At 34.7% G+C, this 63,709-nt stretch overlaps 5 protein-coding genes across 6 annotated transcripts in view; 1 reads left to right on the plus strand and 4 right to left on the minus strand.

Annotated features, from left to right (window-relative positions):
• The first annotated feature begins 2,292 nt into the window (after positions 1–2,292).
• Positions 2,293–3,643, plus strand: LOC110113638 (FCS-Like Zinc finger 13-like). The gene is made up of 3 exons (XM_028696827.1): positions 2,293–2,723; positions 3,250–3,437; positions 3,500–3,643. Exons 1-2 carry the CDS (start codon positions 2,374–2,376, stop codon positions 3,416–3,418), a joined length of 519 nt encoding a protein of 172 aa, XP_028552660.1. The 5' UTR covers positions 2,293–2,373; the 3' UTR covers positions 3,419–3,437; positions 3,500–3,643.
• A 3,727-nt stretch (positions 3,644–7,370) lies between these two features.
• LOC110113620 lies at positions 7,371–8,072 on the minus strand. Its single transcript, XM_020846270.1, has one exon. It carries the CDS (start codon positions 8,070–8,072, stop codon positions 7,371–7,373), a length of 702 nt encoding a protein of 233 aa, XP_020701929.1.
• Positions 8,073–13,341: 5,269 nt separating this feature from the next.
• On the minus strand, positions 13,342–33,403 carry LOC110113618 (oligouridylate-binding protein 1). Of its 2 annotated transcripts, none has more exons than XM_020846265.2 (12): positions 32,995–33,403; positions 31,803–31,864; positions 31,375–31,477; positions 29,391–29,467; positions 29,242–29,303; positions 29,055–29,142; positions 28,770–28,845; positions 28,658–28,688; positions 28,323–28,442; positions 14,393–14,478; positions 14,081–14,254; positions 13,342–13,923 (listed from the first exon to the last, which is right to left on the minus strand). In XM_020846265.2, the coding sequence occupies exons 1-12, from the start codon at positions 33,094–33,096 to the stop codon at positions 13,645–13,647; spliced, it is 1,260 nt and encodes a 419-aa protein (XP_020701924.1). In that variant the 5' UTR covers positions 33,097–33,403; the 3' UTR covers positions 13,342–13,644. The 2 variants fall into 2 exon arrangements, with proteins under 2 accessions (XP_020701924.1, XP_020701923.1); XM_020846264.2 differs by having other exon boundaries at positions 14,393–14,481; positions 32,995–33,402.
• Positions 33,404–40,924: 7,521 nt separating this feature from the next.
• On the minus strand, positions 40,925–42,495 carry LOC110113635 (protein TIFY 10a-like). Its single transcript, XM_020846291.2, has 5 exons — positions 42,268–42,495; positions 41,866–42,040; positions 41,501–41,736; positions 41,336–41,393; positions 40,925–41,222 (listed from the first exon to the last, which is right to left on the minus strand). Exons 1-5 carry the CDS (start codon positions 42,404–42,406, stop codon positions 41,078–41,080), a joined length of 753 nt encoding a protein of 250 aa, XP_020701950.1. The 5' UTR covers positions 42,407–42,495; the 3' UTR covers positions 40,925–41,077.
• A 15,005-nt stretch (positions 42,496–57,500) lies between these two features.
• Positions 57,501–63,709, minus strand: part of LOC110113624 (probable polygalacturonase) — a 31,511-nt gene continuing 25,302 nt past the window's right edge. The window contains exon 5 of the mRNA XM_020846274.2: positions 57,501–58,208. Within this exon, the coding sequence (XP_020701933.1) occupies positions 57,683–58,208 (526 nt within the window). The 3' untranslated portion in view covers positions 57,501–57,682. The remainder of the gene's footprint in view (positions 58,209–63,709) is intronic.

Below are 63,709 nucleotides of genomic sequence, written 5' to 3' on the forward strand. Positions count from 1 at the left end.
GTGCCGGACGCACAAAGGAAGCGCAGACGCCCACCATTTCGGCAAATTATTGGGTCAGGTGACCGAACGCAGAGATAGGTTCGGATAATAATAAAATATTATTTTAAAAGCCCACCATTTCAGCCCACGGTTTCCGCAACCAATCATAAGTCATAACCAAATTATAAAATAGGTGGCGTCCCCGTAGAAGAATAATCTCAATTATTAATATTACAAAATATTAAATACATATTAATTTATTAAGTAATGCTGCTCTCCATTTTTTTTTTAAAGAAAATTAAATAAAAAATTAATCGAGGTGACAGATCGCCTAGTATAAGGTAGATAGATATAGAACTAAATAAATTTGCCTCGAAATAATATAAATAATATTTTTTATTAAATCTGAATGAAATTATGATTCTTAATATCCATGTTGCCGACCTCATATATATAATGGGATACAAAATTGTTATTATTATTGTTATATTAAAAAATAAGATGGTGTTACAGTATTTTTCTTCAAAAATCTATAATATTTTAAATGGTAATTTATAAAAAAATTTAAGAGTAATGGTACACTTTTTAAAAGAAGAAAAATTAAGGTGGAAATCTCAAAAATTAAATCTGATACCATATGAACTTCGATTTCAGCAAATTTACACTCGAACTGAACGATTCGAAAATACCAACCCAACGACACCAAACTTGACCCAATTCGAGCTCAAATGGGTCCAAATCGAAGACCTGAAGTAGGGGTGTCAATATTTGACACGACCCGAAAACCCGACCCGAAAATTTCGGGTTAGGGTCAACCCGAACCCGAATCGGGTCGGGTTCGGGTTAACCCGTTGACCCGAAATTGACCCGAAAGTGACCCGATTTTGACCCGAAAACCCGATTTTTACCCGACAACCCGATTTTGACCCGTTTTTTACCCGAAAAGAGGGGATTGACCTGTTTTTGACCTGAAAATTAGACATTTTTTTGTTGGAAACGGGTCATTCGGGACTAGTCGGGTTGACCCGGTCCCGAAGCGGGTCGGGTTAGGGTCAGGAAAACTGACCCGTTTTTAAAAACGGGTCGGGTTCGGGTTGACCCGAATGGTGCCGGGTCAGTTTCGTGTTCGACCCGAACCCGACCCGTGACCCGAAATTTACACCCCTAACCTGAAGTGCATTAGGAAGGTTCAAACAATAATTTGGATTACCGAATAGTTTCTAAACATGTCATGCTTTTGTCGAATCGAGCGACTCAATGAGACAAATCAAACGAGCCCAAGATCACCAAAATTTAATATCATAAAAACATTCAAATGCTCAATAAATGATCCATGATCAACAGATTCAATATTGGTCATTCATTCAAACACTCCCAATTTATTCATAATCTTTCTCCTATTAACTGGTTATGTAATTATCATAAAACTATAAATAGACCCTCATTTTTTTTATAAAAGGGTCCCGAAGCAAAGAGGGAAAGAAGAGAGTAGAGAAAGAGAAATCAAGTGCCACCAAGCTCCTCCTCACTCCTGATTTCTATTTGATGTCACACTTATGCTCTTCGTCGAACTTCCCCCTGCCGACGGACTTCTGATTGTCGCTAAACTTTCGTAGGACTTCTACCGGACGCCGGACTTTCGGCCGTCGCCGGACTTTTGCCCGTTGTCAGACTTCTGCAAGTCGTCGGAATTTTGTTGGACTTCTACCGGAAGCCAGACTTTTGCTTATCACCAGATTTCTACCCGACGGAGGACTTCCGCTCGTTGTCAGCCTTTTGTCCGTCACAGGACTTTCGTCGGACTTCTACCCGATGCCAAATTTTTTCCCATTGTCGGACTTCTATCCATCACCAGACTTCTACCCGACGTTGGACTTTCACCCGTCGCCGAACTTCTTCCAGTCATCAGACTTTTGTCGAACTTTTACCCGACATCAAACTTTCGTCCGTCGCTAGATTTCTACCCGCCGCAGAATTTCCAGTCGTCGTCGAACTTCTTCCCGTCGCTGGACTTTCGTCGTACTTCTACCCGACACCAAACTTTCATCTGTCGCCGGACTTCTGTCCATCATCAGACCTCTACCAGACGTCGGACTTCTGTCCATCGCCTAACTTCTACCCGTCTTCGGACTTTCGTTAGACTTCTATCCGACGTACTAATATTACATAATTTATATTACTAAAATATAAAAATGAAATATATTAATTTTTAAAACTCGACATAATTAAAGTTTTCTCTGATATCCAATTTTTTTTTTTTTGGGAAATAGATATCCCAATTATTGTTTGAGAGGCTTTAAAAGCGTCGTGGAGGAGCCAATAATTCTCACCTTTTCTCTCCCACAATCGCCAAAACCACCTCACTCAATCTTCTCCGATTAGGCAACTCCGGCGATGTTGGCCCATCGGCCCGCGCGGATCGTTCCGGCCCCGATCCCAAAATCCGGTAAGCAGTTACTGGACCGCGACGCCATGTTTAGCCCACTAGAACGCAACCCTCAGTCGCCGAAGGGCTGGAAGAAGAGAGAGGCCGAAGGCGTTGGGCTCGGCATCGTGGCTGCGCTGGAGAAGGCCCGACCGTCGAAGATCGTCGCCACTTCTCAGAAGTCAGCTCCGATTGACGTCACGCCGCCGAGGAACGAGGAGGCTTCGGCCGCTGTCGGAGAATTTCCGGTGACGGAGTTCCTCAGCTGCTGCAATTTATGCAGGAAGAGATTGGACGGGAAAGATATTTACATATATAGGTAATTAAGCCCTTCCTTTTTTAACCTTTTTCTTCTCTTTTTTAACCTTTTTCTTCTCTGTGAAAGATTTTCTGGTGGTGAGGATATAGTGTCTTTGCTCTGATTTTTTTTTTCCTTTTTGAGTTGATAAAATTTGTAAAATTAATCAGATCTTCTTTGGTTAAAGAGTCCGCGGTGGTTCAGGTTTTGATCATCATTAATCTTGTCCTAATTATTTTAGATTTTTGTTATTATTATTTTTAAATTTATTTTTAATTTTTTTATTATATATAGTGATGCGACTTTCATTCTTTTCTTTCAGTATAGATTATTCTATTTTAAAAAAAAATATATCATGATATTCTCCTATGATTTCTATTCAGACGAGAATAAAAATTGTCAGATTTACTTTGAAATTATTGCAGCACATTTTTTTCATATATAATATTAATCAAGAAAATTCAATGATTTTGAATCTCATTGTAAGATAAATTATTGATATCCCGAAATAATTATTTCTCTAATATATAAATTTTGATATTTGCAGAGGGGAGATGGCATTTTGCAGTGTTGAGTGCAGGCATCAGCAAATTATGAGCGATGAGTGCACGGAGAAATGTGTCTCCGGAGTTCTTAGACCGTCGGAAATCTCTACCTCACCGTGTTCCGGCGGCCGCCGCCGCCGGATTTTCTTCACCGGAATCATGGCGGCATAATCATGTATCTAAATGGAGAAAGGGAGAGAGAGAGAGAGAGAGAGAGAGAGAGATCTATATGGAGAGAGAGAGAGAGAGAGAGAGAGAGAGAGAGAGAGAGAGAGAGAGGAAGGTTTCTTCGGCAAAAGCAGAGCAATGGCAAGAGGCCGCATAGCTGTATAATTGCAAGATGAGATCGGTGTAGCCAAATTTTTGTCAATATAATTTTTTTTTTTTTAAAGCTTACTCTTTACGATGATGGATTTAAAGATTTATAAATTCTACTTATAATTATGGCTCCTTTTGCGGCGGCTTTCTTAATGTTTTTTAAAATAATTTTTTAGTATAAATATTTTATTTTAAAAAATTTTATTTAGAAAACATTAAAAAAATCATCCCAAATGAAGCCTATATCGTCGACGAATCATAAGACGGCAGATCTGAAGTAGATGGGATTGAAAGAAGAAACAGAAAGATAATTAGGATATTTAATAAGCAGAAAATTTTGAGATATATACCAAATAGGGAGAAATGAATCATTTGGAACTGTAAACAATATGATATAAACACTAGAACAGCTTATCTGGATTGACACAACCAGGATACAACTGATTTGCAATAACACTAACAATTGTAAAATTGATTGCAAATACTTATTTGAGGCCGCCGAGCATCACTGAGATGATCGCTAATTTGCTCGTCGCAAATATTTATCGACAAGATCTGCGATGATTAATTGTTGCAAATAGTTGTTGGAAGCTTAAGCTCGACGCGATCTTTTGCGACCGATGTAGGCGAAATGTTTTTTTGACATACATGAATTATGGGCTTCTTTATTCTCTACACCCTTGCAAGATACATAAACCAAACTACATCATATCATAATATATAGAAATTAAGGATAATTTCATAGAAATAGAACATTTATAACATAATTAGGTCAAAATGAATAAACTGATACAGCAGTTTTGAAAATAGTTATATAGTTATGCCTATACCACCTTGTTGCTAAAATTACTTTGAGATTTTTTTAATAAAAATTTATTTACATGGCTGAGCGAAAGAGATATATGATGGTGGTTGGCAGCACCTGAAGGAGCTAGATATTGGATATAGGTCAATTGTGAAGGTAAGAAGGCGATAAGGCGAGGTAGGAGTGAAGATTTAAGCTTCGGTTGGGACGGCTTTCTCATTTCTTCTTAAAGCAGCTTTTCAGTTCAAAATTTTTTATTTTTGAAGTAGAGTAGAAAAAGTTGGTTTAAGAAGCAATAAGAAAGTTGCCCCAAACGAAGCCTTAGTTCACTATAGGAAAAATATGAATTTCCACCAATTTGTTCATTAGAATATTCCTCGTCGGAAATAGCGACGGAGTTACCAACATATTTTGAAGTTTTTCCGATGGATTTGAACACCGGAAATGACTACGTGTCCCGTAGTGTTTATAAATTCGTCTAAGTGGATGAGATTGTGAAACATCCCAACGATATTCCGAAAGAGAAAAACAACAAAATGAGAAACTAGGGCATGAGCTTTTGCAACCATTCACAACAATCGGTCGCAATGAAACAGTATTAAGGCAGTGTGAGAATTTGACCAACTATGCTGACTTATATGCATGCAGTGATATATGAATCTCTATTTCTATTAATATTTGAGTGCTTCAAATTCTGTTTATTTATAAGCACAAAATTTTAGTGTAATATAAAGAACATGATGAATTTTGCATTTTAAAAATTGAATTTGAAAGCAAACAAATTTTGCTGGAAAAATCGATCCCTCCTTGATAAACTGGTGCTCCAAATAAACTTGTCATCAAACTTCTTAAAAATATCTTTTTAAATTGTGATAAAATTGTAATAAATGATTCACAAAATCCTTCATTAAAAAAGGGAATTTAACAACAATAAGTCATTCACAATTCGATGAAAATTTGAGTTTGTATGTCTCATAATGTCTGAAATTGAAGAAATATTTTGTTGTTTTGCCTCTTGGGGAAATATGATTGAAAGTTTCATTCGAAGCAAATTTATATAAGCTAGTGACCTTTCATGATTCTAGTTTGCGGATACTGATTCTGAGGTAAAATTCCAATATTAGATTTTCATCTCCATTTTCGTCTCTTCTTGTCCTCCGATGGTCATTAAAAGTTTATGATGTTATATATTTGGCAAACTATTTATCTTTTAAACCTAAAAGGATATATATTAGATTTTAGATTATCAACTTTGAAGATTGTTCAAATTTTGTTCTAACATTGATCGGAAAAATGATTGGCACTTGATCAAATATTCCTTGAAGCTTATTTAAAACTTGTTTGCTTTACGAAATCAAGATCAAACAATAGCCAAAGAAACTTCAATTATGTGTTGAAGATGGTTTGATCATGGTATAAATCAATGATGGAAACAATATTCAAATGACTTCTAGAGCAAGGTTAGTCAAAATTCAAGCAAGTGTTTAATGAAACTTCGAGCAAAGTTCAAATTTAATATTTTTATATTGTCCCTTTTTTTGTGATTGACTCATTTAACTTCTCTTGCTTTATATGAAAATATATGGTTGGGTAACACATAATTATGAGAGTGCGATGAAGAAAATTCTTACTTGTTGATTCATTTGAAGCTAATAACACTATTGTGTTGAATATGGGAGGTGACACACCATCATGCATATAGAGAGGTATTACATTACTTTTATGTGATTTTATGTAGATGTTATGTTGCTTTTAGTTGTTGTTGTGTATTATTTTATTAAAATCTGATAGTGTGGATCAATCGGTTGTGTTGTTGATCACTTAGACCTCAATTATGTTGATTGAGCTCGATATTGATGAGTTCTTTGGGGTTTGCAAGGGGACAACGTGCCCCTTGCTTGGGGGTGCATCACCGTGATGTTGTAAATCTTGTGCCAAAGCATTCTAGACCATCTTTGAAATAGATAACACAACGCCCCAGTGTTATAGTTTCAACACCACAGTGTTGTGAGCTTGACGCCACTGCATTGTAAGTTCAACACCACAACACTATAGAGGCATTTTGAGACAAATAAGCTAACATTGCGAGTCAGTTGAGTCAATTTTATCTTCATTTTCAAGAGTTGCATCCAATTGAAGATTATGTAACTCGTCAGAAACTTTTATGTTCCTATTTGAAGACGGTGGGCATTAGTGTGAAGTGAGGAAGAAAGTTTGAGTGTGAAGATATGCACCATTATATTTCTCTTATTTTTCATTGTGGATTTCTTTGACGCAACACAAATCCAAATTTTTTTCTCATTTTAGGTTTTCTTCACTTTAAATCTTGATATTCTTTCTTTCCGCTTTTTTGTTTCGTTCTCGATATACTTCTTAGATCCATGCAATGCTTGACGGCTTAAACTCACAATTACAAATAAAAAAAATGCATCGATGATCTTAAAAAATAGATGATACGTAGTTGCTTTCAGCTGATGTGTAGTTGATATGGTTTTTTTGTCTTCTAATGCTGGAGTAATTCTGTGCAACTTAAAGAATAATAATCTGCGAAATGTTTCAACAGAAAAAATTAAGCTTTTTCGTGAATATAAAATTTCTAAACATTTTATATTATTGATATGACCCTTCTGAAAAGAATAGGATTATTTTATTATTGTTTATTTTGTTTTACTAAATTTTTTAAATTTGACAATAATGGCATCTTTCATGGCCACTTATTTTTGGAAGATGGATCTATATAAATATTTTGATATTGTTTAGTGTTGAGAAAAACAAAATAATAAAGATTAGAATTTAATGTCTTTAACTTTACATCAATAGTATGCACACATTTAAAAAAATATATATATTTACATGAGAGGCATAGAATTTTAATGTTAAAAGTAGAGATATAGAGAGAGAAACTATGGGTGTAATTCAATACAAAATAGTTATAATGACCCAACTTAGCAATTGAAATGATTTGCCCCTTTGTGTAAATGCGGGCAATGAAGATTAGTGTCAGTAAATAATGAATTTTAGGCAATGGACGACAATAAACATCGGTGCTTGCGTTTGATGGGTTTTAGGCGATCGAGCTAGAGCATCGAACGTAAGTGAGACAGACAGTAAGTTGTATGAGGACGGTAGTCCATTGAGTATATAAAGTATGATGTCCTCTCGATCCACATTGGAGCCGGAGGCAGCGATTGTGTCCACAATGGTTTTGATTTTTGCTAGATATTGCTGCATAGAGCAATCTTTCTTTTGAACATGGTGAAGCTCGTTCTTGAGTTGAATGACTCTTGAATGGCTTGCCGATTGGAGGCGTTTTTCCAGAGTGGTCCATGCCTCATGGGCGGTGGAGAAGGAGATCACATAGGGTAAAATCGAGGGAGAAATTGTAGAAAGAAGGGCTGAGATTAGGTTCTTGTCTATGAGATTCCAACCTGTGAAGCTGAGATCGATCGGATTAGAGGGACAAACAGATGATCCGGTGAGGTGTCCGGAGAATCCGTTTGCGGTGATATGCTGAAGCAGTTGGAGCCGCCAAATAGTGTAGTTGTCGGCAGTGAGTTGAGTCAGTACAAGGTTCTTGAGGTTTGATATCAAGAACTTTAGAGGTGCCGGCACGGTGAAGTCCGTGAGGGAGGAAGAAGAAACGAGGTTGGGAGTCTGACGAGCCGTCGAGCTTTGATCCATCATAGCTGGCTCTGATACCATGTCAAGAACCCAGTTGGCGGAGAAGACAGCAAGAACGAAGAAGAGAGAATGAAGATGGAAAGAATTATCTTATTATTAAAGTGAACAGTACAAGGACTATAAGTAGAAAAGCTGAGGAATAAGCTGTTACAGAGGTACAAATTAACTAAACAGAGTTGCACATATGTGTTGGCTTATAAGTGTCAGCCTATTATATTAGACGTTATGATTGGGAGATGAGGAGTTACAACATATATCGAGTGTTAGGATAGGTTCCGATTATCAAATAATGGGTAATGATAGATATTACTGTTAGCTTCAATCAATAATCAATACCAAATAAAATTCTATCATTTTAATGGCAAAATGTTATCTTACATAGTGACCAAACTCCACAAGTTGTCCAAGATTTTGTAGCCTACGAAGATCCAAATGCGCTCAAATCACACAATTTTGCTCTCATTAGATTTATCTCGCCGAAACACACTATCTTAATAGTAAATTTTATAATTATAGTATTGATGGCTTCTAAAATATTTTTAAAATATTTCGAGTTTGATTATGAGTGCTTTTAAGTCCAAATATTTTTAGAGTCCTTGAAAATTTGTGACCCAAAAATTATAATTAGGAGGGACTTGGACTTCTAAGTCTTCATCATTACTTGAGAAATCAACATGGATGTTCCTGTGGGGTTGTTGAACCCAATATTTCTTAGTCTTATCCTGGTCTACAACTTGTAGAATCTCTAAGCACCGACGACTTGATTTTCGATGTATTTTGTTCTTCAAAATTATAACAAGCCAAGCTTTAACCAACTTCAACTCGATTGATTTGCTTGTGAGTCAGCTCATTTAAAAAATATTAATATAAAATATACTTAAAAATATATTAGAATTAAGGAGTACAAATATAAAGTTATTATAAATAAGAAAAAACTATATCTCACTTTTTTGTAACAAATGATTATTTATTATTTGTCTTCTAATTTCTAATTATTTTTATAATTTTATAAGATTATTTATTTTTTACGTTGAAATTAATTAATTTTTATATGATAATTGATTAGGTCACAAAATAGCCTGTCACAGTTTCAGATTTAGCAAATATAAATAAAGAAAATGCTTAATTTTTTAAATATTGACCAGTTGATTAAATCTTACGGCATCGAGTTTTATTCAGTAAATGATAAATAATAAGACAAATTAAAAAAAAATTGTTCTTTTTTAATTATTATTATAATTAATGAATTTATCTTATACTGCCCATAATATATAATAACTAATTGTGATATGCATTGCACTAATCTCAAAATAAAATTAATGACTTTGAAATAAATTTTAATTAAAGTTTGATCAAAGTATCATGACTATTTTTTTTTTAATAAATTAAGATATCTAGATTAAATTTAATTAGCATGAATCGTCGAGTCATTAAATTTATATTACAATGAGTATAATATATAAATAGTTAATCAAGATTACACTCATCTTGAAATAAAATTAATGATTAAGACAACATTATTATTCTGACTCAATTTTCTTTTTAAATTAAGGTTTAATTTGGGACTTTTTTTACTATTTTTAAAACAATTATTTAATACCAAAATTTTTTGAAAGAAAAATTTCTAACAAAAAAACTGTTTAAATTGTAGTAAGAAAAGTGTCCTAAATGAAGTCTAAGGGTTTGTTTGGGACGGTCTTTTTACTGCTTCTTAAATTAGCTTTTCTAGTATAAAAATTAAATTATTTTACTAAAAATCTGTTTTAAGAAACAGTAAGAAGACTGACCCAATTGAAGCCTAAGAGCATATCCAATCGAAAATCTCATTTTTCACTCCAAAATACCGTGATTCATCTCCAATCGAACTCTATTTTTCACCCTTTTGCAGGTAACGGTCGCCTCTTCTTTCCCGCCGCAAGTTTGGTAGATAGGTAAAAATAGTGGAGATGAACAATGCTATGCCAATATTAGCGTCCCACTGTTCACCCGCAGCCAAATAGTGGAAATTTTGCGGTTCGGCTGGAGCTGACCAGGGACGCCATTCAAGCGTTTGAAGTTCTGACTCCCTCGACCATCCAGCATTGACAAGTTTAATCATTTGATATCATTTGTGCCTAAGGCTTCATATTTATTGTTTTTTCAAATAATTTTTTAATAAAAAAGTTCTTGTTAAAAAATTAATGTACAAAAAAAAACTGTTTAACATCAACCAACAGCTACCTCTTAAGGTTGGGATTGAGAAACGATAACATAAAAAATAAAAATCAATAGAAACAGCAGCCATCCATTAAGGCTTCCTTTGTGTTGACTTTCTTAATGCTTTAAAGCCGCTCTTTAGTACAAAAATTTTTAGTTCAAAAATTTTTTTTGCAAAAAATCTAATTTAGAAAAAAGTAAAAAAATAGTACAAATAAAACCTAAGTCAAATTCTTAAGTGAGTTGCTACATCAACAAAAAAAAAATTACATGACAATCTTTATTGATATGAACCATATATAAAGGCTTCTTTTGGAGAGAAATTATTATGTGAGGAGGCCAGACTCAGAGCACCATCTAGAGACCAACCAGAATACGCCACATCACCGTTACTGAGCCTTGATACTGAACGGTACCGAGCAGCTCGATAGCGAGTGAAGGGGTAACGTGATGCATTCTGTTTGGTCTCCGAATGATGTTCGGCATCCGCACAAAATGATTAATTATCTTTTGGGTTTAGCGCCTGCTGCTTCAATTATCGGCACATTTAGCATCTGCTTCAAATATTTCAGATTTTTCAATGTAATCAATATACTAGATTATCGGATTTCATAAATAATCTTGATTGGGGACTTACCTCAAAACCTTCATGCCTCTATTTGGGATCAGATTATTAAGTTTACTATGTATGATTCTTCCATTTCTTGCTATTGGCTTGGAAGAGAATCCTTTGCTGAAAGGCATTACATTCTCTCATGTTTCATAAGGTTCCCAAAATTGCTTGGCTTAAACACATTTTGTTTAAAAATTAAACTATTAACTATTCTTTTCTTGCCTGAAAATTATTAAAGGTGGACTTAAAACTACTGATTGTCTTTTAATGAGAGGTTTTGATGAATCCTATTTGTGTGATATGCAAAAATCACCATGAAGGTCACATTTATTTTTTGATTGTGGTGAATCTTTCAAGCTACTTAAAAGATGTATTCCAAATAATGAGTTTTTTTTTCACTTGGGTGGATCTTTGAACCAAGTTTTGAATTAATCTCATTCTATAAATTGTAAAATTACTAAAATATTTTTCCTTCTTGTTGTTCACATTTCTAACACTGTCGTACGAATAGAGACTACGAAGAGTGAGATCTAGATCGGCGGAGCGAGATGCTGTATTTTTCTTCGTATAAACGGACAAAAGTAAAAAAGACGTCGAGATGGGTGGCTTCGGCATCAGGGCTGCTGGCTGATTCAGCGTGGAGAGATCTACAAAGATCGGCTAGGGCATCAAACAATGAGATAAGCTGCCGTGTTTAACCAGTGGTCTGTAAATGCTACTACAAAGATTATGAAAACTTTAATATTTTGAAGGTGAATTTAGCCGCGGTTAAAACTAATGTTTATACCTATCTATAGTGACGGTGCGAAATCATTAACTTTTTAGCAACGCATTGCCAAGTCCCAATTAAGTCCTAGATGAGAAAAGTGGAGGGTTGCATAAGGTAGTCGATAGCCAGCATAAAACTTATCGAATAATCATGACATGAATACTTTAAAAAATAGCAGCCCCACATAGTAGGACAAAGGCTTGATGTTGTTGTTCCTGCCTGTTATTGTTCACATTTCTGCTTATTTTATCTGACAAGAAAGAAATAATTAGATATTTAGGAATAAGATGTCGAATGATCACTCCTTGAGTGAAAATATTCTGCTTTCCATTTGACATAAAAGTTAAAAAAAAAAAAAAGAAATTGTAGGCTACTCTGCCTTTTTATTAATTTTATTTTACAATATTTGCTGATTAATTTCTATCATTCTCTATTGTTATACAGAGGCTCATGATTGACTGATATTTTTAGGAGCTTTTTTTTTTATCGAAAATCACAAGAAATTTGCTTGCGAATGAACCAGAGATGATCTCTTTATGAAATTCTTTCTATTATATGAATTATTCTGCTAATCTCGCCATGAAGGCCTGCCTTTTTTATTGCTTCTTTTAAGATCTAATGGCAACTCTCACTGCACAGATTTATATAAGATATTAATCCTTTTGGCCACCAAACGATGACATCGATGAGATCATTGATGACTTATCAGACTTGGTATTACGCTTTCAGTTATGAATTACTGATTCTAATCTTAAATTTTGTAAAACTTGATAGATATTTGGATTGATCTTTTCACTATTTTAAGTATTATAGGACGTGTTAGTAAGAAAAATATCTCCAAATTTTCCTTCACTGATATACTCTAAGTTAGAAGAAATTATTGTGTGCGGAATCCGAATGCAATCAGATTTCAATCACCAAGCGCCACATCACTGGATGCTCTGGCCCCAGAGTGCATCTGCTGATGGGCAAGCGGTGATTGAAATCCGAATGCATAATTTCATGCGACAGAAATTAGTAATTATTGATAATTTATCAGACATTGCAAATGAAGATGTCGAAGATATGATAAACGATGGATCAAAAAATATATTTAGAACAGGGCAGACGGCATGAGTAATCATGATGAATATCTAAATAACCACCATTCATATGATCCTAATAATAATTTGAACATTATGAGTTGCTAAAACTAGATTTTCAAGGGAGAAAAAATAACTAATACAAAGAGGAAACCACGATTTATTTTCATAAACCCACCATTCCAGCTGAAAAAACATCTACATTAACATCAATTACAAGAATAATTCAGACGCTAATTAGCTTTCTAATGATCTAAATATCCTCTCACTAATAAAAAATAATTCCTCTTTATTGTCCCCCAATCAAACTCACACGAAACTATCACTAAGAATTACTTAACCCAAATAATTTTGTAAACACACACACATGTGCAAACACAGCTGCCATAATCCTTACAGTTCAAGCAGAAAGAATCGTTCAAAAACATCAGAAAACTATTATTTCGCTAAAACAGTGAACCTCTAATCTGAAGGCATGAGTTTGAACATTGAAAGAATTTTAAAAAAGAATGATCAATTTAATGGAAATTTGCAAAGATTTTCAGACGTTAAAAAAAAAATCCAATTAGGTTCTGCAAATCAAGTCATTAAACTAAAGAAACATCTGGTAAAGCACATCTAAGCCTGCTGTAATGTTAAAAATAGTAATAATAATGCATATATCATCTTCATGGCATAAGCATTACACAAAACAAGAAACTCCCCTTGATAGCATTGGGCTTCCCATAAATTTATAACAAGCTAAAATCACCAAATACATATCACATATATAAAAATCAATCCATAAAACCATAAAAAACAGAGGTGATGCAACTGAGAACTACAATATTAAGGTATGGAAAAAAAAAAAAGGCAAAAAACAGGCTACCAATACAGGAGCTGCAAAGGAACTGTAGCACAGGCAACAGAACGATGTTAATTCAAATGGTTTTATCAGTAGAAATGCTGACCCTGAGCAGGACCCATATTCTGAAACCCAGCATCATAAATAGCCTGGCTAGCTCCAGCACCTAATGGAAGACCTGCCTGCTTCAGGACCGGGTTTCCTTGGCCGGGCAATAGCGCCTGGCCAACTCCCATCTTACTAAGTGCCAATGCCCGCTCGTATGACAGAAAGTCCGCAGCCGAAAGTGTCGGAAAGGAGACAGCAGCAGGAGGTGGCAAAGGTTTGGAGGCTATTCCAGGTGGCGTGGGCTTACTTCCCCACGAACACTACAACAACAACAACAACATCATCATCAAGCCTTTGTCCCACTACGTGGGGTCGAATACATGAATCATTTTTCCCCATGAACACTACGGAGAATCAAAAAAATACAATTTGAATCCGCCAAATATTGAATACTGGCTACTGGAACAAAAAACATACCTTTATTGGCTTTCCACCAAGAATCCGACCATTAGACACTTGGATAGCAAGAGCAGCTTCAGAGTGACTACTGTACCTAACGAAACCAAAGCCCTTCTCACGTTGAATGCGAACTTCCTCAATCTGCCCAGCACCAAGGGCATGAAAGAGCCTATGGAGATCAACTTGGGTAACCTGAAATTTTGTATTTTTGTTTTCAAGTTTAGAGATGTGAAAACAGACAATCAATAAATGTGATGGATCTGCAGCATGCGCGGAAGAAAAAGGAAAGCAATATATGAGTAATCGTTACAAGTGGGGCAAGCAAATTACCTCTGGAGCAAGGTTTCCAACATAAACTGTTGTGTACTGTGGATTGTTCTCTGGAGCATCATCTTTTGCGCTATCAATACCATCGTCTACTGAAGCGCATTGTTATCAAAATCAATTTTATGAGTGGAATAAACTAAATGTTCGTGGCTAAAAACCAAGAAACACAAACAACAGATCGTTTTAGTTAAATGAAATCCAATATTTAAAAAAAAAAAACATTTACAAAACAAAATGAAAATATGCAGATCTCAGGTTCTACTGAGCACTAGCCAAATAATTGTAAGACAGTCAAATCCACTGAACTATGTTGAATTGAGGTGGAGAGAGCAGGGGAGGGACGAGGTTGATGCAGCCAAGATTTCCTGCTTTATATTTTCTTGTGTTTCTAGCTATCTTTCTCCTGCGACTTCTCAATTATCCATGTTGTTTGCTGAATTTCCCTTCTGTCTTCTCGTATTCCTGCTGTTGTTTGGTCTTCCCTAAGGGGTTGTTTGGTCTTCCCCATGCCGGGCATTGATTTTCCCTCCTGGCTCTTCATTTCCCCAGCTACCCCTTCGGTTTCCTTGCTGTCTTTGCTGTTGGCTACTCGTTTTTCCTCCTGTGCCTGCTCGGTTTCCCCATTTGCAAAAACCTATGCTAAATACTTTATTTCCTAATTAATTGAGCTAATTTGGAAGAACTTTGTCGTTGTTTTGGAATGCTTCTATTGGCTGTTTGGATGACAAATTTAAGTGAGCATTTAATATATTTACCCCCTTCTTTTTCTATATAAGGTGTTTGATTTCTTTGTGGAAAAAGAGAGAGACATGATGAATATTTGGAACGTGAAACATGCAAATTTGTCATAACTTGTGAGTTATCCTCAGCTACCTTCATTCTTATATTTCGTTTTGAACTACTACCTAGTCTTCTCTCCATGGTTCTCATTCCACATGTATCTTTCTTCTTAAAACTTTGATTAGTTGTAAGTTGCATTGTGTCCAGGTTTTTATTACAAGTTGTAAGTTGTGTTGATCTTTACAAGTTGAAAGTGGTGTTGTGTCTTGAAAGTTGTAAGGTGTTTTTTTATTCTAAGGTTGTGCTTGTTTAGTGAGTTGTATGTGTGTTGTCCATTCTATTATAAGTGGTGTTTTATCTTGTTTTATTGTTGTGTTTGTTTAAGTTATTTTGAAAGGAAGCATTTATTTGCATTCCAAGAGAAAGGAAGTGATTATTTGCATACTGAGTGTTCTCCTAAATTGATGCAGTCAAGGCCAGCTAGGGGTGTCAATTTTGGGTCACGGGTCGGGTTCAGGTTGAATCTGGAATTGACCCGGTACTATTGGGGTTCGAATCAAACCCGTTTTTGCAACGGGTCGAATTTCCGGACCCGAACCTGACCCGCTTCGGGTCTGGGTCAACCCGACCTGACCCTCTTTCCTACATGCGACAGACAGCGTGAGCCGCGCGGCAGCCGTTGCAACGGCAGTCCGGAAGCATGCAGCGGCAGCGGTGCCTGCGAGGCAATGACTGAGCGAACCGAGCGACGCGACGCGAGCAACGGCGACGCAAGGGCAGGCGGGGTCGCGGGGCAGCCGGGCAGCATGGCTAGGCAGGGCCACTGGGCAGGCGGGCAGCTTTAGGCAAGACCGGTCAGAGCAGGCATGGCCGTTTTCCAGGTCATTCCTAAGTTATTCCCGAATTTCCGGGTCAACCCGAACCCGACCCGGTTTTGCAAATGGGTTGATTTTCCGGACCCGAACCCGACCCATTTCGGGTTCGGGACAACCCAAACCCGAAATTTTTGGGTCGGGTTTGAGTCGGGATTTCGGGTCAGGTCCAATATTGACAGGTCTAAGGCCAACTATTTTATTTAAATTTTTTTTCGCTTATGCTTCTAGCTCTCTTTCTCCTGTGGTTTTTTGTTTTAACTACTATTCGCTCGGTTTTACTATTGTCTTTTCATTTTACCTACTGTCCACTTAGTTTTTCTATTGTCTACTCATTTTCCCTACTGTTGTTTGGTTTCCCCATGTGGCTTTTTGGTCTTCCCATGTGACTATTTTGTCTTCCCATGGTGACTGTTTAGTTTCCCCATGTGGTTGCTCGATTTCCTTGTTGTTTTATTGATTTCCCTGTTGCTGGATACTCGTTTTCCCTGTTGTTTTCATGGTTTCTCTGTTGTTGGTTGCTCGGTTTCTTCCCTTTGTTGATCCTCGTGCTGTTTACTTTGACTTGTCCATATATGGGCTGATTTGGAGGGATTTAGTGGTTGTTTTGGTGGCACATTTATGTGGGAAAATAAATGTCTTTCCTCCTTTTTCTCCTATAAATTGGGGCTGAATTTCTTTGTGAAAGAAAGAGAGATGTGAATGAATATTTGGAACGTGAAACCTACGGGTTTGTCATAACTTGCGAGTTGTCCTCTTCTACCTTCTTATATTTTGTCTCGAACTTCTATCTATTCTTCTCTCCAAAGTTCTCATTCCACTTGTATCTTTCTTCTTGAAATTTCGATTAGACATAAGTTGTGTTGTTTTTTTTTACAAGTTGAAAGTGGTGTCATGTCTTGTATGTTGTTTAACAAAAAAAAAGTCTTTTATGTTGTAATGAGTTGTTGTGTTCTAAGATTATATTTGTTGTATGAGTTGTATGTGTTGTCCGCTCTATTATAAGTGGTGTTTTGTACTAGTTTATTGTTGTGTTTGCTTAATTATTTTAAAAGGAAGTGATTATTTGCATACTTAATGTTCTCCAAAAAGGTTTAGGAACTTTAGGTTGCATTAGAAGCCAACAACGCAACGTCGTATCAAATGAAGAGGAGAACCGACCAGCTCTTTATAATAAGGACCGGTTTGACGGTTACCCTGTCGAACCGATGAATTGAGCTAATTCTATCCAATGCAATGTGAAACTGATTATTGAGGTATCCTGGACCATTTGTGCTACTGGTTCATAGTTGAACTGGTCAAATTGCATGCTCTAGTCCAATTTTTAAAACATTAGGTAGAAGTTTACAATTAAGGCGTTTCAACACTCCACACTCATGCGAATGAATGGGTGTTATCCATTACAAACCTTTCCGACAACTTCTGAAACACTACCCATAATAGTACTTTGGTGACAATATCCGCAAATTATTTTCTTGTGGCAGCTATCAAAGTGCAAATTAAATCATTGTTCAACTTTTCTTCAATATAAAGTATCAATTAATTTCAATATGCATAGTACAATCTTGTTCCACAACATTAAATGAAATATTGATAGCATACTTAGTATTGCAATAGAGTCTCACCGTACATTTCATTTAAGGGTATTGGTAGGTATTTATAACAAAATCTCTCTAGAGCAAAAAATTACTCATAAATATAATAGTTACTAATCATATATATATATATATCACCAGAATTTTTTGTGGATCATACAATCTACTAGGGATAATATAATAAGATTAAAAAAAAAAATCAAAGATTAGAATGAGCAAAAGCCATTTTAATATTTTCATAATCTCAACATAAAAATGTCATTTAAATAATTTTTCTAATCATTTACATAAAATATAATTTTAAATAGCTTATAAATATTTATTTAAGAGATTCAATTTAAGAATTTAAGCCAATCACTCCTAATTAGGTTCTTAACGTGAAAATCTATCATATCCAAATGGTTTTACAATTATATCCACAAGTTTATTTAAAGTGTTAATAAATTTAATAATTTTCTCTCTATTTTAGACCTGATCTCTAATAAAACGATGGTAAAATCTAAATGTTTAATCCTTGAGTTCTTAATAGGCTTTTTCAATCTAAATGTTTAATCCTTGAGTTCTTAAAGGCTTTTTCAATCTAAATGTTTAATCCTTGAGTTCTTAATAGGTTTTACAATTATATCCACTAGTTTTATCACACATTACTGGTGTATTAATTAATAAGATTCCAAATCAAACAACTACTTAAGCCAAATAAATTAAGCAAACTCCGATTTGCAATGTATTATGTCCCAGCAATAGATAGTGCAATTTGAGTTATGTTTCATACCTCACTAAGATACAACTAAGTAACCTATAAGTTGGCATGCCCTTGATGTACATTATTTATCTATTTTACATCAAAAAATTTTTGAATCGAAGTAATAAATCTCATGTATTATGTCCCAACAATAGATAGTGCAATTTGAGTTATGTTTCCTACCTCACTAAAGATACAAGTGAGTAACCTATAAGTTGGCATGCCCTTGATGTACATTTTTTACCTATTTTACATCAAACAAAATTTAAATCAAAGTAATTAATAAGATTTAATGTGATGTTATTCCTGAAATGTCAAATGCTTAGGATCATACAAACACACTGAATATAATATTAGAATGACTAACAATATGGTATAATACTGAACCTATCATACCTTTATTAAATTTTACATCGATTGGTTTTTCATTTAAGTCTTTGTCAACTTGAGTGTTTTGGCTCATAAAGGTACCTTCCCTCTTGAAGCATTCTATGTCAAATTTCTAAATGAATACTCTAGTGTATTTTATTTTACACAAAAAAAGTATTATTCTATTTTTGTTTACTCGGAAGCCTATGTAGTTGTTTTATTCTCCCGTCATAATCATTTCAAAATTTTAATTTATAATTTGAGAGAACTCTTAACACAAAATCATGTATAGTAGCAAACAAAATATCAACATAGATTAAGAGTTCTTTTTCTCCATTGTTTCCTATTAAAAGTCAAATTCTCATTTAAATCTAATAAGGAAATATCATTTCTAATATTTTCTAACCAAGTCTTTTTAGGCCTATCTCTACCTTTCTTAACACAAGTCAAATCTAATACATCTACTTTTCTAACCGGGTCATCATAAGGCTATCATTTTATGTGACCATCTAAGACGACTCTCTCTAATCTTATCTTCCACTAGAGCTACTTCGACCTTTTCACATATATGCTCATTTCGTATCTATCTCTAAGAGTAAATCCACTCATCCACCGGAGCATCCCAATCTTTGCAACACTTAACTTAATATTATGCTTCTCTTTTAATGGCCAACATTCTACCCCATAAAGCATTGCAGGTCTCACCACAATCTTATAGAATTTTTCCTTAAGTTTGAGGGGAACTTTCTATCACACAACAAACCCTATGCATTCCTCCACTTCAACCATCCAACTTAAATTCGGCTAATAATATCCACATCTATTTCACCATCACTATGAACAATAAACCCGAGATATCTAAAACACGTACTCTTATTAATGACTTGATCGCCCAAAGTCACAATCCCCCCACCCCACTAGATCTATTATTACTAAAATTACACTCCATATATTAAGTTTTAAATCCTCTCAAATGAAAGCTTGTAGACTCTAAGGTTAACCTCCATAATACAAGTTTACCTTCAACTCCCTCTATAGTCTTATCAACAAAAAGCATACACCAGGGTACAACCTCTTGCAACTTAAGGCTGATGCTTAATGTAATCCAACTTAAATAGGAAAATATTGTTGTTGCCAGGTCCCAAGTCCTGAATGAGAAAATGAAGGTTTGTGTTAGGTAGTCTAACAACCAGCGTAAATCTTGTCGAATAATCATAATATAAAACCTTTAATACATAGATTTGTATAATTGATAAATCAAAATCTAATTTCTTAAGCAATGATATTAGATGAAATTTATTTTATAAATTTTTCTTTTCTGAAAGAGAGATGCTTAACCTATCATATTGAGTTCATTGTGCTTGTTTGAGTCCACATAGTGCCTTCTTGAGCTTGAATATTTGGATAAATTTGAGTTTTTTTTTTATTATCTTGATGGTTGCTTAACAAATACTTCCTCTAGGTTGCTTAACAAATACTTCCTCTAGAAAAAACACTTTTAATATCCATTAAATATAACTTGAAGCCCTTAAAATATCCAAATGACAAAAATAATTTAATAGCTTCAAGAAGAAAAAGTACAAAGGTCTCCCAATAATCTATCCCTTCTATTTGACAAACAAGGAAACAATAAATGCTAATTTTCTTCTATCATACTAAAGAGTTTTCTCTAGCATGAAATAGCGCCTATAAAAGGCAGTTTTTTGCTGCAATGAAGATAGTTGGTGGATCTTTCTGCCATAGAAAAACCAGCTGGTAATGCTTCATTGGATGGCAATTCCAGCTATTTTCTCCACATGACAAGCTATAGTTTGGGCTGGAATGGAACGCAGGAGTGGGGATGGTTGGGGACTAAGGATTCTCCAACTGTATTTATAAGTTTTTTAGTAAAATATAATGTAATATTTCATATTTTCTTTCTTGTTATAATGTATTAATTTATTCCCAATTTTGATCTTCATAACCCTCCACTTATAGGGTCCAGTTCGAAAAATTAATGCAAGTATTCCACCCTTTTTTTCTCTTATTTTCTTCCACGTCTCTTTTCTAACATGATATCAAAGCTGGTTTCTGGCTGATGGCAATAGGAAAGCCATAACAGGCTTAAGTTAAGATGGAGAGATGGCTTCTTTCTTTTACCGACCATATAAATCAATTCAGGAATCCTCATATAGTACTTACCACTTAAAATCAAATCATATAAACTCAATGGGAAAAACTTTCAATGATCTTGCTCGGTTCAAATTTTGACTCAATGAACAGAAACAATTGGGCACCTGAATAGTATCATTCGTCAACCACATTGTCTATGGCTTATCAATTCTATGAAAGAACATATCAATCCTTGTACATAGTCTACAACACCACTCAAGCAATTTGAGAGAAAGTCAACATGGCGTATTCAGCTCTTGAAAATTCCATTCAAATCATCATGCTTGTAATCCAAAACAAGGATGCATATCATTGAATACTTCACCACACTCACAAAATATCTAGCAAAAATTGGACATGTTTGAGCAAAAGGATAATGCTTGAGGTATCAAAAACTGTTTTCAAACTGAAGGATCCACTCCTGTTATCATCAGATGTCGACAAGAGAAAAAAAAAAACCTAACAAATAACTCGAAATAGGAAAGAGAGATAATTTTAATGCAATGTCTGTAAAAAGCCCAACACACAAGAAAATTGTTGGAAACTAAATGACAAGTCAGTAAATCAAATAAATCTCTCTTACCCTGGAAATCAACACAACCACACTAAAGTTTAATATTCAAACTGTGAGGGAAAGATAAAAACTATGAACAACCTTGGCTGCATTTCCGTGAACAAATATCAATTAGATCTTCTCTATAAGTTACTCTTAAAAAAGCCTCCAGATCCTCTTTTTTTAGCTCGACAACATTCTTCTAGCTTTTACTTGTACTAAAGGAGGATAAGAATTCTGGATCATTGATCTTAGAGCTTCAAATAAGATAATAGATTGTGTTCATCTATTCTCATCTTATACCCCTAACCTCTAAATACATCAAAAACAATTTTTTTTTATAGATCCCTATCTCGCATTGTTGGACCAAAACATTTAGAATGTACACTGACTCAGTCAAAATTATACTGAACATGTTCCAAAGCACTCTTGAACCTTATTATCAGTAAGCAAACCATTAAAAGAGTGCAACTGCAAAGATGTTTTCTCATCTAAGTCTTGAGAATTTCAAGTCTAAAGATTGGGGAAGACGATTGGTACTGGTAGTGAGTTTGGCAGATTGATTAGAAATCCAAAGAGAGTAAACATGCCTTTGTTATCAACAACAAATCTTCTCTTACCCAGAAAGACAGTTATGTTATGGCATTAAAAGTTAGGTCATCCTAGCTTTTCGTACCTTAAAAAATAATTTCCTTGTTTATAGGAAAATAAAGATGCTTTTCAAACATGAAATCTATCGACTTGCCACACCAAAGAGCTACACACATAAACCAAAGCCATAGAAAGCTACAAATCATTTTGGTCCATTCGAATCTTCAAACATTTCCTCCAATTGTTGGTGTATTACTTTTAATAATAAGCATATTCATGTGTGTTGTTTATAGTTATTGAAAGATACATTAGATGTGAAACATGCATTAAAAAACTTTTTTAATCCGATTAAAACTCAATACTCCAATGATATCCAAATCCTACATTATAATAAAGGCTGCAAGTATAACAATCATGTTCTAGGAAGTTACCTAAATTAGAATGGGACTATACATCAAAGTTCTTGCCCCAACAAACCTGTATAACTAAAAAAAAAAAAATAAACTATTAGAGATAGCAAGATCTATTATGTTCACTATTAACACAACTAAACTTTATGAAGGTGAAGCCATCTTCATGGCCTGATAACTTATAAAAACTCTACCCACTAATGTGATTCAATTAATCGGAGTGTTTTTCAAATGGTTCCCAAGTACTCGTAATATTTCAAATCAGCCATTGAGTATTTGGGTGCATAGATTTTGTCTACAATTATGAACCCCATGGAAATAAATTTGATCCCAAAGCCTTCAAATTTATCTCTCGAATATGGTTTAAAAAAAGGCATATATATTATTTCCCTGAAAAAACGACTCAATTAAACTGAGTGCCTTAATCTTCCCAGACTAAAGAGTGTTGAAATTAACAAAACTCCGATTCTCTAAATCCATCCGACCAACAAGCCCAACACTCGACCGCACAACATTTCACCAAAATTCATGTTTACTCTAGAAGGAAGAATTTACAAAAAAATTGAACATCCACCTATCAAAAGCTTTGACAGGAATCTTATTTAGGTTCACAAACCCTTCTTCCATGTGATATTATTGAAGAATTATATATTGCTATTAAAAAGATGCATGTGTCCATACTCAGCACCCTATAACCAATAATATGAGATATGACCGGATGTACTAGATAAAACTCCAGCTTTCAATTTAGCAAAACGAGAAATCCACACTAAGAAGACGCTCTTAATAAACCAAAATGGCATGAGACTATAGAAGATGGAAAGAAAGCTTGAATTCTTATGTGGGATTTCTATAGAAATCCAGTTTACCTTCAACAAGATTAGAGAGAGTTGTCTTAGATAGTTTGGTTACATAAAGCGTCCGACTTTCGATGACCCGGTTATTACAGTAAATATATTAGATCCAGCCTATGTTAAGAAAGTTAGAGGTAGACCTAAAAAGATTTAGTTAAAAAGTATCAGAAATGACTTTTGTTTATTAGATTTAAATGAGAATTTGACTCTTCATAGGATAAAACCTTTTATTTGAGTGTGATATTAATAAAGCTCTAGGAAAGAAAGGAAGGTTTTCATTTGAGTGTGATATTAATAAAGTTCCAAGAGAAGAGCTCTGGATAGTTCTAGGAAAGAAAGGAGTTAATAATACTTATATTCAAGTCATTAAGGATATATATGAACGAACTATTGCTTGTGTTCAAATACAAGGTGGTTTGAACAAGTATGATCCTATTTCAATTTGACTAAATCAAGGATCAGCATTAAGCCCATATCTCTTTGCTTTTATTATGGATGTTCTTAATAGACATGTGCAAGAGGTTGTGGCCTGATTTATGCTTTTTGTTGATGATATTTTTCTTGTTGATAAAACTAGAGAGCGCGTAGAAGGAAAACATGAATTATGGAGGTCAACCTTAGAGTCAAAAGGTTTTCATTTGAGTAGATCTAAAATTGAATACATGGAATATAATTTTAGTAGTAATAAATCTAATGGTGGTATTGTGACATTGGATGATCAAGTCGTTAAAAAGAGTGCACGTTTTAGATATCTTGGATCTATTGTTCAAAGCAATGGTGAAATAGATTAAGATATTATTGGTAGAATTTAAGTTGGATAGTTGAAGTGGAGGAATGCATAGAGCTTGTTGTGGGATAGAAAAGTGCTCCTCAAACTTAAGGGAAAAATTTTTAAGATGATGGTAAGACCTACAATGCTTTATGGTGCTGAATGTTGGCCAATAAAAATAAGTTAAGAGTTGCAAAGATGAGGATGCTAAGGTGGATGAGTGGTTTCACACTTAGAGACAATGCGAAATAGGTAAAAGATGAGAGTAGCTCCAGTGGCAGATAAGATTAGAGAGAGTTGCCTTAGATAGTTTGGTTACATAAAGCGTCTGACTTTCGATGACCCGGTTATGACAGTAAATATATTAGATCCAGCCTATGTTAAGAAAGTTAGAGGTAGACCTAAAAATATTTAGTTAAAAAGTATCAGAAATGACTTTTCTTTATTAGATTTAAATGAGAATTTGACTCTTCATAGGACAAAATGAAAAAAATAGATTCATGCAGCCGACCCCACAACGGGATAAAAACTTGATGTTGTGTTGTTCTACAAACCCACGATTAAAAAAGCGGACGAGGCGTCCGAACAGAGGCACGATTCAGTTCGAGGCGCTAACCCGGCGCCTTGAGGCTTAAGCCTCAATGTATTTGACTATGTTGCACCGATACACCTATTTATGAAGGCGTGTTGTATCCGATACACCGATACGCCTCCAATATTCCACTGATACGTGTTGGATACGCCAAAAACGTATCCAATTAAAATACTATTTAATTTCAAAGGGACACGCTTGTCCGATACACGTGTCCGAAAAGCAAAAAAGAAATCCGAAAAAAAAAAAGATGCATCGTATTTACTTCCACGGCTGCGAGCAAAGTTCTCTCATTTCCGAGATGGATTTGAGTCTCTTGATGATATGAGAATATTAGAAATTACTAATCTTTCACTTGATTAGCCTGATTTAAAAGCAATGATATTTATTGAAGATGATATAGAAGTTCAAAGACAAACCACTGAAGAAGCTAATCATATCATTCCTTCTATTGAATAGTTGAAACTTTATGTGCTAGACAATTTATGTTTATGCTTTTGTTGTTGTACTAGACATTTAATGCTTACTTATATTTTGATATTATAAGCTACAAGGCTGCAAATGATGTTGTTGTCATTTTTTTGTAATTTCAAATATTATGTTTTGATTGCTTTCTTAATTTTTATATATGATTTATAAATTATGATGTCGTGTCCACGTCGTACATGTATCCTATATTTTTAAGAATTGACGTGTCCCGTATCCGTGTCGTGTCGTATCCGTGTCTTCGTATCCGTATCGGTGCAACATAGGTATTTGATGAGGCGTGTGATTTTTTTCAGCGAGGCATACGCGTCGAGGCGTAACGCCTCGAGGCAGCGTGAGGCGACGCCTCATTAGGATTCGACAGAGCTCACAGCGAAGAACAAATTCCTTATCTTTCGAGCGCGCTGCTTCCGCTTCGTCCCTTTTGAGAGCTGCTTCGTGTTCGACTTCGACCACAAGTGAGTTCTTCGATCCGGCAGGAGTGCTCGGGAACGACCTTTCTTCTTGTTTGATCGCTGGTTTGAGTTCGTCACGCTTCAGTACCGAGCATGTACCGCTCGGTACCGAGCATGTATACCGAGCAGTACATGCTCGGTACCGCTCGGTATCTTTTCATACAAACAACTTACAAACTTAAAAACCAAGCATAATTTCAAAATTACTCTTATAATAAAATTTTGTTCCGGGGGCGCTGCCCCCTTGGACCCCCGACAGATCGGTATTATATTGAAACAAATCTTCAAATTTATAGTTGACGTAATATTTTGTTATTTTTTGTCATTATTTATAATTTTAAATTAATTTATTTTAATCGTTTTGTATTTTAATCGTTTTGAGGCTTACGCCTCGATCCGCCTCGAGGCTTACGCCTCGCCTCGCTTAGAAAAAAAACCTCGATTCTCGATAATCTTCAAATTTATAGTTGACGTAATATTTTGTTATTTTTTGTCATTATTTATAATTTTAAATTAATTTATTTTAATCGTTTTGAGGCTTACGCCTCGATCCGCCTCGAGGCTTACGCCTCGCCTCGCTTAGAAAAAAAGCTTCGATTCCCGATTTCGCCTTTTAAAACCTTGCTACAAACACAAGGATGGTAAGTATACTATAATAATTGTGTATGTTGCTGAAATCATTGTAAGAAGATATCATGATGTAAAAATAAATATCTTGAAGAAAAGGCTAGTAGGAGAGTTTGAAATTAAAGACCTAATCTCCCTTAGTTACTTTCTTGGAATGAAAATATCTAATATTACCATTTCTCAAAGAAAATATGTTCTAGGTTGCTTAAAGGAAATTGACTTAATTGAAAGAAACTTATTGACACTCCAACAAATTCTAAAACAGAATTAAGCGACCGCATCATTACTAGTCTACTAAATAAAGGAACATATCTAAAATTGGTTGAGAAACACATATGTTTATCTAATACCTGAGCTTACAACTCCTTTGTTGCTGGCACAAAAAGTTCATCCATGTGTCATATGAAGCACACATGAGTGTTGTCACAAGGATCTCAAGTACTTAAAAGGTAACCTAGGATGGGACTATTCTATAAAAGCGGGAATATCAAATAATAGAAGCCTATATCAGTTTGATTGGGCAAGCATTATAATTGATAGGAGATCTACATCAGGGTATTGTACTTATGAGAAGGGGTAGCCTTATAACCTAGAGAAATTAAAAACAAAATATCTTTGCAAGGAGCACTGCAATAGCTAAACTCAGATAATTGGATATAGGAATTAGTGAATTAATCTAGCTTAAGTTACTTCTAGAAGAACTTCAACTGACTGTTAAGCTCCTATGATATTCTTATATTGTGGAAATAAAATTGCTATCAATATAACACACAACATTATCCATCATGATCAAACTAAATATGTGAAGGTAAATCAGTACCTCACTAAAGAAAAAAGTTCAAAATGGAGATCCATGTTTTATATATTCCATCGTCTAATCAAGCTCCTAACATTCTAACCAGAGGATTAAAAAGACCCCTATTTAAAAAGATCATTGGCAAGCTTAGATTACAAAACAGCTCAAGGGAGAGTGTTGATCGCCAATTTCCACCAAATGTTAAAAAACTAAAAAGAAAGAATAAATGATAACCTTCTACCATATTTGAAGTTTTCTCTGGAAAGAAGCTTCCCTGGATGGAAATACCAGCTATTTTCTCCACACGGAAAGTTGTGGTTTGGGATGCAATGGAAAGCAGCAGGCGTAGGCTGTTTGGAGGCTAATTACTAGAGATTATATTAATTGTATTTAGTAATTTTAAATTAACTAGCTGTAAATCATTAAATTTGCTTTCTTTCTAGAATGTGTTAAACTCTCCTCTATTTTTCAGCTTTATAACCCTCTATTTACAGGGCCAAGTTTCGGCCAATTGGAGCAAGTAAGCATTCCACCACTTTCTCTCTCTTCTTTCCTTCTACATCTCTTTTAGAAAATATAGCAATTCAAATTCATATAAAGTACTGCTATAAATGAATAAGGCCTGAGAGCAGATAAGAACATTGCAATTTAAAATTCATACCCAAAACTCGACTTGTATTTACAAGAGAAATAGCTTATGGAAGACTAAAAGGCTACACGTTTGGATTCGCTTATAAATCTGCTTTTATTTTCATCTTTCCAGAAAGCAACATCAAAAACAGGAAACATATTTAGGGTCTTGTTTCTAGGGGCAGTCCTATTTCTTAAAATTGTGTAAACATCTTAAAAGGCTATTCAATTGTTTTGTAAGCATGTCCCGTAAAAAAAAAATTATAGAAGACAACGTCAATCTAGAAGGCAAAACAAAACACTTTATATTTGATATGCCAAGGCAACAGAATAATATGTTAAGTAGTGCATTGATGTTCAGATGATAAATGAAATCGTGCATTATTTAGTTAGAACAACTGCTCATCCCTCAGTTAGAACTTAGAAAAGCAGAAAAATATTGTCAAAACATAATAAAAATAACAAATGAAGTACATTAACTCCTAGCAATATGAACAGAAAGGGAGAATTTGCTTTGGTATGCTATGAAAATAATATTTTGAAAACATACTTAAGTTTGAACTAGTTAGAAGATTCAGAACGTACATGGTTATGACTCAATTATCAAATTAAAAAAACTAAACTTCTTAAAACTGAAATACAGCATCAAAATGGTACCCACCAGTTGAACCATTTGTTAACTCCACTCCACTCTTGGAATCCGAGAATTGTTTGTCTTCACTAGTACCAGCACCCTTTGTAGCCCAATTGCATCGAATTTGCCTGTTGCTCAACCATTTACCTGCAAAGTGATAAAAGAGAATGAAATCAAAAAAAATGGAATCAACTAGTTACAAATAATGTTATAGCAATGCTAGCTAATCTGTGGGATAAAGCAAACAGTATAAACAACATGCTCATTGGTTGTGACATAAAACAAGAAAAAAATGAGTATTCAATTGACATTGATTTATCTCACAGAAAAAGAATATAAATTAAACTGAAGATGGAATTTACCAGTTAAATCATTGATCGCGCTTTGTGCATCCTGCCCAGAAACAATCAAAACATACTGGATCAACATAAACATATTTAATATAACAGATCAAATGAATAGCAATAACTTCACCTGTTGATTCCTAAAAGAAACAAAGCCAAATCCCCTTGAACGACCAGTTTTTTGATCCCACATAACCCTTGCATCACTGAAACATATTTGGACATTAATACCACACTTCATTTAGAATAGTTAAAAAAAAACACAGCTAAGAGCACTATAAAAAAAATAATCTTACTCTTAGCCACAATGTGCATATTAAGATACAACACCTAATAACCCCTAGCCACAGAGTGCATATAAAGATACAACACCTAATAACCCCTAGCCACAAAGTGAATGACAACCGAAACTCACGAGATGCTGGGATACACAGAAAAGCAGGCAAACAATGCAGCATCAGTAACCTCAGGACTAAGATCACCAACAAAAATATTGAAATGACCTATGAAGAAACAAACAAACAGAAGTCTTACTAAGAAGTATAATCAAATAGTTTTAACCAAGTTAAAAAAAAAAAATAACATCTGCATGAATATATAACCTGAAGTGTCTTCTCTCTGAGTACTGGCATATGCCCAATTAACTTTTATTGGTTGACTGAATCTGCAATTTAACGATTAGAAGTTTAAGGAAGCTGTGGAAGACCAATAAAGAGAAAACTAAAACAGATATGGATAGTGTTTTACTTACAAATGCCTTCCATTTAGGGTAAGTATAGCAAGCGCAGCTGAGCGACGATCAAAGTAATCAACAAACCCATAAGAGGACTAAAAGGCATTAAAAAATACATGTCAAAAATAATGGCTGATGAGCAGCATGTTGGATAACAAAAGTGAAACATTGATATATGTCAATCACACAATAGGGAAATAATTTATTTCAGCGGATTTAATATATACACTGTTTCAAATTTCAAAATTGTTATACTCTCCAATATTTAAATTGGTGCCACGTCAAATGCAACATGGCAACCAATGTGGCACAGTTTTAAATCAGCAATTAACCTTGATTCTTTGCAGTTCATGACTGCCTCCTCGTCTTCTGTATATCCAAAAATGTGATATTTCATACAATAGTAAGGTATTTCAACAAAACATAAAATACTTCACCCAATTACCTTATTATAAGTGAACTAAATTATTTATAGTAAACTACCTTGTATCTCAATAAAATAGCTTATATTAGGATGAAATGTCTTAAATCGATAGGTGCCAAATCAGCTGCCACATAAGAAGTTGATGGCGCACTAATTTAAATGTGAATTTATTTGGCGTGGTATTACATTTCAAAATCTTCCCAAAATTAGGTCCAACACCCCTTTAGTAGTAATATAGCTTCTTTTGTAAATTTCTATTCCTTTGGGATATGAGAATGAGCCAATTTTGATAAGCCATTATTATATTTCTTTCCTCATTGAATGTGAAGATGGGATCTCATGTATCCTTTAGATATGGAGGAGTCAACTTCCTTAAAGTGTTTAAAACTTTGAGAGTATTCTGGATACCAATCAGATTGATACATATTAAAGTAAATATAGAGTTCTATCAAAAACCTTATATGTGGTTATCAAGAATATAGCCATTAAAAAAAAATTGTATAGATAACACAGGAGCATAAAAAGGTTTAATAAGTTATCAAATGAATGATAAAAATGTTAATTGATAGTACAATCAGCTATAAAGGCATTAAATTAAAAATAAATTGATCAAGAAAGATTTTGAAAGACTGTCAACAACGTAAAGTAACAATATGCTGTAATCCTCAAATGCATACCAACAAAATATGGCAAATATAGCTGAGACAATTGCTACCTTTAAAAGAGGTGATATAATCTTAATTGATCAATATAAAAACCAGTGCCGAGAACATATTTCCATGGAGAAGAATGAGATATTGAATACGTCTCAATATGCATCTTGCCCGACTTACCCAAAGAAAACACACATACACGCACAAATGATTAAAGTAATTAACGGCATGCCCTGATATGTGTTATCTAGGATAAGTTGGGGCCACCCAGGGGTGGGAAATTCCGTAGGTTGGAGCAGATACATTAGTATCTAATTGTATCCCTTGGTCCGTACTGGCTTCAGGAAATGCTTGTACATAAGCCTTGGGTATTCCAAGGACCAAATGTCTTAGACAGGAAGCTGTGTGGCCATCAAGGCGTATAAAGGTACAATGATATTAGCTGTCAGGGATAATAGTACTTTCATTATCTTTTAGGCCGGAAGCTTCTCAAGCTCAAGCATTTACTTTTCTAGTGAGAGACCAACGTCTTTTAAAAGAGGTGATATAATCTTAATTGATCAATATAAAAACCAGTGCCGAGAACATATTTCCATAGAGAAGAATGAGATATTGAATACGTCTCAATATGCATCTTGCCCGACTTACCCAAAGAAAACACACATATGCGCACAACCTAAAGAGTCTCCTATCTAGCAATCTCAAACACATTGGACTTTCTCGCATGAAAATAAACATGTTATAAGTAGGATCAAGCAAAGATCAATCCTGCAAACACTTTATTATTTGTCATTGAAGCCACTGATGTGGAGAGAAAGAATGCATGCAAAATGGCACAAGCAAAAGTATGAGAATCAGAATATTTGGTTTATATGTGTGTGCATTGTGGGGTTGTTAAAATTAAATCTAAGATGAGCTGTTAAACCTTTTCCTTCCTGATAAGCTTGCATCCCTCAACAGGACCAGTACTTTGGAAAACCTCTTGAAGAAGTGCTTCGGTAACTTGACTATGAATATTTCCAACATAGCTGCAAAATCTCACAAGCATAATGCAGTACAAATGTAAGTGACAATAGAACTATGTTTAGCAAAAAAAATGAACTAATATTAGAAACCTTAAAATCATATAAAAGCATGAAAAAAAAGGATTTTCTGAATTTTTGCATCAAGACAGCAAAGTCAATAAATCATAGAAAAGCTAAAGCTTAGGATGCAAGAAGAATCTAAAGATGTTTCTAAATTCACAATAAAATAAAATAAAATGAACATCATAATCCCCAGGAGACAAAAAGCATGCAAGCATAACTTAGGAATGGAAAAAAAAATATACTAAAAAGTTCCTATAACACTCACACACTGCGGCATGTACTTGAATCAAATCCAGGAGGAAGATTTCCACTTGGAATCGGCTCTATCTGCAAAATAAAAGTGTAAAAGAACAAGAAAAAGGTAAAAAAAAAATCCCTACTTTAAAGGCTATCCTCCTAAAAAAAGAAAACACTCAAAACCTAGGGTAAGAAACAACTGCACTGAAAAAAAAAAGGAAGGCTTAGGAAAGGTCTAGCATTGTCAACGTAAGTTTCTACAAAAAATATATTTGCACCTAGAAAATTTCATTTCCTCATGAAATAAAGTCAATGAGGTCAAGCACCTGTACTAACCAAACTACCTATGGCATGCATGCCCAATAGCACGAGCAAGAATAATTCAAAAAATAACCTATAAGATAGGCATAAGAGTTCAGAAGAACTTGTCGAAACCTATAATTCTAACTGTTAGGAAAAAAAAATAGGTTGAAAATAATCAACTCCAACATAGCTTAATCAATGTGCACCATCTTTACACACAGTTTAGGAATATCAAACTACCCTCAAATCAATCTTTACTTCTGAACTTTAGACCAGCGATTGAAACTGCAAAGTTCTATGTGACTCCATAATATAATTTGTTGAGATGAGAAGGAAATTTCTATCTTTAAGAAAATACATGAGCCTTTCAAAAAAGGATGCAAATTTAATAGAAGATGGAAGGGAAGCAAAATTCTAGCAGCAGCGTTCTTAAGAAACTAAAGCAACAAACTAACGAAAATTTATCCTCAGCTGCAAGAGTAGTCAAATGAAAGCAGCAAAGTACCCACTTTCCAAAAAAGATAACATGGATCCCAAAATCCTTACCTACCACAAATAAACTTCTATGACTCGGCATAAAATAAGACAGATCAAAGAAACATTATTTATTACGTACTGCCAAAGCACTCCTAAAACCTTAAAATGCCTGAAAATCCTTTTATAAAGACAAAAAGAAGCCTAACATGACGAGAAACCCAACAAACACAACCAAATGGAAACAGAAAAATCCACAATTCCACCAAAAAAGTGACACTCACCATAAACCCTAATCATTCAGGAAAATCAACCATCCACAAGAAGCAACCAAAGAATTGAGGAAACCAAAAATCGCAGCGAAATGAGCGAGAAAAATCGCAGACAGTACACTCATAAGACGAAGAGATAAAATAACGATGTCAGTAGAATAAAAGCGATACCTGGGGATGAGCTAACAGTCCCGGATGAGGGTAGAGGGACTGCTGCTGCTGTAGGAGGGCCTGCTGCATCAAAGCCTGCTGCTTAAGCCGCTGCTGCTGCATTCTTTCCGGCCTAGAACTCCTCAAGTAGAGTCGACACAAGCTACTCCGATCGGAACTGACCAACTAAGGGTTAGGGTTTATGGCGCAGTGAAGATGGAAAGATTCGGAAGGGAATAGAAAAAAAAGAAAGGAGACGAAACTTGTACAACAGAAATTAATCAAGAAAGAAAAAATCCCTCGAAATCGAGGGAGGAAAATGGAAAGACCAGAGCAGAGAGCGAGGAAGGGCAAAGCAGCCACTGAAGCTCGGAGGTAAAAGAGACGGAAAACTCTCGAAGTCGTCTATTTGTACTGTGACACTATAAGCTTTAACTCTATAAGGTGCCGTAATGTAGTGCTCGAAAATGAATGCGTAAATGCTGGGCTTATCTGCCCATTGTCCATTGAGTCACCGTCAACCTAAACGTCTAATTTGATGGAACTTTTATTTGGTCCGGTCATAGGACGTAGTTATACGTTCGGCCGTCAATAGAATCGTGTCATGCGTTCTCATTATTTACCGCGCGCCCCGACAACCCGACCCGGAACGGACCCAGGATGGCTCGGTATTTCTCGATTTTGCTAGGTATTGCTAGGTATCTATCGATTTTGCTCGGCAATAACCAATACCGAGCAAATACCGAGCAATACCGAGTTGTACCGAGTTTTTCTACAACTAGAAAAACTCGGTACAACTCGGTAGAAAGAAAAACTCGGTACAACTCGGTATTGGTCTTCACAGAGCGGTATTTCTGGTTATTGTCAAGCAATACCTAGCAATACCGAGCAATACCGAGTAATACCTCTCAATACGCGAACATAGCATTCCCGGGTCCCGGTCCGGGTCAAGTAGTCGGGCCGCGCTGTAAAGAGTAAAAGCACGTGCCAACATGTTATTGGCGGCCGAACGTAGCTCTACATCCGGTCAGAGGACGTAATAATTGTTCAATTTGATGAGGCAAGAGGGGGTTATTTTGCAAAAAAAATAAAAAAAAGTAAAAAATAAAATTGCAACTTTATATTATATTTTCTCAAAATAAATTCCAAATATTATAATTTAAAGTTTTTATTTGTTTTATTAAATTTATTTACTTTTTATAATAATTAATTTATTTTATTATTTTTTGTGACTATTAAGACATGACATATGGCCATTATAAATATCATTTTTAGTGTGTGAAAATATATTTAATATATAGAAAGTCAAAATATGAAAAATTAGTTTTCAATTTTGAGAATTGAAAATTCTGAATTTTTTATTTAATTTTTTTATATTTTCACCCTATTAATAATTCTTTATTTTTTTAATAAATATTGATCTATTAATCTATTCTTCTTGTTTTTATGATTAAATCATACTTATTTGTTAATATCAATCTTAAGAAATATTCCATTCATTAAAAAGTAATTTTATTTTATATTTTAGAAAATAATAGAATTGTTTGAAAATTAAAAAAAAAATTATAAATGTAATTAGGTTAAATCAAATTTATATTGCATTAAAAGTTGTTTCATTTAATAATTTTGAAAATACAACTATGCTTACTTGGACATGTAGATTTCCTTTATCTATTTATTTATTTTGATTAGATTGATCCAATTTTAAATTTTTTTAAACTCTAAAATACCTTCAATAAAGATATATTAGAATCTTAAAGGTTCGTTTTTTAAATCTCTTCGTTGAATTTTAATTATGACCAACACTTCGCCACTTCGCCTAGGCGCACAGCGCTTGTATAATACTTCCATAATTCTTAGTTTCACACTTACCCAATGGAGCAATGCTTGTTCTCAGCAACTAATTTAATAATTTAATCACATTTTGATTCACAAATTCAATATAGAAAAAATAACCTAAAAAAATGTTTATATGATTAATATATTTATTCTTTTAACTAACAATCATATGTTGTACTTGAGAGTGCAACTTAGGGCAACATATCATGTTACAATTCACGACAATCAAATAGTCATATATGTGAATGAAGTATTACTCGTTGTATATATAGCTATGATGAAAAGTTTATCTTTATAACTTTTAAGAATTATATATTCTTCATCATGATAGCTACATTTTTATTTAGTAAACACTTATAAAGTGGTGTGATGAGTTACAAAAATGTTCCAAACATGCCTCCAATAGCACCCCTCAACCTTTAGGTTAATGGTTGTAGGGGTGTCAATATTTCACACGACACGAAAATCCGACCTGAACCTGACCCGGAATTTTCGGGTTAGACCCGACCCGTTTTGAAAACGGGTCGGGTTCGGGTTCCCGGATTCGACCCGTTTAAAAAATGGGTCGGTTTCGGGTTGAACCGGCGGGTTGCTGGGTCAACCCGAAAAACCGTTTGAAGCCCTGCTTGCGTCGCTGCCCGCAACCGCCTCGCTGCTCGCACCGAGTGCACGACTCGCCCGCGTCGCACCGCGCGCCCGCATCACTGCCTGAGACTGCCTCGCTCGCCGGCGTCGCACCCGCGCGCCAGGTAGGGTCGGGTCAACCCGGCAACCCGCCTGGTTGGGTTCGGGTTCGCATTTCCAACCTGTTTACCTATCGAGGTCGGGTTAGGGTCGACCCATTTGAACCCGGGTCAATTCCGGGTCCGACCCGAACTCGACCCGTGACTCGAAATTGACACCCCTAAATGGTTGTGACATTAAAGCCTTCTCCCACTATTACGTAAGAAATCCTAACTTATGCAATCATTCTGGCCTACAGAGAACCTAACCCACCTTTAAGTTGAACATTACTTTTGACTATGTGCCTCATCTAGCGGAATCCAGCGGATAGAAATCTATTTAGATACATGTGAATTACCATATGGGCATATATGAATATACAAAAAAAAATAAAAAAAAAATCCTCCAATTAAAAGAGCTTATATAGATAAAGGTGTTGAGGATATTTGACACTTGTCTTCCATCTGATAAATAAAAGGAATGGTGTATGACCCAAGAAGGAAGGGAGAAGAGAAGGGGGTGGGGTATTAAGATTTGACATAAAAGAAGACATATGGTGGGAGAGATCAAACAAGTTTATTTCCATAGCCATGAAGGCTTTGTGGAAATTAAAGAAAGAATAGATAAATGAGGAGAAGGAAGTGAAAGAAATAGCATACAAACAATCTAATAAGGATCCAAATGATAAAAGCTCAGCAAACAAGCCTTCAAAGTACTAGGAAAAAAACTAGAGGAGGATAGGGAGAATCACAGCCACTTGATAAGAAAGTCAATGGAACATAGAACCCTAAGAAAGCTAAGTGGGTGTAAATAGTTATTCTATTTTGTGTGGCATGCTTAAAGAATGTAGAAGAATTATAATTGACATGTCACTAAAAATAAATTTGAGCAAGCACAAATCTTGAGGCATCATTGAATCAGAAGCTTCCAAAGTTAAATTCAAAACCATCCATGTGACATCCCAGGCATCTATAGTGAAAGGATTCATCTGTCAATAAATAAATTTCAATACAATTCCGTCAATATCAATAAATCCATGAATCCATAATGAGATCAATAGGTCAATACCATACACATGCAATTCAGTACAATAGTCTTACTGAACAAGTACAATCACTGACTATTAAGGCGTTTTTCTAGTCGATAATCCATAGTGCTGTTGTAGAAATCCATAAATATATCCGTTGGCTCAATAAGAGTCGTCACTCTGTGCCCGTCGGCCGCCCGTCGGCATAATAATCTCCTTATGACTCCCAATCGTTATATCAATGATCAATAGAGGATAACACCAAACCTTTTTTAAAGGAAAGCCCGTCAGCCCACCATTATGTACAGGTCAAGTCAATCTCCAACCAACGGTTCAACCAGTCTTCACTTGTCTTTCAGTAATATAACAATATATCAATCATATATCCACATTCGTATGCATATTCAATCATTCAAATCATCAATTCTGAAAATCAGAGATCGTACGAGAAATCGGCGGCATAACGGTAGTACACGGAATGTACACAGAAATCACAATTTCAGAAATTTACCAATTTACCGGAAATCGAATAAAACAATGTTCCAAAGCTGTACTTGTACTGAAGCAACAATTTCCAACATCCTGATAATTTTCTATTCGATAAAAATCACACAGAACTCAAAATACCCGGTAGAAACTTTACAGAAAATACTCAAATCGTGTAAAAATATCATATCAGAAACATATCAAAAGTTGTGCCGTAAAACTTTCGTCAATACAAAATTATGCGTGTTTTTCGGTAACGGAAACACAAATCTGAGCACAGAAATATCAAAACTCGAAATCTTAAAAATCAGAAATAGGATTCGGATTCTTTACTATGAGACAGACAAATCTTCCAACTGCGTCTTCGGACGAAAAGCGCTCCGCGGGCTCCAAAACCAAGCTTTTCCTTCTCTTTCTCTCTCCTGCCTTCTCTTTCTCTCTCTTCAAATGAATAAAAAATATCTCAAATCCGATACTTATCAAGCAAGATCGTCCCGGACGATGCCTTGATCGTCCCGGGACGAACTCCTCTGGACACGGATCGTACAGACGAAAATTAATTCCAATTTATTTCGTCCCTGGACGATGCTCTCGGGTTCAGTTCGTCCCGACTGTTCCAGGTTCGTCTAGACGAACCATACAGATTTCTTCACAATTTTCTTCAGTTCGTTCGAGACTAAAGTCAATTCGTCCGGACTGACAACACTCAAAAAAATCAGCTTTGGAGGGGTTTTACAATCCAACTCTGATTCCAGCAAACATATAAACAAATTGAACGTTTCGATGAGAATAACCTTATGGCACAAAAAATGGCTTAATCCAAGCTTAAGATGGGATCAATCAAGGGCCTGAAGTATAACTAAAAACTTCATAATATTAATTAGATAATCAAGTAATCTCTAAATTTAGCATGCTCATAGTCAGAATTGCTTAATTTTGATATCGTTAAGCCACTTAATGTTGAACTGATAATTTATGATCATTGGAATCAATGTAGGCCATCCAATAGTGTTTTGGATTTTATCCATAATTATGGGCACACCAATCTCAAAGCTCTATAAAAATGCTTTCACTATATACATGATGGGAGGACCTTGGATCTAAAGCCTTAACACTCTATTTTGAGATTCAATAGAGCTTTAAGCCTCTAAGGATCCCAAAGCACCACCGCTTGATTGTCGTCGTCGGACCTTCATCAATCAACCAACAAGGCCCCCGACCTTCATAGCCGATCGACTACAACCCACCAACTACACTCTTCTATGTCACATCCGAGATATAATTTGAAGAATCATTCTTATAACACATTTCATGTAGATAAGCACATGTATACTTTTATTATAATAAAAATATAAATAAATAAAAAAGTAAAAATTTATAGTGTTCTATATCGGTATCTAACAATTTGAATCATGGAGCAGAATTTAAGGTTTCCAGAATTTCACCAGATTATTAGGGTTTATTTAGAGTATTGTTTGAAAGCTTTAAATGTTCTATAACATAACTTTCTAATATCAGAATTATTTTCTAATTTGTCAAAAATAACACGTTGTTTATTTACACAATGATTTTTTTTTAATTAAAAAGTTCATAATAATCACATCTGCAACATATGAAAGTTTAACGAATGCGAAGTTATCCCCATTTTTACACTATGGATTATAATTTTAATGAGAAAATTTCCAAAAATTTATTATTTTTGATAACTAAGATAAGCAAAATGTTAACATACCTAGACCCGGACATCTTTCCAAACTGAGCCAATAGTTCAAAAAGGGCTAAACCCACCCAAATCCTACATGGAGCCAAGGCACTCCAGAAAATGGGGCCACAACGCTCTCAACAAAGACCACGCTCCCAAACCAATGTCGTTGTGCTCGCAAAAATTCCAAAAAAAAAAAAAAACAAAGAACTCAATGCTGCAGCGTTGCCTACCTCGGCGCCGCGGCACTCCTAAGAAAAAAAAATTCAAATCTTATATTCATGCACATAAGATACACACAAACACAAGCAAAAGGTAGAGATGCAAAAAAATAATTATTCTTACCCGATCAAGTCAGAATATGTGCAACTATATATTGCTTCAATGGGTATGACACATCATATGCAATGTAATTTTCACATAAGTATGAACATGAACATAAGTATTACAAAATATATAACTATCTTATAATATACAATGTTGCCCTCCAACTACGGTCCTCATACTATTGCCCTCCAACAACGGTTCTCGTACTATCATCGCCCAACTACAATCCTTGAACTCATGTCGCCCAACTACAGTCCTCGAGCCATCACCAAACAACTACGGTCCTCGAAGCACAATTGCCCGACTATAGTCTTCTAACCAATGTTAACCGACTATGAACCTTCTGACCTCCCTAGCCACCGTCAAACAACCATCGCCTGACTTCATTCCTCGAACCACCGTCGCCCGACTACAATCCTCGAGCCACTGTCGCTTGACGACGATCCTAAAACTACAGTCGCCCAACTATAGTCCTCCGACCACTGTCGACTAATTATGATCCCTTTGATATCCCTAGCCCGCCAACTAAAACCCTGTGACCATTCTTGCATGACTGCAGGACTCCGACTTTCATTACAGTCATCCAACCACCATCACCCAAATAAGGTCATCATGATCTTTGTCACCTGTCGACTACAACTATCCAACCTTTGTCATCCATCAACTACCGTCCTCCAACCAACGTCACCCGCTAATAGCAATCCTTGAACCATCGTCGCTCAAGTCTAGTCCTTATAACATCGTCACCTAATTACAGTCCACTGACCACTATCACCAAACTATGGTCCTTCCGACATCTGTTGTCCGTCGACTACAATCCTCAAACAATTGTCTCCCAACTAAGATCATCTGGTCATCGTCGTTCGACTATGATCTTCTATCCATCATCGTCTGACTACAATCCTTTTAAACTTCATCACTCACCAACAACGATACTCTAACCTCTGTTGTCTGCAAACTATAGTCTTCCCACCATTGTCGCCTGACTACAGTTCACCGACCTACAATCTCTTTACTAATGTCACTTGCATACTCAAATGCATATTAACTTCATCAATTACCATCACCAATGATGCCAACACATAAGGCTATCAATATTTAACCTGACCAGAAATTCAACCTGAAAATTTTCTGGTTCAAGTCAACCCATTTAACATACGGGTCAGATTCAGATTCAATATTGTGAACCATTTTTAAAATCAAGTCATGTTTAGGTTCACCCAAAAACTCGAAGGTGTCCAGAATTGACCGGTGCTCTCCTGCACTTGAGCTCGTGCGCTCGGAGCCACGCCAAAGGCAAATCATTCTGCAGCGCTCTCGCACGCTTTCGAACACCTGCAGGACGTAGCACTCCGCACCTTGCAGGTTGCTCTTGCCCACCCACGCCTGAGCCCGTGCACCTAGACCCGCAACGTGCTCGCCCTCCCGTGCTGGCGTCTGCACCCTGCCCACCACGCTAGCATCTTCACCCTGTCCACTGTGCTAGCCCCCTTCGCGAATAGTTGTGTATTCCGGGTTAGCAAGTCTGGTTGGGTCAACCTGGTGACCCGCACAGATCAGATCTGGGTCAAACATTTTGACCAGTTTACAAAATTAGGTCGGATTAGGATCAACTCGTTTGGACTCAGGTCAATTCCGGATTCGACCCAAACCCAAACCAAATACCAATTTTAACACCCATACCAACACATCCCATCCCATCCCATCCCATCCCATCCCATATAGCGTAAAAACTCTAATGTGTCTTATAATTCTTGCATTTTCTCATATATGTGTGTTGAATCTTCTTGCAAAATTAGGAAGTTAAAATCTCTATATCTCTACCGCTAGAAATGTTCCGACACACAACAATAATAATTTAACTTTCTAATTAATAAACAAAATCATAATATTCTGATATGAACAGAACATAGTGAACCTTGGATTTAGTGATAGCACATCCTACTAAGTTCAATTACAAATGCTTCTCAGCTGTCTATTTGATTACAAAGCTTGCTAAGTTAGCGTCTGCAGTTGGGGCTTAAGTCAGCCTTCGATATACGCGGCCCCAAGCCCAACCATGGCTGGCTGATCTCTTCCTCTACATTTACAAAATCCTTTGAATCATTTCTGCTGTTCAGCTGGTAAGGCGCCTTTGCGCTAATCCTGAAATTTTTTCCAAGATAAATCTTAACAAATAAGCATTCCTTCAAAAAATAATAATAATAATAATAATTCATTCCTAGGTACAAATGAACAGAAAGTCAAGAGTTCACTACCTATCATTTCTCTTCTGCAGGAAACGGTGGATTGATACCTTCCTCGCAATAGGGAGATCTGTTTTCCAACAAATGAATACCAAAAAAAAATAAGGAATTCTGCAGCCAGGGAGAATTTTTTCATGAAAAGATGCCAACTTGAAATACAGGAATCCAATGGATCACCAGAGAAGTTGGGCTGAGCTCCGGCGTAGAATTTCACCGGAGGAATGGCCGGCGCCGAGAAATTTTGGACGTCCGCCACAGGCACCGAGGGATACACGGCAGTTGCGGTCCCAGAAGTAAAGTTCTGCCCTTTACTTGCAATCTGCATCAGTTCCTTGGCCTTCTCGGCCGGGAAATTGTCGAACACAACCACCTTCCCGCCGTAGAACATTGTGAGCTGAGCTTTCTCCGGTTCCCTGCAAAACACAAACCAAACTCAACAACATAACTAAAAGAATAAATTACTGGAAGCAAAATCTCCTACTGATCTCCAAAAAATCAAGAAAAATGACGCCAATGAAAGGGGCAGAAAAGTCAGGACATACTTGGCCTCCGCCGCCGGCGAGGTCGGGCTGAAACCTCCGTGTTGGAGGAAGAACTCCACGGATCCCGTAGCGTTCGGAGGCGACGAATCCTCCTTACCCTCCCGGTCGTCTCCGGAGACGTCCACACCGGGAAGCAAGCTCATGGTCGTCGGCGGACGGTACGTTTCAGGTTTCCCTAAAAAATATCAATCAACAAAATTAGATAAACAAATCTTTCCATTACAACTTCTAAAACAATTATCCTAGCAAAATTACCGAGAAATTTCAGTTGATAACCCTAAACCTAAAACGGATTAGGTGAGGAAATGATGAATCCATACCAAAAAAAAAACTACAAATTAGGTAAAACAAACCCTAAAGGTTTACACGAACTGACCCTTTTACTTCGGATAACAAAATTACCTAAAGAAGACGAATCAAGAGCGCGAGAGGGCATGCTGAACCCTAGATCAGCGAAGTTTCCCTTCTCCTTGATGTACTGGCTCAAGAGGCTGCAGGTGAGCGCGAAGCTCGATTTCTCCGGCCTCTTTGTCATTTCCATGGTCGTCGCAGGCCGAGCAGCTTAGCTCAAAAATTCAAATTCCAGATCCTGATCGGTCTCTTCTTATTTCTCTGTCGTCCTCTTTCACTCTCCCCATATTTGTACTGTTCGAGTTCGACAATGGCTCCGAATTAAAGCACGTGATTCTGAAGAGGAGCGGCCGAAGGTGGAATTTTTTTTATTAAATTAATAAATTAGCCGAAAGAAAATTGTTTTCTTCTTCTAAAAACAAGAGGGGAAATTAAACACGAGGTGCCAATGCTGGAATCGGTCCACCGTCTTTAAAAAAAACCCGGTCCACCGTAATGGCACGCAACTTGTTAAAATAAATAGCAATTTAGTTAATATTTAAATTTTGGGATTTACATATATATCATTTTATTTCATATTATTTACATATCTTACTCAAAATATTAATAATATAGGTCTATCACTTATATACAACTTTAATATTAGATATAAGACTCATATATTTCATTCCTACTACTCATATTATCCTATAAACTTTAATATTTTATTTCATACACTCATATTTATTTTACGAGTGATAGATATGTAATATTAATATTTGTTTATGTAAATCCTCCTTAAATTTACCGCAACTCTTCAGTTTGTAAAATATATAAAAGCGACCAAAAATTATATATATATATTGGTCTTATCATTATGAAGTTAAAAAACTCGAATAACATGTGGCATATCCTTTGTAGATAATTATGAGCCAATTAAAATAATAATAATAATATTTATTGTTTATTATTTATTTTCTAATTATAAAGAAAATCCGGACTATTGATGTCTAAGTAATTGGACAATATTATTTTTTTTCTTAAAAAATTTAGGCCAAATTTTAATTCAATGAAAACTATCCCTAATAAGGGATAACTTTTTTTATTCGCAAAATAACTATTAGAATGGTATGATATTCAAAATTAATGTAAATCTTTATTTAAATTTGAGTCGAATTTATTCAAAGCTAGTTCAAATATTATTTGATCATTTATACGAATCAATTGGATCAAAAGTATGTGAGAATAAAAGATTTGTGAAGAAACTCAGTGGCAAAGACACATGAACCTGCTTGGGGAAGACATCACTAGGATCAAGATTGTGAAGGAGAAGGATACTTTTGCACAAATTTGTTGGAGAAGGTATGGGATCTGCCATAGGAAAATCGCATATTACCGACGGATTTTTCCGGCGGTTTATTTTCCGGCTGTCTTCTGATGATTTACTACGAAATATGACCGCAGATTATATGGCTGCTTTTTCTTATTACATTTTAAATTAAAAAAAAATATGACACTTTTAATAAATTTGCCCTTCTAGCAAATTAGTTGGGACTTTGAAGCATATATATCACTTCAAATCCCACAACAGGCGATTAGCGTGGGTAGGATGCGGGCAACGTAGGAGGGCAATGCGGGAGGTAGCGGGCAGTCGGGTGGCTTAAGTTTTTTAATTTTTTTTTTAATTTTTCATGAGATATAAAATCTTGTATTCATGGATCACTTATTGGAATTTATGTTTTTCAAACTATCTTAGTCCAAAGATCATAAAAATTTTTTGCATGTTTTGATTCTCAAAATAATCAAATTAAATATATAGTCATCCCAAAAAATGCCCATTTTTTATGAAATACTAAAGATTAAATTTTGGGTAGATTTTCGTAATTTAAATTTAATCAAGATGAGTTTTTTATCTATAAGAATTTTCTAAGATATAATTAATATAAAAGTTTATTAATTAATAATGTAACACAAATCTTAAAATAAATTTAATGAATAAAAATTAATTTTGATCAAATTAATATTAAAATATCATGAACCAAAATTCTTTATATGTTCTACTCTCTCTACCATAGTGATCATCACTTAAATAAAATGTCGAAGTCATAATGAACATTTATCATTCTTGTATGGGGATAACCACTCTAAAAAAAATCACTTAAGAAGAAGCTAGTTTTTAGAGTTTGCATATACATAGAGGCTTCGTTTGGTCCGGTTTTCTTACTGTTTCTTAATGCAGCTTTTTAGTATAAAAATTTAAATTTTTGTGCTAAAAAGCTGCTTTAAGAAGCAGTAAAAAAGCCGTCTCAAACGAAGCCATAGTCAATTTAGGTCAGCTTTCTCATTATTTTGCTTTTTGGATCAACTACATTTCTGTTTGACTAATTGTTATTTTTTCATTGCTTTATAGAAATTTTTATGATGATAAACTATTCTTTACAATCAGAGATGCTAAAACATTATAGTTTGAAGAAAGCAACTGTTTGATTTTTTAAGAAAAAACATATTTATAATATCTAAAGTAACTTCAAAAAAATTATTTTCCTCATAAAAATTTTGTAAACTCTTTTATAAAATATTACAGTGATCTCAAATATATTCTCAATTTACATTTTTTCTCTATACTTACAAAAAAATGCTCAATCATATTTTTATTCATTTCATTATCTTTATTAATATTATTATTTATTTACTATATTATTCATTAACATAAACTTTTGCCTACCTTATAAAAAATGGACTATTTTCTCCCTTAATTCTAATAAAAAATAGATGCATTAGATCATGCTCTAAGGTTTCTTTTGGAACGACATTCATACTGCTTTTTAAAGTAGTTTTTTTTTATAAAATTTTTATAAAAAAAGCTACTTAAAAAAAAAAAAAAAAAAAACCTTCTCGAGCAAAGGCTAAATTAATTGTAATATGATTATACAATTTTACCATTAGATCGACCCAATCCAACGGCGAGAACTAATTATGATGAGCTGATTGTAGTGCGATAATGGCCGGCCATTATAACACATAAATTTTATTTTATTTTATTTTGTGATTTTTTTATATACGAGATTTAGATTTTTTTTTTTGTGTATTTCAGATTACCACTGAGTTCATTTGGGACTGCTTCCGCTTTAAGAAGTAGTAAGAAAATAGTCCCAAACGAATGCTTAATAAATAAAATAATATGGACAAAATGTTTCAAGCAGGTTATGATTTCGTTTGGGACAACTTTTTTTACTGCTTTTTAAAACAATATTTTAGTATATAAATTTTTTGTTCAAAAAATTTATGTACTTAAAAATTACTTTAGAAAACAAATAAAATATAACTTATATTTATTTACAAAACACCTCCAAATTCAAGGCAAGCATAAAATATTTAATGAGAAATATTTATTCAAATGGGATTTTCATTAGATTATGATTAAAATATTGGCAAATGGTATTTAAATGACAATAAATTTTAAAATAATGAAGATAATAATGATAAAATAATTAATTAATTAATTAAATATTTATATATAATTGTTGCGTCTTGAAATATTCGTGGAGGTAGAGAAATATAAAGTTCAACGTCTTAGCTTTGTACGAAGATCCAGCACGCACACAGATGAAAGAGAGGATGCAATATTCATAAGAAACACTAAGATTTTTATGTGGAAACCCCTAAAAAAGGGAAAAAACACAGGGCATAGCCCAATTTATATGAATCCACTAGTATTTACAGTTGATTATAAATGAGGCCTTTCATTGAAAGGAAGGCCATGGTTTTATGTAACAAATATACATCATATAGAGTGTGTTACATGGTGGAAATATAAAGAATCATTGTTAACGTGTTTGCTTGGTCGGAAGGGCCATAATTGGTGGGCAACGAAGGTCAGAAGAACTGTAGTTTGTGGGCGACATAAGTTAGAAGGAATGTAGTCGGAGGGCGACATAAGTCGGAAGAACCATAGTCGACGGGCAATATAGGTCATAAACAATTTTGTATGGCGAAGGAGGTCGAAAGGACAACGTCGAGTAGAAGTCCAGCATTAGATATAAGTCCAATGAATATACGTCAACGGGCAGAAGTCCGACGAAAGTACGGTGACGAGCAGAAGTCCAGCGTTTGGCAGGAATCCAGCGACGAGCGGAAGTCCAGCATTTGGTAGGAATCCGACGACCGGTGGAAGTCTGATGTCGAGTAAGAATCTAGCGACGGGCGAAAGTCCGGCGTTGGGAAGAAGTCTGTCAATGATAGAAGTCTAACGTGGATAGAAGCCCGACGAAAGTCCGACGATGAGTAGAAGTCCGGCGTCGGTAGGCTGCCGGGTGGAAGTCCGACGGTGGTCGAGGAAGAGTATGGTGACAGGAGAGCTCTCTTTTTTCTTTTAGTTTTCTTCCTTTTATTCTTGCTTCCTTGCTTAATTACAGCGTCAGTTGGTGATTGGACAGAAGTCCGATGTCGATGGGATGCCGGGTGGAAGTCTGGCAGCGATCGAGGAGGAGTCTGTTCCTTCTCTTCCTTGCTTCTTCTCTTCTTGCTTGGGCCTCTTTTTCTTCCCCCCTTTTGGTGGTCTTTTTCTATGAGAAATGATGGGTCTATTTATAGTTTTCTAAGAGTGTCATGACCAGTAATTAGGAGAAAGATCAAGGGTAATTTGAGAGTGGTTTGAATGGACGGCCAATGTTGAATCCCTTGATCATGGATCGTTTACTTGGCATTTGAATGTCTTAACGATATCACAATTCAACGATGTTGGGCTCGTTGGATTTTTCTCATCGAGTCGCTCGATTCAACTATAAGCATGTCACATTTGGAAACCATTTAGTAATCTAATTTATGGTTTGAACCTTCCAAATTTGCTTCGGGTCTTTGATTTGGACTCATTTGAGCTCGGATTGAGTCAAATTTGGTGTCGTTGGGTTCGTATTTCTAAGACCTTCAGTTCAACTATTAGTTTGCTGAAATCAAAGTTCATATCGTCTCCGATTTAATTTTTGAAATTTCTAACGTGATTTTTCCTCATGATTCGTGCCTGATCAAGATTCCTTTTTAATGATATATCAATAACTAACAAAATAAATATCAAAATTTTAAAATTGTCATGATAAAAATTTTATCAAATACCTCATATTTAAATGCGGGGGAGGATGGGACAGCTCATTTATTGCTGGTTGCTCTCGTGCGGAGGATTTTTGAAGTACCTGCAGCCCAAATACAGCTATATGCATATGCCCCACATTCACAAGGAATCTACACGTGATCAAAATCATCAAGTTGCATATATTAATGTTAAATGGCATAAAATAAAAGAGCAAAAGAGTTAAAAAGTTTCATTATTATGTGATTCATATATTTCATTTGATAAATTGTGAATTTTTAGTTTATTTTCATCATAAGAAAATGGATTAGAAATTTCATAAATTGATTCTAAAAACATTCAAATATGATTTTATAGAAAATTTATAATCAATTTTTTTTGTCACATACAAACTATCATATGACATTTACTGGCGACTAATGCTTAATGGTCATTAGCCAAAAATGTTTGGTGTTCATCTTATGGTTGAACTGTTTATAATCTTATTAGGAGAATTTTCAAGCTAATGATCCATTGTTATTTTACCTTCGACATTCCCTTTCAATCTTCATTTAATGCTTGATGTGATGAAAGTCCACGGTTTGTCAGTTACCGATGGGCATGTTCTCAATCATCTTATCTCCTTTTATATTAGAAGTGTTGCATGCAAGAATATTCACGGTCGTAGAGAGATGCAGGGTTTAATGCCCTAGTTTCGTACGGAGATCCAACGCAAACACAAATAAAAGAGAAGTGTGTTGGAATCATATGAGACATCATAATTTTTATATGAAAAATCCTAAAAATGGAAAAAAAAAAATCCGCGGGGTCTTGCCCAGTTGAAATGATTTCACTAGTATTTGTATTGATTACAATGATATCATTTATCGAGGGAAGTCGTTGGCACACTGTAGCAAATATACATCATATAAAACATAGTTGAAGTTGGAAGAATCCAAAGACAATGAGCGCTATTCTTCATAGATCTTTGGCTTGTTCATTTGGTCAGCAGGATCTCAATCGTGTGACCCAGGTCAGTGGGATCGTAGTCGGGCGACTGAGGTAGGAGGGACCGTAGTTAGGTGATGGAGGTCGGAGGGACCGTAATATAATAACACATATTTTGATCCAGTCAAATAATATTTTAGGAATAATTAAGTTCAATTTATTAATTATTTTCTTCATTATATAAATTTTATTGTGCTTTCACTATAATAATTTTCTTCTAATTTTATGTGTAACTTAGATATGAAAATAATAAGTTTCTTATTTAATTGCAATTCCTTAAAAAAATGGCATATGCCAGTACAAGTGGGATTTGGGTTGATGGACATCTTATGCTTGGAAAGAATCTACACACATGAAATTGAACAAAATATATCAACACCTTTAATTAATGCTTAAAATGCATCAAATTGCAAGAGGGGTTGTATGAATTCATAGGTCTTCTGATTTATATATTTTGTGTATTTAAATATCTGATTGTAAAATAAACAAAATAAGAAAAAAAGATAATCAAAGATTAAGAAGCACCTCTTAACAAAATATAAATAAATCCTATTTATATCGATTTAATATATTATGAGGTTAAATATAGAGAATATTAGGGGTTTGGATCTATGTAGAAGCCTCAAGTTGAACATTCTAATGCTTCAGGATCCTTCAATTGCCCTATCCATTTCGGTCATGTAATCCACATACTCCTTTCAAGATCATTATTTTTAATTGCCTCTAATCGTGCAACTTTGGATCTGTTTGTGACCGCTGTAGCTTTTTATAAAGGTGGCTGTAAAGCAACAATAGTAAAAGTAGTTTTTTTTAAAGCTACAATAAAAAAATAACTTTCTATCATAAATTTTTCTTGAAAGCAGTGGTAAAAAAAATAATTGTAGTTGCGATCTAAAAAGCAAAGCAGTAAGAAAGTTGTCCCAAATGAAACCTTTATGTTTTGGACTCTCCATCCACAAGTTCAATATTTTTGGATTCCTTATCAAGTTGATCCTATATTTTTCTTTTGAGTCTTTCTAAATTTTGTATTGTAGTGTTTTTGAATTATTCCTATGTTATTATCTCTTTAGTTTTATTTGACCATCATAGTTTAGTTGCCCTTTGGTACTAGTCGTTTAGTCCACTCATTTATTTTGCGAGAAATTACTCTAAAGTCACTTTGATTTTGACCATTCAATCCAACCCCTTCATCTATGGCAATGGTCTTTTTGACCCCTAAGTTGGAGCAATTATTACGTCCGGTCAAATCCGAACGTATCTGAATGTATACCGACTACCGAGTGCTCAATACCGAGTTTCAGGTGATGTGGCGCGTGGTTATTTATCTATGAACGCGTTCGTTGACCGGACATAATAATTGCTCCATAAGTTGCTCACAAACTTTGAACTTTCAATCAATTGTTCGAAATCTAATCAAAGCATTGTCTTAACTATCTCCAATCACCCGCTAACTCTAATCATCAAATCTATATGTTAAGGACTATCTTGACAACCTCCAATCACTCGTCAAGTATGATCGCCAGATCTATTTTTTCTCATTTTGAAGACCGATTGTCCTAATCATTTACTAACACCAATCATCTAGTTCACACTAACACCTTCGAATTTCCGGCCCCATAACATCAAGGAACATCATATACTTCAAATGTTTTTATTGAATGAAAGTTTGTTTTTATTATTTTAGAAAAAGAAGACATATTAGAATAATAGGCTCTAACTAATGAAAACTTTGAAAACAACAAGAGATTTATAATTTATTATCGTGTAAAGATTTTCCAGATAAAAAAAGTATATATTGCTTATCAATTTTATTTCTTTAACTACGTATAAGTTATCCTTTTAAATTAAGGCTTCGTTTTTAACTGCTTTTTAAAACAGAGTTTTAGTACAAAAATTAAAAAGCTGTTCCAAGGCTTCGTTTGGGATAGTTTTTTCATGCTTCTAAAAACAACTTTTTAGTACAAAAAGAAAAAATTTTGTATTAAAAAATTACTTTTAGTTAAAAAAATATAAAATTCTATACTAAAGAGCCGTTGTAAAAAGTAGTAAGAAAGTGGTCCCAAACTAAGACTTCGTTTGGGACGACTTTCTTACTGCTTCTTAAATCAACTTTTCAGTGCAAAAAGGAACATCATATACTTCAAATGGTTTTATTGAATGAAAGTTTGTTTTTATTATTTTAGAAAAAGAAGACATATTAGAATAATAGGCTCTAACTAATGAAAACTTTGAAAACAACAAGAGAGTTATAATTTATTATCGTGTAAAGATTTTCCAAATAAAAAAATTATATATTGCTTATCAATTTTATTTCTTCAACTACGTATAAGCTATCCTTTCAAATTAAGGCTTCGTTTGGGATAATTTTTTTTTATGCTTCTAAAAGCAAATTTTTAGTACAAAAAGAAAAAAAAATTTGTACTAAAAATTTACTTTTTAATTAAAAAAAATAAAATTTTATACTAAAAAACTGTTGTAAAAAACAGCAAGAAAGTGGTCCCAAACTAAATCTATATTTAGTTTGGGACGACTTTTTTACTATTTATTAAAGTAATATTTTAATAAGAAGCAAGAAAACCACACGATGCCTAAGACAGTAAACATTTTCCTCTGCAATAGTATTGTCGTCTTCTCTTCGTGCACGCAACAAGTTCTGCTTTGACAAATTGAGCTATAATGAAAATTTTATAGTGTGTTAGGTCGTAATTATAAAAATAATGATACGGAACTATGGAGATTCAAAGTAGGCGGATTGCTTGCTAATTATTATTCGTTTGTTTACCCAACTTTTTATAGTATGGTTTGCCTAATATATATTTATTTCAATTATATAAATCTTTTGAATTGTATACATAATCATATACGTTTTATACATAAAAAGCACAATGAAACTAAGACTTCATTTTGAACAATTGTTTGCTATATTATAAAGTAGCTTTTTAAAATATATTTTTTTAAAAAAACCACTTTAAAAAATAGTAAGAAAGTTGTCCCAAATAAAGCTTCATTTGGGGCAGCTTTATTACTGCTTTATAAAACATCTTTTAAATATAAAAATTTTTTTACAAGAAAAAAGGTCATCCGAAATAAAGCCTAAATCATATAAATACAAAAAAATGATAGCCCGATTTCATAAAAAAAAATAAAAAATAAAAGATAGCCCGATTTTATAATTAAATTGATTTTTGAGCTTTGAAAAGTCCCGATTCCATTAATCATGCAAAGCTAAGTGAATTATAGTAAAGACAGCCCCAAATAATCTTTAATGATAGCTTTAATAATATCTTAATTAATGCCAGCTGAAGCCTCATTCAGTCTAAAACACGTTGATATAACACATAATTGTGAATAAGGATATCTCTTTTAATAGAAAAAGCATAGTCATAGAAATATGAATGCAGCAATATAATAACATCTTAACAAATAGCAATATCTCTTTTAATATACGCAACTATCTTTATCTGTTAGTTAGGAGATTTAGCTATCAACAAAGAGGTCTTTAATTCGAAGATTATTTATATAATGTAAGGATGAGTTTGCAATTAATTGAGCCCTTTAGTGCCTTAAGATTAAATGGTCTTTTTATAGAATTTACAAAATTATTATTGAGGGCTGGAATATACGCGACGATAGAGTTAGAAATTTTCGTCTTAACATTGTACATATATCCAGCACACAAATAGAAGAAAATATGAACATCATAATTTTTATGTGGAAAATCATGAAAAAGAGAAAACCCCCGAGGTCACATCCAATTGAAATGATTCCACTGGTGTTTGATTGGATTACAAGTGACTAACCCTCCCCTGAAATTGAAGACGATCATATTACAATAATTAACCGTCGGATTGAAATCCAATTACGAGTGGAGATCGGAAATCTAGCAACATTTAGTGGTCGGGTGGAAATCCAGCTTCAATTTACAGTCAAGTAGAAATCCGGTGACAGTAAGTGGTCGAGGAGTCCGATGGCAAGAGAGCTTTATTCATTCTTCTCCTTTCTTCCTTCTTTGGCCCCCCTCAATAAAGAATAAGAAGCCTATTTATAATTTTATGAGAGTGGCATGACCAATAAATAAGGAGGAGATCAAGGACAAGCTGAGAGTATTTTGCATGAACGGTCGATGTTGATTCCCTTGATCGTGCACCACTTTTTGGGCATTTGAATGTCTTAATGATATCAAAATTTGACGATCTTGGGCTTGTTGGATTCGTATCGTTGAGCCACTCGATTCTATTATTAGCATGTCACGTTTGGAAACTAATTGGTAATCCAAATTATGGTTTGAACCTTCCAAATGTGCTCCAGGTCTTTAATTTGGGCTCGGATTGAGTCAAATTTGTTGTCATTGGGTTCGTATTTCCGAGACTTCAGTTCAACTATAAGTTCGCTGAAATCGGAGTTCGGATAGTCCCATATTTAATTTTGGAAGTTTCCAACTTGATTTTGCCTTGAGATTTGTGCCCGATCAAGATAATTTTTTGATGATATATATATTATAATGACGCAAAATTGAGATTTCAATCATAAAAAATCCGATTTCCATATGATCTTTAACGTTATTTTCAACTAAAAAGAAATTAAATGCTGATCATATCAAACTTTTTAGATAGAGGTGTTGTAACATATTCTTTGATATCAAATGGTAAGAAATTAAGAAAATAATAAATATTATCATTTTATTTTAGTCATGCATATTTTTTAATTTCATAATCAATTTAAAATAATAATTCTAAATTATAGGCATATTTCCATCACTCATTAATAGCTCGTTTTTTTCTTCACATGACATTAGATCCTAATGATGCCTAATTACCCATTCTTCACATGCCATTGAATCATGTTGATGCAAGTTCACAGTAGTTGCAAACTCCTCTTGTTCTTCACAAGCCACTATATGTCATCTATGCCTTGGACTCATTAATGACTTGGTGAGTTGAGTTTATCGAGTTTCAAGCTCGAACTGGAGCAGAATTTCGAGCTCGTTGGATTATCAAGCTTGAGCTTGATCCAGAAGATGCTCAACTCTATTACTCATTGAGCAGCTAGACGCGAACCATCAGCCCACAGAAGGCGAATTGGCGAAGCATGTGCTAACCACAAAAGGTGAGCTAGCGTCTACACGTGCGAACCACAAAAAGCCGGACTGGTGTGCAAACCCTACAAGAGAAGGCATGATCTCACGAGTTCGCTTTTAGTGGAACAAGTTGAGCTTGAGCTCACAACAAGGTGAGCTCAACTCGAGTTCGAGCTCATAAATTGACTCGTGAGTCGAGCTTGAGGCCTAACTATAGCTCGACTCGACTTATTTACACTCCAAATGCCAACTAGCTGACCATCAACAACAATTATTTTTCGCACGCTACTAGACTCTCAACGAAGGACACCTACTCTAGATCACATTCACATCAAATTCAAGCTCTTGTTGAAACCAAATTCGAATTTGAACACATTTGAATCAATTTTAAAAACTTCAACTAAAAAAAACTGTCTATAAATATATGAGATTATCTCCTAATAAAACTAATTTTATCTAAAATAAAAGCTTGACAACAAAAAACCGAAAAATTAATCCCTTCAATATGAACTCAGCAATCGTCCCACTAATAGTTTTTTTTTTTCTTTTTTATTACTGAATGTGCCATCTGCCAAACATTATCTCTTTTGCCATCATCAGAATAATATATCTGTAGAGGTGAACAAAATGCTTTCACCGATGACTTACGAGCGCCCCTTCTCATGCCAGCTTAGGCCACTTGGACGAATTTTAATTAGGTCTGGTGTTCTGACGCAGCTCTATGTTCGGACATCAGTAAAATGGTGCCACGTGCTCTTACTCTTTACCGCACGGCCCGACGACCGGACCCAGGATTGCTATGTATTGGCTTATTTGTGCAGACCGGGGTATTGGTAGGTATTGCTCGATATTGTTCGGCAATAACGAGAAATATTATTCTGTCAAGACCAATACCTAGCAATACCGAGCAATACCTAATAAAATTGTTCGGTATTGCTAGGTATTGCTCGGTATTGCTAGGTATTGGTCTTGACATAGCGGTATTTCTTGTTATTGTCAAGCAATATCTAGCAATACCTAGCAATACCCGAACATAGCAATGCCGGGTTCGGGTCCGGGTCGCGTCGTCGGGCCGCATGATAAAGAGTAAGAGCACGTGACGACATGTTATTGGCATCCGAATCCGGACCTAATAATTGTTCCACTTAGACGCAACTGTAATCATCAAGTAATAATATACTTATTTATTATTGTACTTCAAGTGCACCACGTGTCATTGGTAGCGTATTAGTAGAGGTGCAAATAAATGCACATAAATGAATATAGATATATTTGTGTGACTTGTTATTATTCATAGTCGGTTAGTATTTATTAATATTTGAATTTTTCTTTTTATACTAAAATCACTATTATTTGACTTTTCAAATGTAGAAAATGGTACAGTAAATACATCAAACGATAAATTGTTATTATTTTGAATAAAATGATAGCAAAAAATTAAATTCATAAACTTATTATGCGTAAGCAATTATTTGGGGTTTAAATTGGTGGAGTTGAGTTATTAGTTGATAAAATCAAGCTCGTTTAATTTATATTGAGCTTGAGCTCGGGCTTATTTGCTGAGCACAAGTTAGATTCGAGTGAAATTTTTGAGGCTTGAGTATGACTCAAATGCTCGAGCTAGACTCATTTTGGAGCTCAATTTCTTATTTTGATGATGTGTTATTTAATATGAATCGAGTCTGCTTGACAAGCTGAGTCAGGTCAAGCTTGAGCTTTAACTTATATAATCTATGAGCTCGAATTTAAGCTCAAACCCAAACTTGTTTTTCCATAAACTTGACCAATCACCAATAAATTCGTTAATGAGTCGAATTCAAACTATAACACAAGCCAGCTTGTCTCACTTCCACACCTAGCAGTTATCAACATCATATACAATCACTAGTGTTCCTTGAAAGTAATCACTAATGTTCCATGCTAGAATATTCACGATAGTAAAGTATTAAATTTTACATCTTACCATTGCACGAGTATCTAGCTCACAAATAGAGAAAGAATAAAAACATCAGAACTTTTTTACATGGATCTACCAATATATGAGTAGATTACAAATAATAGATTCATCCTCGAACTTTAGGACAATCAAAATTACAATAATTCGCTATTGGGTCGAACTCTAGCAACGAACAGAGGTTGGACGAAAGTCAGGCGACAGTCGGTAGTCGAGCGAAAATCCAACAACTGCTGGTGGTGGTGCAAAAGTCTGGTAATAGTCCGACGATAGCCGGTGACCGGACAATGGTCGAAGAGGAGGAATTTGGTGGCAAGAGAATTATGATTTACTCTCTCATTTCTTCTTGCTTGGTCCTCCCTCAATGACTAATGAGATGGCTATTTATAATTTTTGAGAGTGTCATGGCCAATAAATAGGGAGGAGATCAAGGGTATGTTGGAAATATTTTGAATGGATGGTAGATATCGACCCCCTCAATCGTAGATCGTTTATTGAGTATTTGAGTGTCTTAATGATATCAGAATTCGATGATCTTGAGCTCGTTGGATTAGTCTTGATGAGCCGCTCGATTCAACTATAAGCATACCACTTTTTGAAACCGTTTGGTTATCCAATTTATGATTTGAACCTTCTAAATGCGCTTTAGGTCTTTGATTTGGACCTATTTGGGCTCAGATTGAGTCAAATTTGGTGTCGTTGGGTTCATCTTTTAGAAGATATTCAATTCACCTATAAGTTTGAAAAAATTGGAGTTCAAATGGCCTCGAATTTAATTTTCAGACATTTCCCACTCATTTTTGTCTCGAGATTCGTGCATGATCATGATGAATTTTTTATGATATATCAACTACACAGATTTGATTTGAGAATAATTTATGTACAACTGAAAATTTTTAATTATACATTTAATACGTAAAATTTTTGTATTTATGTCATCTAACACTCCATTAACCTTTGCTAATAAATCTCATCGGCCACTCCGCGAACACAAGGATAGAAGATGACCAAACTGCTGCACTAGTTTGCCACTCACAGTTGCCCATGTTCACCCATCTCTACTTAGCGAAAGCATCATAAAGAAGCCCAACTCCGTTCCAGCCTGCTCTAGCCTCTAGTCCATGAAGCTATTTTTCTCCCCTCCTACCGTGATTGACAGTATGGGAAATTCAACAGAAGGGACAGCATATGCAAAAGATGTTGTTTTTTTTTCTATTTTTGGTGCTATGCTTCTATATATGTAAATAATCAATTTTAGGTGTTATCTATATAAATCTAAAAAATAATATTATATATAAATCTCCAGAATTTATTAAAAAAAATTAGAAATGACATTTCTTTATTAAATTTAGATGAGAATTTAATTTTTAACTGAACAAAATAGAGAAAATTGATTCATATAACCGAACCAATATATTAGGACAAAGACTTGTTGTTGCTATTGTTGTTGTATATATATGTAAATCCCTCAACATTGTATCATAAACTCTTCACTCAAGCAAAGATATATGACTTGCTTAACGAAATGAATAAGGCTTAGTTTGAGATGGCTTTTTTATTATTTATTAAAACAATTTTTAAATGCAAAAATTTTAAATTTTGTACTAAAAAATTGTTTTAAAAAAACAGTATAAAAGCCATTATAAACAAAGCATATGTGAAAGCTGAGGAATGGCAGTGAAGCCGACAAAAGCATCTGTATGTAATGCAATGATTTAAAAAATCCGAACTACCAAAATTGTATAATAGTATTCTTTCATGGAATAAACGGAATAACTTTCATCCGATATATCTGCTCAGTCGGCAGCCTGAGTCCTAGATGCTTTGCATCTAATACCACATTTTGGTTCTTCTTATGATTTTTTTTTAATAATTTGGATAGTATAGTTGTGGTTTCTTATTGTCCACTTAAGTTTTTTGTTTTTTTCTTATGTTAGGCTGTTTTTCCTTTTCCTTTTCTTCTTTACTTGTAATTCATTTACCAAGTAATAGATGGGCTTAATGCCCCAAAATTTCTCAAAAAAAAAATTTTCAATTTACTAATGCCCTGTTCCATCATCATTGTAAAAGTCTCAATTATTAGTAATTAATCTATCCTATTTGGAAAGCGAATTAGGTACAAAGAAACAGCATTTGCAGGAAATTGACAGTGACGACAAAAGAAAGCAGCAGTGGCTCTGGCACCGGACCATCTCTCTCTCTCTGTGTAAACTTCCTGAAATATATTTAACAGACGTATTTACAAAGCCCAAACATACCATAAGAAAAAGGAAATAAAAGAACATAATGGGAATTGGTTGGCACATAACCAAACCCCTTAAGAGAAAGCTCAATACAACAATTTCCACTCCTTCAATGGAAGAAAGGGTGGCGACATCATTTCTCAGATATCATAGTCAACATCACTAACATTCTGGGACGATGAGCGCATCACCAACCGTCCATGTTCATCATAACGATCAAGATTCTCACAGGGAACAGGGAAAATGGATCCTATCACACGGCCGTCAACAAATGAACACTGGAACAAATGTTTCTTTTTGTAAGTAATACCAATTGATATGTCATGGAAAGTAACATTCTGAACGGGGATCTCCTCACTGCCCTGGATTCGCACAGGGACTCGAACGCCCTGACCATGGATACCATCATAGGTGATATTGGAAATGATGGGGAGAGCGTGGGGATCAAAGTCGTCGTCTGGGTGTTCGTTGTAGTCTGTCTTGATTACAATCCCCACGCGAACGTTGTCCAGGGTTATGTTATGGTAAGAGATGTTCTTTACATAAGCGCCCCTCCCAGGGGCGGTCTTTATGCGGACTCCCCGTCTTGAACCCCATATGTGTATATTTTCAACGGCAACGTTGGAGACTCCGCCGGACATCTCACTTCCAATTGAGATTCCAGCGCTGGATAACATAACGAGGATGATACATTAGTTATTGCAAAGCAGCTCAGTAGATAATGAATGAATGCCTAATAAGATACCTCTAAGGTTTGATGATTGACCACCACCTTTTTTTTCTTTTTGTTCATGGAGTTATTAGTTCAATGATTTGCCTAAATATAAAGTTTAATATTGGGCTAAAGTTCTATGTAGGGGTGTCAATTTTGGGTCACGGGTCGGGTTCTGGTCGAACCCGAATTTGACCCGACAGTATTCGGGTAAACTTGAACCTGACCCATTTTTGCAAATGGGTCAGTTTTTTGGAACTGAACCCGACCCGCTTCGGGTTCGGGTCACCCCACAACCCGAATGACCCAGGACCGTGAAAAAATTACCAGTTTTTGGGTCAAAAAAATGAGTCAAACTCTGCTTGTCGTGTCAAAACGGATAAAAAACGAGTCAATCTCAAGTTTCCGGATCAAAACGAGTCAATTTCGGGTCACTTTTGGGTCAACGGGCTAATCTCAACTCGACCCGATTTTTTAAACGGGTCTAATTGTTGAACCCGAACCCGACCCGTTTTGGGTCCGAATTGACCCTAAACCGGAATTTTAGAGTCGGGTTCGAGTTGGATTTTTAGGCCGTGTCAAATATTGACACCCCTAGTTCTATGGCACTTTGAATGAGTAAACCAAGGTTCCAACAAGCATTCAAAAAGCAGCCAAAAACGATGTTCTGCAGATATTCCGGTGCACTTTCAACTAGGAGATTTTTGGATGTTTAGGGCTTTTCCTATAGGATATTTGATACTTTAGGTTCCGTTTATAAGCAAGGTTTTGGCAATGAGTCAGCTTCCTAAAGTTTAGAAGGAACCTGATCCAGTACACAATAGAAAAACTCTGCAAGTCCAACTAATGGTTAAGCAAAAGTCTCCATTATAGCTACTGCCTGCTTAAGCGGTAGTTCGAATGAAACAAGACAAACAAAGATTAGAAGAGGATGATATAAACTAAATAAGAAGTAACATATCAGGAAAGCATGGGATCGCCTCATTTTACTATTCTCTATAAGCTTGAATAAATAATCCTATCCGTATAAATGAATTAATGGTCTTATATATATAGACGCAGCACAGACTAAAAAAGTTTATATATTTATGCAAAAGTCTGAGTGTGCAATTCAATTGAATTTTACTTTGCAAGTCCAGCTACTGCTTCAACACACAAAAATTAGGCAAGAATTCTTCTGGTAATTACGTCAAATCTATGATTTCCTTGCATATCTTGATAAAGATCCAAATGAGGTGTGTGGAAGAATCCTAGGGATTCATCCACTTATCAAATTGAAATAAAAAATTTAAAGAAGTCTGAAGGGAAGAAAAGAGATGGTGAATAACATTTGAAGGTTCCAAAACACTCTCATAAGTCATTTTAAGAAATCCACTCTTTCATCATAAGGCTGAAGCAAAACCCAAAACATGACCCAAGGCATGGAAAGAGATGTAATCTTTGGTGTGATGTCTGTAAAAGGATTATTCTAATTTGTTGGTTTGTCATAATGTTTTGAACAAATTTCCAAGCAATACAAAAATACTCACACTTATCAAACTAAAAACGAGGGACTAAAGATGAAAAGCAATGAAAACCATGATGATATTTTTTAAACAAAGAGCAATTGAATCTTCTATACAGATTATTCACTCATGAAAAAGTTGTTAGCTCCTTCCTTTAGCCTAGAAAGTTACTTCTTCTCTTGCTCTTATCTGTAATAAGGAACAATAGAAATCCTAGATTATTAATTCAAAAGCATCAGATCATATGGCATGTTATGCTCATCTATTTTCTTATACTCCCTCACAGTAAAACTTATTTCCTTCTACATTCACTAATAAAAATATTTTTTAAAGTAGAATATGTCATCTTCACAAACACCAAATAGCTATTTGTGAACTAAAGCAGAATATAAATCCATCAAACCTTTTTCACTTGTGCCTGGATATGCCATCCATATCGCAAAACTATGGTTTTAAAATCAAATCGGGCATGAAACCAAAAACAAAGGTTCATGGTTCAAATGGTTCAACCGGAGTTGAACCGTATGATGTAATAAACATTAAAATTATTTAGGAAAATGACCAAAATGATCTCTTTACTCTTTATGAAAGATTAAAATGGTCCCCAACAATATTAAATGACCATTTTAATCCATCAAATCCTTAAAAAGAAACCAAAATAATCTCATGGTTGGCCTATTTTGGTTTTTATTTAAAGAGTTAAGGGACCAAAATGACCATTTAATATAGTTGGGGACCAATTTGATTTTTTATAGAGTCAAGGGACCATTTTGATACTTTTCTCAAAATTATTTAAATATAATACAAATTATGTAATAATGACACAATCATATGCAAAATATTAATAAACATAATCATATTATGAAACGTAGAACATACAACATAAATAAAACTAATAATTTTAAAATTAAAGATATAATAACCTCTTTATTTTTGTTAAATATTCATAAATATAAGTTTTGCGCTAAATGTAAATTTGCCAAATTGTGAATAGATTATATGCCTCAAGTTAAAACATTAGTGCAATCTCAAATTATAAGTTAAGGTTTTTAAGATATGTTATAATAAAATCAAATAAATTTATATTTTTAATTTTTAGGGTAAAAATTTCAGCCCTTGGATCTTTAATGAATAATAAAAGGCTACAACTTGCACCATCCAGTTTGACAATTCCCCAATCAAACTGGCAATTCAAAATGATTCGAGCTAGTCTAAGGCAAATATGACATTTGAACCTAAACAAACCGACAACTTGATTTGTTCACGCTCGAGCAGGCTGGTTTGTTCCGATTTCAAAATGTTGCTCAAAACCTCAACTCCAAATGATGTTTCATTATTTTTATTGATGATGGCACATGTGTGATAGTTGTACTTGTTAAAACATAAATTAGATGCATAACAAACTTCCAAAAACTTTCAAAGTGTGGTTACAACTCAATGCTCTATGAAATAAAGTCCACCAATCTGACAAAGGTACAAAATACTTTAACCACATTCTGAGAACCTACCTAAATCAAAATGGAATTATGCATCGAAGCTCTTGCCAAAGCACTCCTCAATAAAGTGGTATACCTGAATGAAAAAATACACACATCTTAGAAGTTAATAGATCTATTATGTTTACCACTAATACCCTCAAATTTTATTAAGGTAATGATATCCTCACTGTCTGCTACCTTACAAATAAATAACCTACAAATGCACCTTTGTTCAAACTCCAATAAATGTGCCTTCCAAATGATTTTCTAATACTCGTAAAATTTTTAATCTTTCAACCACAATCATTAACCTAATGAAAATAAACTTTATTCCAAATCCCTCAAGAGTATCTTAATTGGGCATGGGACAAATCAAAAGGGTTTAAACAATATTCCCTTAATACAAGGAAAATATTTATATCCCTGGTGGATACTACATCCAAAAATTTTCCTTCAAAAAGATAGAGAAATGAAAAAAAAAAAAACATATATATATATATATATATAGTTTCCTCTAAAACTCTCCAACACATTAATACCACCAACCTTCTTAGACACAATACATTGAGGTTACCTAAACTCCTCTTCACTCAACCACATAACATCCCACTAAACTACAAGCTTACTTTCAAAGGAAGAATCTACAAAGAAGTGAAATCATTCATCTCCTGAAGCTTGTCATGAATCCTACTTGCATTCGATAAATTCTCAAAAACTCATCTTTCTTGTAAAAGTACTCAACATCCTCTAGAAAATATGGTGAGATATGACCATATTTCCTCAAAAAAAAAAAATTCTCCAACCTTGCAAATATTGAAATTTCAAAGGCAATAAAAAGACCCTTAAAAATTCAAATGGAGAGAGATTGTTGAAGACAAGGTGAAAGCACTTGAAAAAAAATAAAACATGGGAAGTTAATCAAAGACACAAGGATAACATCCCTATGGAATGTAAGTGAATCTTCACCATGAAATATTGATCCAATAGATCCACAAAAGATTTGAAGCACAACTAGTTATGAAAGGATTTACCCAAACTTATAGAATCAATTATTCTGAAATTTTGCTCTTGTCGTAAAAATTAACACCATTAGAATACTTATGTCAATGGCAACCAATCTTAACCGACTACTCCTTCAGTTGGATTTTAAGAATATATTCTTGAATGATAACTTAAATAAAGAAGTTCACATGGATCCTCCTATCGGAACCGAAGAGTCGACGACTATATGAAGACAAACTTAATCTATCAATTGAAGAGATATATTTACGGGCATAAACAATCACCTCGAGCCTAGTCGAAAGGCCTACAAAAAATGTGAAGCAAAAGGGTTCAAACAGGCTCACTTTAAATCACATTTTATTCTACAAACATAAGATTGGTAAGTTTACCATCCTAATTTTTTTTTGTTGATGTATCATTGTTATATCGAGGCAGACCTAAAAAGACTTGGTTAGAAAATATTAGGAATGACCTTTCTTTATTAGATTTAAATGAGAATTTGACCTTTAATAGGACACAATGGAGAAAAAGGATTCATGTAGCCGACCCCACGTAGTGGGATAAAGGCTTGATGTTGTTGTTGTTTGTTGTATGTATCATTGTTATAGGAGATCATGATTTGAAGCTAAGTATCTTGAAGGGAAACTCACAAAAGAGTTTAAAATCAAAGAATTTAAGCATCTAATGTATTTTATTGAAATAAAAATATCTAGGAACAAATTTGGCCTCATCATCTCTTATATATATTAAATTTCTTTAATAAAATTAACTAATTGAAAATAAATCGGTTGGCAATCCAACACATCATATCATTAAATCGAATGATGCTATCACTAATTCTCTAGTTAGTAAAGATATTGAAGGAAAGTAGGGAAACTTGTCTATTTGGCTCATCCTAGACCTAACACACCCTTAGAAAGAATACTAAATGTTGTTACTAGGATATTCTAGTACCTAAAAGGAAGCCCCATAACGGGGTAAACTTATAGAAGCCTACACTATTGTTGATTGGACTAAGTTTATAATATATAAAAGATCCACTTCGAGGTGCTGCACCAATATGTGGTGTAATCTTGTAACCTATAGAAGCAAATGAAAACAATGTTGTGGCAAGGAGTAGAGCAAAAGCAAAACTTAAATCATTGGCCAGTGTGATTAGTGAATTAATTTGGTCGAATCTACTCCAGTACTCCTTAAAGAACTTTAGGTAACTATTAAAATGACTATGATACTAAGGCTTCGTTTGATTCGGTTTATGCTTATATAAAAAGGAGTTTTAGAAAAGGAGGTTGAGAAAAAGCCGTTTAATAAAATGGAGTTTCAATAATGAAGTATGTTTGACTAATATTTTGAAAAGTGCTTATTAAAACTTGAAAGTAAGTTTAAATTGTTTGTTTAGGAGTTCTGCTTTTGAGATTTTATTATAAAAGACATAATTGTCCATGAAATTTATGTACATATATATATATA

This window comes from Dendrobium catenatum, unplaced genomic scaffold, assembly GCF_001605985.2.
Source record: "Dendrobium catenatum unplaced genomic scaffold, ASM160598v2 fragScaff_scaffold_847, whole genome shotgun sequence".
Classification (NCBI taxonomy): Eukaryota; Viridiplantae; Streptophyta; class Magnoliopsida; order Asparagales; family Orchidaceae; genus Dendrobium; species Dendrobium catenatum.

Excerpts from the sequence above, each read along its gene's own strand:
- LOC110113638 (XM_028696827.1), top strand. The coding sequence starts at position 2,374 with ATGTTGGCCCATCGGCCCGCGCGGATCGTTCCGGCCCCGATCCCAAAA. Across the intron at positions 2,724-3,249 it reads AAAGATATTTACATATATAG|AGGGGAGATGGCATTTTGCA; the intron begins GTAATTAAGCCC and ends TGATATTTGCAG.
- LOC110113618 (XM_020846264.2), bottom strand. The coding sequence starts at position 33,096 with ATGCAGCAGCAGCGGCTTAAGCAGCAGGCTTTGATGCAGCAGGCCCTC. Across the intron at positions 29,468-31,374 it reads AGCTTATCAGGAAGGAAAAG|TCCTCTTATGGGTTTGTTGA; the intron begins GTTTAACAGCTC and ends AATGCCTTTTAG. Across the intron at positions 28,443-28,657 it reads CGCGATCAATGATTTAACTG|GTAAATGGTTGAGCAACAGG; the intron begins GTAAATTCCATC and ends ATCACTTTGCAG.
- LOC110113620 (XM_020846270.1), bottom strand. The coding sequence starts at position 8,072 with ATGGTATCAGAGCCAGCTATGATGGATCAAAGCTCGACGGCTCGTCAG.
- LOC110113635 (XM_020846291.2), bottom strand. The coding sequence starts at position 42,406 with ATGGAAATGACAAAGAGGCCGGAGAAATCGAGCTTCGCGCTCACCTGC. Across the intron at positions 41,394-41,500 it reads AGCTCAGCCCAACTTCTCTG|ATCTCCCTATTGCGAGGAAG; the intron begins GTGATCCATTGG and ends GTTGGAAAACAG. Across the intron at positions 41,223-41,335 it reads CTGCAGAAGAGAAATGATAG|GATTAGCGCAAAGGCGCCTT; the intron begins GTAGTGAACTCT and ends AAAAAATTTCAG.